Genomic DNA, 71133 nt, shown 5'->3' with positions numbered 1-71133 from the left:
AAAATGCTGCTTTATTGGTTGGATATTCAAAATTACTGCCCAAGCTTTCTGATTGTTTAAAAGCACATGTTCAGTGCTTAACATACTGACTAAAAAGTACCAAGTTATCAGAGCCTATAAACAACAACAATCTATCCAGATACAGGTATCCACTGTGCCTATTTTCTGTTGAAACAGCCATAGTAAAATCCACAACTTCAATGGATTGATATAGGTAGTAATAACAGCCAAGTGCACTTAATAGGAAATTTAACCACATTGAAAATGCACACGTATATTCATGAACAGCTTAGTCAACAATAAAACAGTCCGAGAAGTGTGCATTTCGCTTAAACTTGTTTTAAGAGGAAGGTTATTCTCTCTTTCATGTTGGCAAAGTTTTTAGAAGCATTTTTAAGGTTTTCACACAAGTTTGAAAAGGTCTGTTCTATAAATCAGTTTTTTACAATGGAATAGATTAAAATAGCCATTTGTTGGGCACCAAGGGGTCACCTGTGACACCCCTGGTTTTCCTGAGACAAGAAGATCTGGCGATGGCCGCCATGAGTGGCAGAGGGCAGCTAATGATTTTTTGAGCAGTGTTAATTACCCTCTGTGCAGCCTTCCTGTTCTCAGTCCTGGCCCCCACATACCAAAAACCCAAGTAGTAGGAGAGCACGCTCTCCACTGAGGAGCGGTAGAAGGCCAACAGCAGCTTCTGGTCCAGGTTATTCTTCCTCAGTTTACATAGTAGCGTAGCATGTTTTTTTTTTTATCTGAGGTAAAAGAGGGTTTCAGTCTCAATCCAAATTTCCACTCATTTATTGCTTGAAGCAGTTCAAAAGTAATTGATGTACATGGATCTCTTTCTGGTTAGAAAACCACAGTCTGCCGCAGTTAGCTGTAGCCAGCTTCCAGAAGAGAAATGACCTTAACATAGCAGTATAGATATTTATAAAAGAGAAGGTGCATCTGTCCTATTGGTCAAAGACCATCAAGAAGGACAGTGGTTTCGATTTTGGCCCTCCTTATTGGTGGACAGGTTGGTCCAAACCTCTTGATAGTCTTCTTCTCCTCAATTGGTTGCAATTTCCCCAACAGATGGACACGCGCACACACATGCACACTGTGTACGCCCGAGGCAGCGTGGGCATATGGAATTAACTATTGTTTCTCAACCTTGTACTGGTTCAATCCCACATTCCTGCTCTTAGCCTACCACTAAGTCTGCACAAACAACACTGAAATCATATGAATCTATACATTTTCAACTTATTTTTTCTGCAGTATTTGTTTCTTTTTAAATGTTTTTTTTTTAGCTTTGCTGTCCAAAATATATCACCACTAAATCTATAATGTTGAAATTAATGTATACACACATAAAATTAAAAGTAAAATTTCACAATAAAGTGCTGGTAATCATGTTGCACAGTGTCTGGGTGTGTGTGCGTCAGTCAGCTTCTCTTTTGAGAATAAAAACCACACACACGCATATAGACCACATCTTGCTTAACACTTTCCTCACAATTAACTTGCTGCAGTTCTCAGGAACACACCAGCTTTCCACTTTGAATTGACTGACAGAATTTCATCATGACTGCTGGTGTACGACAGCTTTTAGGCTTGGCCCAGCTTTGTGGGGAACATCATCATCTGTGCTCTCCCACAGTGGAGAGTGAAAGAGTTCTGGCGTTAAGTTTATCCCTTTGAATCCAACGTCACTGTGTCTCTGATGTTCTTTGAGGGTTTATGGAAGGTCTGTGTAACAACCTCCGATGTACTCCCGACTCCATGCCAAAGGTATGAGGAAATGCATGTGTCTATAAGTCCAGACCTGAAGGCTGCCAGAGTGCTCATTGTCATTGCCATTATCATTGGTGTCTTTGGGATCCTGCTTGGTGCTGCTGGGAGCAAATTCATCAACTTTGTGTCACACGAAAGGAAAGGAAGCAAAATGGCTATGGCTTCTGGAATTGTTTGCCTCATTGCAGGCATCTTTGTGCTAATACCAATCTGCTCGACCACCACATATATCAACAATAATTCTGATTAATTTCTGTTTCTTGACTTTCTGAAGAGTGAGCTTGGAGCCTCAGTCTACATTGGCTGGATCACCACAGCGCTTCTGTTCCTGGGAGGAAGCCTCCTCTGCAGCTCCTTTATCTGCCGGGGTAAAACTGACTAAAACATTAAGTACTTCAATGCTCATGTGGCACCCTGAGTATTTTGAGCATTAAGAACAAGTCTCAGATGTGCTCCTTATGTGTTCATGCCCCCCATCATCTTTTTTGCTATTTGTTGTGACAATAGTTTGCATCATAACACAGAGCGAAAAGCTCATTTGCTTCCACCTGATGTGATATTCTAGCCCTATTCTATCATTAGGGCGATATTTAATTTTGGGTAACAGGCAAAATAATCCTTCACAAAAGTAACGCAGGCCAGTTATTACAATGGAAACCGCCAGTAACACTAAATTGTTTTGCTGTGTTTCAGGTGAGAGCAATATACGAGCACTACATACATTTATGTAAAGTTGATGCTTATTTAACATGTTTGGAGTGTAATTCTTGTTTATATGGTGTTTAATGTGAACTAATAAGGGAGTTGTTTCACGTTATCTGTGGGTAATGCTAGTAACGTTTGTGCGCTAGCTAAGTCATGTTAGCCTCCTGCATTAATCTCTGTAACCGTGTTGTTCCATCAGTAATGTGAAAGGACACTTTTAGCTGGTTTCAGTTAAAGTTATAGGAAATAGACCAGCCAGTACATGTTATGTTGTCTATTGTTTACTGGTCATTTTCTCTGTGTGTTAAGGGCTGATTAATACAGGGCCATTACACGTAATGCTACAAAAATAACGCAGGCCAATTACAATGGAAGCCGCCAGTGACACTGAATTATTTTGCTGTGTTTCAGCGCAATAATATCTAAAACCTGATTAAAATTATTTATCCTCTTGACTATAAAAATGTGGACACTGTTTTCCGTTTTTGTGTGATCTTTGAAAAATAAAAAGATTCAAAACTGCTATAAAACATGTCTGTATGGCCAGTTGTCTGGGTCTGATCATTGACTACTTTTTCTTTATTAAACTGGTTCAGTATTGATGATTATGGTATTCATTTCCATTCAGAATATTCTACTGCAGAATTTGCAGTAGTCCATTCATTTTTTATGTACAGCTAAATGACAGCAATCACCTTATGATGACTTATTTTCTAACAATCAACTGTGGGAAGGAAAATTCCCTTTTAGCAGGAAGAAACTTACAGCAGAACGAGGCTCAGGGAGGTGCAGCTATCTGCAACCAGTTTGGGTCAAGGTTTCAAGATCTTAGTGATGTGTCGGTCGCGAACGAAATGGCTCTTACAGCCGGATCTTTCACATGAACGATGCGTGCTGGCTCTTTATTGCGAGCTGTGTTTTTTTTTTCTTTCTTTCTCTCACCCTCTCTCTCGCACTTTTTTCCGCTTCACTCCACACCGAGCCTTGTGCTTTGCGCTGGGAAGAGGGGGAAGGGGCGGTAGTTACACTCTCAGTAGCACAGGAACAGAGTGGGAGGGAGAGAGAGAGAAAGAGAGCCAGGGACAACAACATCACATTAGAAAGGTATAGTAATCATCCACAACTATATTCAGTTGCAGATGATAAAAGATTCAGAAAGTTTATTCATGCAGGCCCATATGACAGAGAATGTTCATGTTCTTTTAGTTTTCATATTTTAATTTATATTTAATTGTGTTGTGGTTTGCAGTGTTTTGTGTTGTTTCACTTTAAATTTGTTTAAAAGGAAAAAGTTGAAAATTTAAATAGTAAAAAGTTGAAATGTGAATATTTGGTTTTTGTACTATATGATTTATTTATTACATTTTATGAATAAATAAAAGTGGAGTGAATAAACTGTTTTTAGGAGCTTTTTGAGATTAAATAGAATAAAATACAAAAAACAGATTAACAATCCGGTCATTAAGTGATGACGTGACGAATCCTACTTCCGCGCCTAAAGTAGTCTGCGTTTAATATGGCTTTTGTGTTGTTAACATGTTTGATGTTTTGAATTTTCTTCTATTTAATCTCAAAAAGCTCCTAAAACAGTCAGTGATCACTGTTGACCTCCCTCGGCTTTTATTACCGCTAATCATTTATTTAAGCTCAGTTTTTAAAACCTTGGGATGTAACTACAGCCCAGCCCATGCAGCAGTATATGAATGACTAACCTCGTATTGTGGATGGATTATCTCAGTTGTTCTCCTGGCTGAAGTTTGGTCCTTTTACAGCATCCTGACATGCGATTGCATTTATTCCTGACCACCGAGAACACTCACGTAAACTTTTATCGAGTGGAAAAAAAGTTAGCTTGTTTATATTATGCTAACATAGCTGTGTCGCTAGCGGTCATGTAGCACATCATTATATACCAGCTAGCCAACTTCAGTAACACTACAAACATCACTGCTGTTTAGTTTTCTGTCTTCATTTATATTGGAAGTGATAACAGAGCTGTACGTTTTAATTTGTTTCCAAAACCCCGCAGTCAGGACACGCTATATTGTATTTAGATAGAAGCTAGCGAGCCAAATCAATTTTACACACAGAGCCACGTATTTGGAATTTTTTTCCCCCCATAATAATGAACATCTCAAATTAGAAACTGCTTTTTGTGTTTAATTTTGTTATGTTTGTCTATTATTTTAATTTGTTAGATAATCTGAAATATTTAAGCGTGCCAAACATTAGAGTTGGAAGAGACACTTTCATCAACTTTAGGAGTATATATATATATATATATATATATATATATATATATATATATACACACACACATATATATATATATACACACATATATATATATGTATATATATATATACATATATATATATATATATACATACAGAAGCTTCTGATAGGTTAGTAAAGTCCATCTGAGTAAATTGATGGCACACACGTGGATGCACCCCCAAAACACAGAGCCTGTTTCTTTGACATGTGAAAATCAAGAGATATCAACCAAGACACCAGGGGACCTCCATAAGTGTGGCTCAATTGTGAATACAATTTAGGTGCCATTTGCAATTAAGAAATACATACGATTTATCTCTTTACTCTTAAATTTAACAAAAATGGTTTTTATATTTATCAGTCTAAAAAAAAAATAAACATTTAGTCCAATTTGATGGTACAATTAAAAAGTGTTTGTGTTTTTATCTGAAGACTATGTAACTATCTGGTTTCAACTGTATATTTAATGATGTTGGTGTTTGGAGAGGAACAGAGAGGGAGAGAGAGGAACAGAGAGGGAGAGAGGGGAACAGAAAGGGAGATGGAGAGCAGAATGAGGACAGAACAGAGATGGAACACGAGCCAGGTGAGACAGACATGTTAGTCAAATGGTTGTTTGCCAAAACTCATCAGAACATGTGTAATAGAGTGAATTGTTGCCCCCCCAGTGGTAAAATACAGAAGTGCCTGCTACAGGGCTAGTTCTTGGTTGACCAATACATAACAACAAAAAGGGTAGTTTGTGCACCGCTAAGAAAACAACAAGTTAGTGTGTGATGTCCGGCTGTTCAATAAAGCACCTATCCACGTCCTTCTGTCCTGATCTTTTCAAAGAGCCTAATCCAGAATATCACAACATGTATCTAGTAACTAGTGTATCTTTTTAGATACCATTTGTTACTTTTCAAATTCTATATTTATTAAGTTATGCAGGCTTGTTTGCACAACAAGGCTAAATAGTTATAGAAACTTTTCTGAATCTAGTGTACTTTGGTAGTGTAGTGCAAGTGTATGATGATTTTAGTGCTTCTATCATCTAGTTTTGATTCTGGTTCTGTCTTGATTAAGTCCTAAGCAGTCCTGATTTTGAACTGTTGTAATCCTGTTTTAATTCTGGATCAGTTCTGGGTCTGGTTGAATTGGAGTTTAGTCCCTGTGTTGTGATACAGCCCAGACTTTGTTCTGCCTTGCTGCTTAATTATAAAACTGTTTAAGGTCTCCTGCATATGTGATATATTCTTTTTCCTATATGAAGTCATTCTTTTTTTGAACAAAACCTAAAACAGAGCACATTAATCTTTCAGTCATTTCTAACACCCCACCCCACCCCCCCACCCCCCAAAAAGAAAAAAAAAATCCCACATGCATACTACCCTTTAGGACTAAGCCCTGGGTATATAAAATGTCGATTCCCATTGAGCGAGAGCCAGCTCCTCACTTAATTTCCTTTTGCTGCTCAGCTCTCGGACATTGGCTCAGCTACGCTCCAGTCCCTCCATATTGTGGCCAATCACATGCGAGAATATAGGATATTATCATTACATGAAAAACAGAGAGGGTGATGGACGCGACAGTCAAGTGGAGCGTGTGTCTGTCCTCTCAGTAAGTGAGTGAGACAGTAGATAGCTGTGAGGAGAGCTGTGGAAAAGTAAAAACACATAAATATGCCTCACACCCGTAAACGAAGCAGCATCTGGCTGCAATTTAAAGACTTTTTTTTGTTGCGGTCTTGGTCTTGGTCTTGGCTCGACAGGAAGAGAGCAAACACTTTTTCACACCACAGTATTTCAAAACTATTTGCTGCACTTTTTTTCTGTCAGGAAATAACAGATGACGTTACTGTGGTTTTTCAAATGAAGCACAAAATGCCACTGTGCATTAGCCTGTGCGTGACTTGTTTATAAGAAATAAAATACCAAATTAACCACTCTCCTGTTAATATAGCACATATACAGCTGTGCCAACTCATTCTCAGTTAAGTCTGGTTCACTGACCTTCATTCATAGAACAAGTGTTACCTCTGTAACCATTTCTTTTATTTCATACTTGTAACCAAGCCACCACTGTTACATTGATGGTGCTTGAAAATGAACAAAACAGTCAAGCAAATAAAGTCAGGAGAGACGTGTACCAAGGCTGCAAATCTCATGACACACGTAAAACAGTAAAGGATTCATTGACAAAGTGAAGAAACGGGCCTCTGACTTCATCGTCCATGAAGACTATTGCTGAAAAAGCAATAAAACTGAAGAGACCTACGTGGCTTCTGACAACAAAGTGGTACAGTAGCACAGGACATTTGCTTGAATTAGAATGAAAACAAAAATATTCCATTCATTTTTTATGTACAGCTAAATGACAGCAATCACCTTATGATGACTTATTTTCTAACAATCAACTGTGGGAAGGAAAACTCCCTTTTAGCAGGAAGAAACTTACAGCAGAACCAGGCTCAGGGAGGTGCAGCTATCTGCAACCAGTTTGGGTCAAGATTTCAAGATCTTAGTGATGTGTCGGTCGCGAACGAAATGGCTCTTACAGCCGGATCTTTCACATGAACGATGCGTGCTGGCTCTTTATTGCGAGCTGTGTTTTTTTTTTTCTTTCTTTCTCTCACCCTCTCTCTCGCACTTTTTTCCGCTTCACTCCACACCGAGCCTTGTGCTTTGCGCTGGGAAGAGGGGGAAGGGGCGGTAGTTACACTCTCAGTAGCACAGGAACAGAGTGGGAGGGAGAGAGAGAGAAAGAGAGCCAGGGACAACAACATCACATTAGAAAGGTATAGTAATCATCCACAACTATATTCAGTTGCAGATGATAAAAGATTCAGAAAGTTTATTCATGCAGGCCCATATGACAGAGAATGTTCATGTTCTTTTAGTTTTCATATTTTAATTTATATTTAATTGTGTTGTGGTTTGCAGTGTTTTGTGTTGTTTCACTTTAAATTTGTTTAAAAGGAAAAAGTTGAAAATTTAAATAGTAAAAAGTTGAAATGTGAATATTTGGTTTTTGTACTATATGATTTATTTATTACATTTTATGAATAAATAAAAGTGGAGTGAATAAACTGTTTTTAGGAGCTTTTTGAGATTAAATAGAATAAAATACAAAAAACAGATTAACAATCCGGTCATTAAGTGATGACGTGACGAATCCTACTTCCGCGCCTAAAGTAGTCTGCGTTTAATATGGCTTTTGTGTTGTTAACATGTTTGATGTTTTGAATTTTCTTCTATTTAATCTCAAAAAGCTCCTAAAACAGTCAGTGATCACTGTTGACCTCCCTCGGCTTTTATTACCGCTAATCATTTATTTAAGCTCAGTTTTTAAAACCTTGGGATGTAACTACAGCCCAGCCCATGCAGCAGTATATGAATGACTAACCTCGTATTGTGGATGGATTATCTCAGTTGTTCTCCTGGCTGAAGTTTGGTCCTTTTACAGCATCCTGACATGCGATTGCATTTATTCCTGACCACCGAGAACACTCACGTAAACTTTTATCGAGTGGAAAAAAAGTTAGCTTGTTTATATTATGCTAACATAGCTGTGTCGCTAGCGGTCATGTAGCACATCATTATATACCAGCTAGCCAACTTCAGTAACACTACAAACATCACTGCTGTTTAGTTTTCTGTCTTCATTTATATTGGAAGTGATAACAGAGCTGTACGTTTTAATTTGTTTCCAAAACCCCGCAGTCAGGACACGCTATATTGTATTTAGATAGAAGCTAGCGAGCCAAATCAATTTTACACACAGAGCCACGTATTTGGAATTTTTTTCCCCCCATAATAATGAACATCTCAAATTAGAAACTGCTTTTTGTGTTTAATTTTGTTATGTTTGTCTATTATTTTAATTTGTTAGATAATCTGAAATATTTAAGCGTGCCAAACATTAGAGTTGGAAGAGACACTTTCATCAACTTTAGGAGTATATATATATATATATATATATATATATATATATATATATATACACACACACATATATATATATATACACACATATATATATATATATATATACTAAGTTTATTATTAATTAATAAGAAAACTCCAGACGATTCCATTCTGAGCTTAAGAAGCTTCTGATAGGTTAGTAAAGTCCATCTGAGTAAATTGATGGCACACACGTGGATGCACCCCTAAAACACAGAGCCTGTTTCTTTGACATGTGAAAATCAAGAGATATCAACCAAGACACCAGGGGACCTCCATAAGTGTGGCTCAATTGTGAATACAATTTAGGTGCCATTTGCAATTAAGAAATACATACGATTTATCTCTTTACTCTTAAATTTAACAAAAATGGTTTTTATATTTATCAGTCTAAACAAAATAAACATTTAGTCCAATTTGATGGTACAATTAAAAAGTGTTTGTGTTTTTATCTGAAGACTATGTAACTATCTGGTTTCAACTGTATATTTAATGATGTTGGTGTTTGGAGAGGAACAGAGAGGGAGAGAGGGGAACAGAGAGGGAGAGAGGGGAACAGAAAGGGAGATGGAGAGCAGAATGAGGACAGAACAGAGATGGAACACGAGCCAGGTGAGACAGACATGTTAGTCAAATGGTTGTTTGCCAAAACTCATCAGAACATGTGTAATAGAGTGAATTGTTGCCCCCCCAGTGGTAAAATACAGAAGTGCCTGCTACAGGGCTAGTTCTTGGTTGACCAATACATAACAACAAAAAGGGTAGTTTGTGCACCGCTAAGAAAACAACAAGTTAGTGTGTGATGTCCGGCTGTTCAATAAAGCACCTATCCACGTCCTTCTGTCCTGATCTTTTCAAAGAGCCTAATCCAGAATATCACAACATGTATCTAGTAACTAGTGTATCTTTTTAGATACCATTTGTTACTTTTCAAATTCTATATTTATTAAGTTATGCAGGCTTGTTTGCACAACAAGGCTAAATAGTTATAGAAACTTTTCTGAATCTAGTGTACTTTGGTAGTGTAGTGCAAGTGTATGATGATTTTAGTGCTTCTATCATCTAGTTTTGATTCTGGTTCTGTCTTGATTAAGTCCTAAGCAGTCCTGATTTTGAACTGTTGTAATCCTGTTTTAATTCTGGATCAGTTCTGGGTCTGGTTGAATTGGAGTTTAGTCCCTGTGTTGTGATACAGCCCAGACTTTGTTCTGCCTTGCTGCTTAATTATAAAACTGTTTAAGGTCTCCTGCATATGTGATATATTCTTTTTCCTATATGAAGTCATTCTTTTTTTGAACAAAACCTAAAACAGAGCACATTAATCTTTCAGTCATTTCTAACACCCCACCCCCCAAAAAGAAAAAAAAAATCCCACATGCATACTACCCTTTAGGACTAAGCCCTGGGTATATAAAATGTCGATTCCCATTGAGCGAGAGCCAGCTCCTCACTTAATTTCCTTTTGCTGCTCAGCTCTCGGACATTGGCTCAGCTACGCTCCAGTCCCTCCATATTGTGGCCAATCACATGCGAGAATATAGGATATTATCATTACATGAAAAACAGAGAGGGTGATGGACGCGACAGTCAAGTGGAGCGTGTGTCTGTCCTCTCAGTAAGTGAGTGAGACAGTAGACAGCTGTGAGGAGAGCTGTGGAAAAGCAAAAACACATAAATATGCCTCACACCCGTAAACGAAGCAGCATCTGGCTGCAATTTAAAGACTTTTTTTTGTTGCGGTCTTGGTCTTGGTCTTGGCTCGACAGGAAGAGAGCAAACACTTTTTCACACCACAGTATTTCAAAACTATTTGCTGCACTTTTTTTCTGTCAGGAAATAACAGATGACGTTACTGTGGTTTTTCAAATGAAGCACAAAATGCCACTGTGCATTAGCCTGTGCGTGACTTGTTTATAAGAAATAAAATACCAAATTAACCACTCTCCTGTTAATATAGCACATATACAGCTGTGCCAACTCATTCTCAGTTAAGTCTGGTTCACTGACCTTCATTCATAGAACAAGTGTTACCTCTGTAACCATTTCTTTTATTTCATACTTGTAACCAAGCCACCACTGTTACATTGATGGTGCTTGAAAATGAACAAAACAGTCAAGCAAATAAAGTCAGGAGAGACGTGTACCAAGGCTGCAAATCTCATGACACACGTAAAACAGTAAAGGATTCATTGACAAAGTGAAGAAAGAAAAGTGAAACTGGAGCAAAGAGGACCACATGTGGTTCTTATTCACACACATTTGCACACATTGCATGCAAAAGCCCCTGATTTCACAAATCAGATTCCTTTTTATTCAGTTTTTTATTCAGACCTTTTTTCAGAAAGACCACCAAATCATAACTAGTCAGCACCGTCACAGTAAAATCTTATGTTACAAAATCCACTGGCCCACAGATGATTGCTTGTCTGATGATCATGCAGCAAAGCCAAATCCCATGAAAAATGTAGCCCAGGTTTGCCAATACACTCAGAAAGTTACATTGGTGTACTTGGTTTACATTTTCTATGGGCTTTGAGCAAGGCTAGGCTGCACTTTTTGCTTAGGAATCAAAATCAGCATCTAGCCAGGGAACTTTTGGCCACTCTCCATGAAACACACTTTATTGTTCAAAACTTTTTTTCAACAAGGTGACCCTCAACCATCAATAAAGTCACTCTGAACAATATAAATTCTTCCTGGAAACTCTATGTTACTATCTGCTTTGAATAAATCTCACACATTTCAGTGATAATGAACACATTTTCTTTATTTGCACTGAATTAACTTACTTCGTGACTAGTTTGTCATGAAGTTCTAAATATTAAAAAGTTAACAATACAACTATAATTGTAATGAAGATGTAGCATTTTTCATAATTCATATTTAGTATGATCCAATCAAATACTACTTGCATTTTCACAGTTACAGAGGAAGCCACAGTCAAATTCTGAGTAAAATAAACAAATAATAACCACTTCCTTCTGAGCTCTTCAGATAAATTTGTGAACCTCCTTTGAACACATCATCTTTGGTCCTTGGAGAGAGTCACAGAGCTTCATTATGGTGGCTTGCGAAAGACAGCTTCTAGGCCTCGCTTTGGCCTGCATCGCCTTCGTGGGAAGCATCATAAGCTGTGCTCTCCCTGCATGGAGAATCATGACAACCTTCAAAGATTTCGAAATGATTGTGGAGGGTTTTTGGAAGCGCATGGGGTACGAGTATATACCGTTACCTGAAATAATGAAGGCTGCCAGAGCACTTATCATCATTGCAATTATCATTGAGGTCCTTGGGATCCTGCTTGGTGTGGCTGGGAGAAATTTTATGAACTTCGTGCCAGACGAAAGGCAAAGGAGCAAAATGACTCTGACTTCTGGAATTGCCTTCCTCATTGCAGGCTTCTTTTTTCTCATACCAGTCAGCTGGACCACCAACACCATCAATGATCATCTGCTACTTAAAAAGATGGAGTTGGAAGCGGCGCTCTACATTGGCTGGTTCACCACCGTCCTTCTGTTCCTGGGAGGAGGCCTCGTCTGCAGCTCCTTTTTCCGCAGAAATGGAACTGAGTAAAACATTACCCCAACTCTGTGTAAGCAAGGCCTTACTTATCGCTTTTAAAATAAGGCCCGTTTTCATACATCGAGCAGTTTTTTGGAAATAAGAAAAAAGGTTTTATGAAAGTTTTCACCTTAAGTTTGTCAGTGGAATGAGTAGATTAACAAAGTATAAAATCAGATTAAAATAGAAAGAAATCTTTACAATTTGATTGTGTAACTTGCTTCTAAATGTATTTTGAGGTATCCTACACCATTATAACCACCTTTCCTATTTTATTTTTTTTTCATTTATTCTTTTTGTTATTTACTCTGTTGCATGGAGACAGACTTTACTTTTTTTGGGTAAACTGCTATGATTTCTGACTATGTATCCACTGGTTTAAGTCTATGTTATATCTTTCATTACCATCTCTTTATTAAATTGACTCAAAATTGATGATCATGGAATTGTTTTTACATTCTTAATATAAATATATTTGATTGATTGTTTACAAGTAAAATTGATCTCAAATGAAAATAATATTTCTGAGCATGTAAAATAATCTTTTGCATCTTTTTTTTGTGTCTTTTTTTTTGTTTGTTTGCTTGTTTTTGTTTTGTTTTTCTTAAAACAGCTCAATAGGGCACCGGTTAGCTTTAAGCGGGCAATCACATGCCAGTGGCCAGCCAGGTTCGAGTCCCCTCGCAGCCCTTTGCCGCATGTCTTCCCCTCTCTCTGCCCCTGCTTTCCTGTCCTCTTTACACTGTGCCTATTGAATAAAAAGTTGAAAAAGGCCAAAAAGAAATATTACAGAAAACGGTCAATAACATATTATGAATGACTTAATAAAAGACTCATCATTTGAGAGTTTCCCATTTTAGAATAAAATGACAAGATGTTAACAAAGACCACACTGCCAAACTTGACTCGGTGTGTTTTTAAGTTTACAAATGATACATTAAAAAAGACAACTAGGTTTTTAGGTTTTTAAGTCGTGAAAGACAAGTCAGAGTTGACAAAGTGTCAGTTTCTGTACTTCAACACATCTGTTGTGTCAAACAGTAACTACCAAAAGGATTTAGTTTAGACTGGAGACTGTTTTTTTTGTTGAATGTTGTCATAAAATTTTTAATTACAAATAATACTGAATTATGTTTGTGGGCAATACTTTGTCTATGGTGTAATAAATGCTATTAAGCTTATTGAAAATGAAGATTAGTGTTTGTTTGAGTTTTTTTCCCCCATAAATTACCACTCCTGACTTATTAAAAAGAATAAATAAACTTGTTGCACGTTTCTTTTCTGGGGGGTTTTGTTGGGCTTAGTCCAGTCGGTTCGATTAGGTTTAGAGTTTAAACACAAAGTCTAAACCTAATCGAGCATCCCGTCTTTAATTTTAAGAGGTGTATTTTATTTCGAGGCTATCATCATTAAAGCCGATGTCAACAATGTTCTTTGGTTCACCGAGATTTCTTTTCCGCAGGCTTTTTTGCGTTTTTTTCTTCGAGACAGTTGTTTACTTCCATTTTACTGAAAACTGAAAGAAAATCTAGGAATTTATGTACATTTAATTTATTTTAATATATTTATCAGTATATTTGAGAATAAATGTAAATATATGTGTGAAAATCTAAAGAAAAACAATCACGTGTACTTGTAATGGTGTGAAGATATATTCACATTTCTCTAATTCAGATTAAATATATTTGCATTACTCTTTATATTGTAAGATAAAAACACTACACTAGTAACTGACACAAGCACTGCAACACTACACTTTTATGCTAACAACAGCTTGTTGAAGGAATACTCCTGACTTTCACCTGCGCAAACCGTGCTCATCTTAAAGATTCAGAAGCTAAAACAATGCACTTCAGACCTAAAGGGAATAAAAATGCCTCCGTCTTTTGCTTCATTTGCCTTCAGGTCTCTGGTTTTACAAATAAAATAATGTTAAAAGCACAGTGACACCCCAAAGACAAAATCATACTTGGTAGTACACGCCTAGTCTGTCTGGGTTAGGTTTTCTTTTCTTTCTTTGTCTCTCTGCACTAGCTCCATTTCCTGTAACTGCCAGTTGGTGTTCCTGTTCTTGATCTTTTCTGATGGTCTGCCCACAGGAGGTGTTAGGATGCCTGGGTCGTTGACCCAGGGCTTTTGAGTTTATGATATTATTTATAATTTCTAGTCTTTGGGTTTTTGTGAGTCATGTCTTATGGTTTGTCTCTGTGTAATCCTTGGTTGCTGTCTCCCCTGTCTGCTGTATTCCCGTGTCCAGTCTGTGTCTGCCCTGGTCCCACGTCTCTGTTCCCTCTGTTGTAGTGCCTGCATGTGAGTCTGTGTCTTTTGTTCAGTCTGTGTTTTGTGTTTCCTGTTTTACTTTGAAGGTTTCTGTCTCTTCTCAGTGTGTTCAGTTTACGCTTCCTTGTCTCGTCAGTTCTGATTTGCCCCAGCTGTGTTTCCCTCCTGTTGTCCATTCCCTGATTGCTCCCTCTATGTATTTAAGCCCTGTGTTTCAGTTTGTCATTGTCGCGATCTACCGTTTATTTAGCTGTGTGTTTTTTCTCAGTCCTCTGGTGTAAGTCTATTTTGTTATTTTCAGTTATGTTACATTTGAGTTTAAAATTAAAACTGTTTTGAGTTACTTTCTGTCTCCGGAGTCTGCACTTTGGGTCCTTCTCCTGCCTGCATGCAGCCAGCACATAACAGGAGGACTCTTTCCTAGAAGAACTTAATGCTCCATTTCTGAATGGAGTGATTAGATCTGGTATAAAGTTTATTCGTGATCGGCAAATGAAGATTTCTGAAGCTACTGACTCTTGTACTAAAAACCGAATTACTCAAAGCTTTTCAACACGGTTCTCTTTACTTTACTGACATCTGGCGGCCAAAAATATTAAGAGCAGCTTGAATCTACAACTTGAAATGAACTACCTCATTATAACTCTACAGAGCTGAATCTTCTGTGTTTGATTAATTAATAACGATAAAATATAACTATATGCATAGTGTGTTTCTTTTGCATGGGGTAGAAAAACTGTTGCTCTTATATTTATTGCCAAGAAACATTTTTAGTGTATAAAATATATTAATGCAATCAAGAAAGTGTGTGTTTGCCCCCTTTTTGTGCTCACACGGGCTTAGTCCCTGACCGAACTGCTGCCACTAAGGCAGTGTAATTCTGTACAAATTGCTGATTTTAGAAACAAATTATTAGGACAAAACTTTTGCGAAATCTCGCAAAAGTTCATATAATTTTTTTTTCTCCCATGTCCCTTGCGGGGCTCCGTAGATAGGAAACTTCTGCATTTAACTAGAATGTTTCCTGCAATCATCAGCCACCAAATTTACTACATAATTTACAAAATTTACATAATTTAAAATGTACCAAAGTAAAGCTCACGCTAATAGGTCTTTGGAGTTGACGTCACGCTGCAATGTATAGTGGGAGTGCGGCGCCATATATCTGGGCCACAAATCAAAACAAACACACTGTGTTGGAGGGACGGTTGCTAGAAAGCAGTTTAAAAGAAAAAGGACGGTAGCATGCATTGGAAATGTGGACCCGTATGAAATACGGCCATGGAGTAGAAACCCTGAAGACCCACCGCTGTTGACGTAGCCTGATATATTTTCGTACCTTGTCTGTGGAGTCAGCATGTACAAGGTGAACCAGTTTTGCAGTTTTAAATCTCTGGAGGGACACATCCAGTTCACCAAAGATTGGGTACAAGATTTGTGAATAGGTCGATTGGCATGGTGGTATGTTTGAAGCAAGGATTTCGGAGTGCCCCTTGTGTAGCGCTAGAACCCAGTCACAATGTGTTTCATCTATTTCATAGGCTGGTTTGCCTGCAATAATGCCAAATAATTAGCAACTCTATAAATAGAAGGTAGTTCTGCAAAATCAGTCAGTAGGATGTTTGTTCTAATTTGCTATGACCTCAGAGTGCATTGAAAATAAAACTAATAGGTTATAAAGAGTCATATAAACATATTTAGAACTTACTGGAATGAAAATGTCTGGAGCACACCAACAGATATTTGGAGATGAAAGAGAGCTGCATATCAGCTCATCTCACAGCTGCTATCCAGACTAGATGCCTTCTTTTGGTAACATTCGATACACGAGCTCCCTCATGTTGCTTCCAGGTGGGGAAAGAATGAAAAGATAAACCATTGTCAAGCTTATTCCCTTGCCGGTGTTGTGCCAAAAAGTGATTGCCTGCCAAAAACTGATTTCTAATGTTTCTTTGTGTTTCTTATGTGTAATATTGTCACGTATGTTGCTAAATAGACTTTGGTGAACAGGTATTACAAAGGGGTTATATATAAAATTAAAAAATTACCTGTTTCTCAAGTATCTTTGTAACTGTGTTATTGTTCTTACATTATAATATATCAGCTCCCTTTTGTCACTTGGAATATGTTTACAGAACTATTTTTGCATTTGTTGCAATTTCAGCTGTCCTCTCGGCCAGATTACTCTTAAAAGAGGCATTTTTAAATTCAACAAGAATTTTTTTAACTGCATAAATAAAGGATACATAAAAGCCACTGCCAAAAGCTGATTGCGGCTTCTACCTTGTTATAGAAATGTTGTTTGTTGCACAAAATTACTTGATATCACTGATGAGGGATACATTTGACATATGTTTCACATATTATAGACCAACAAGTTATTTATAGCAGTTTAAATACAAGCAATCAGTTTTTGGCACAACACCGGTTGTGCGATCTAACATTAAAACCGATCGCACAGCAAGTACGAACCATAGCTGGTGTTATCCGTGAGCTTTCGCTTCTCTTTCCCTAGCACTTTGTTTGCAGTGTTGCCAACTCCTCAGTAAGGAAAATCACTATTGGCTGTCCTAAAAGTCGCTAGAAGTCGCCAAATGACATCATTGCCTAATTTGCATAATTGGCCATGCTAATGTAATTGTAACTTACGTTGTTGGAGAGAGAAATAACATCGTAGAATAGACATAAAGTGAGTAAAGCCCGTCCTAAATGCATTTTAGAATTTATTTAGAACTACAAATTTCTTTTAGGAATTATTGTTTTTTTTGATGTTACAATTTCAACCTTGCACCTTTATCCGGGCCTGGACCGGCAAAAGTGACCCAAAATAGGCACTCTGGTGGAGTTACTTTCTGTGTCTGTGTTTATAAGTAGTTTTAAACCTTGTGATGCACAAAACAGCATAACAGTAAAAGAAGAACTGACTGGTGTGAACATCTCCTACCCTGATCGCAGCTGCGTGAGGACTATCCTCCGACTGTGAGCGCTTTGGCACTGGCGAGGTGCCCATGGCAGCACTGCTACTTGTTGATAGTAAGAGCGATATGCGCTTTCACGTCAAAAAGTCATAAATAAGTCTCCAATAACACCAGAAAAAGTCGCCAGATTTGTCGCTAGTCACTTTTTAGAAACAAAATGGCTAAGGAGGTCTGAAAACTTGCTAAATATAGCGACAAAGTCGCTAAGTTGGCAACACTATTTATTTGGCCCAGAAACATGGCGCCTCAACCAAAAATCCTTGCCACGCCCCCTCTCGTGACGTCATGCCGCAATGCATTGTGGGAGCGCACCACCGTCTTTGAGGGCCACGAGTCAAAACAAACACACTGTGTTGGAACTGTGTCGGAAGAACGACTGCCAAAACCACGCTTAAAATCAGCGCGAAAAGACAAAGGGCTGTATCGCAACCAGACACCAAGACACGGTACTTGGAAAAAATAGCGTGCATTGGTAATGTGGACCCATATAAAATAAGGCAGTGGAGCGAAAACCCAGACCACCTACCGCCGTTGTCCTATCCCGATAACTTCGCACACCGTGTCTGTGGAGTCAGCACATACACGGCGAATCAGTTTAGGAATTATAAATCCCTGGAGGCGCAAATCTAATTCACAAACGCTGTGTGCAAGATTTGTCCATTTTTAAGCCTCCACGCTGTGAATACGTAAACCATATGACCAAGATACAGCCAAAGGTTGCACATAACATTGACTTCTCCTCAGCAGCTGCCCCAAAATTTGCTCTAGATGAAAACATAAACACACCGTCCGCAAAAAAGGCAAATTCCACTTGCTACTCTGGAGGAGTTGTCACCGATAAGCTACTCCATAAACAGAACACAGTTCTGCTGCATCACACATTAGGATGTTTGTTCTAATTTTCTATGACCTCAGCGCATTGAAAACAAAACTAAAAGCCTATAAAGAGCAAGTTTTGGGGTGATTTGTGCCCCAACCCTTGTGCCTGGTTTAAGTTGTGCCAATGGCACACCAAGCACACCATTGTTTTTCTTGTGACATTACCAATAAGTTTGATGTGTCACATGGCCCTCTTCCTATTGAAAAAACAAAAGTTGTATCCAAGATGGCCGACTTTTAAATGGCCACCATGGTCACCACCCATCTTGAGGAGTTTGCTCCCTCACATGTACTAATGTGCCACAAACAGGACTTTAATATCACCAACTATTCCCATTTTATTACGGTGTATCCATATAAATGGCCCACCCTGTAACATAGAATAGAATAGAATCAAATAGAATAGAATAACCCTTTATTGTCATTTTACACATATAATGAAATTGTGTGTGCTCAACACCAGGAATGTGTATTTTATTCTGTGCAGGAATAAACTATAAATAGTAAGACAACAAACACGAGAAATGTACATACAGGAAGAATAATTAGAAAACAAGAGAAAGGCGCACATTAGAGAATGGGTTGCAGAGTGTTTGGAAGCAGCGCAAAGGACTGAGTAGAGTCTGTGTGTGAGTGGCCTGAGTGATATGGGTTACTCAGATCATGGCTCAGATTGGTTGGTGCGTGGGCAGGGCTAGGTTGTGGGCAGGATAGTGTTTGTTAACAGTCTGAAAGGCCCAGGGGAAGAAGCTGTTTTTGAGTCTATATCAGTGGAGAACCAATTCCAACAGTCTTAGAGAAGCCCATAAAGAGCCTGGGACAGTGGTATAATGCAGACCTCAATGATACGTGGCAGCTAGAACAACTAAGGCAGAATTTGGCTAATGACCTCAAGCAGATTAACAACACTGCACTCCCAGGGAAACTGAAGCTCTGGTGCTTCCAGTTTGGGTTATTACCCAGACTACTGTGGCCACTGACAATGTACGAGGTCTCACTCAATCATGCCAATTGACTAGAGAGCCTAGTGAGCTCCGATGTTAAGAAGTGGCTTGGACTTCCCAAATGCCTCAGCAGCGTTGGACTCTACAGCGACGGGATACTGTCATTGCCTATCCCTAGCCTGGTTGAGGAGTTAGGGGGTTATGTGCAAAAGTGAGGCTTGAGATGTCACTCACGGACTCCCGGGACCCCATAGTGAGAGGCACTGCTCCCACCTAGCAACGGGGATGAAGTGGACCCCAGCCACATCTGTGCTACAGGCGAAATCCGCTCTTCGGCATCGTAGCATGGTGGGTCACGTCCAACAGGGCAGAGGAGGATTTGGCCTTGGCGCAGTAACACCTCGGTGGCAAGAGGCATCTGTAATCGAACGTCAAAAAATGGTGGTGGAGGAGGTGCGTTGACAGGAAGAAACAGCCAGACATGCCAGAGCCGTGGCAGTGGCCAAGCAGGGTCGCTGGATCAGCACCATGATGCAAACTTGTGGCCGTAGTATATACAGTATTCTGCAGAAGGTATCAAATGTCACTGTATGTGTATGTGCGTGTTTTATGTGTATAGGTTTTCTTTAAATTTTTTCTGATGATATAACATTATCCAGACATGCCCTGTAAGGTCATGAGGAGGAAACTGTGACAAAAGGAGCTGTGTGGGGCAGTGGATTCCTCACCAGCTGGATTAAAAAGAGTACAATAACACATGTACTGGTTGTTGCATTGCAGAGGTATTCAAGTATGAAAACAATAATAAAAACAATATTTTGGTTCTTTAGCCTTTTTCTATGATTACTTTATTATGGATTAGATGCAAAAGTTATTAAGTGTGGATGATTAAATAATAGATTGATGCAATTGCAAATTGTGCATTGTTCTCAGATGGACAGCAAGTGGAGAATGATAAATCAGATGAGGAGACACAATGAGCAAGATGGTAAATGGACTTGTTCTTATATAGCGCTTTTCTACTCTCACTGAGCACTCAAAGCGCTTTATACCACTCGTGCATTCACCCAATCATACCCATTCACACAAGCACTTTATCTAAGGTTTTATTTTAGTGCTTCTATCTAACACCTTCACCTACATTCACACTCCGATCGATGCATCGGAGGGTAACATGGGGTTAGTATCTTGCCCAAGCCTGGGATCGAACCACCAACCTTCCGGTGAGTAGGTGACCCGCTCTACCTCTATGGTTCCAAGCACTGTCACCAATCTTTGCATTTTATCTCATAACACTTGTTTAATCAGATACCATCTCAACCAACTGAACAACACACTAGTTAATTTAGGGTATTTTCAAATGAAAATGCATTGAATTTAAAGTAAAATAGCTTCAGTATAAATCAATTTACCTAAACATGACCACACGTTAGTGGGTATCGCACATGGATGCCATTGGGACAATCTGGTCTTTAAGTGATGAAATGAAGGGATTGTGTTAAAAAAATGCTTTAGTGCGTCACATTTTTATGCAATCTCTTTGTTCAACCCACTGAATTAAAGGTGAAAGTTTGCAGTTCAACTACATCTGAGTTATTTCATTTAGAATTGCGGTAATGCACAGAACCAAAATTAGAAAAAAATTGTCTCTGTCCAAATATTTATGGACCTAGCTGTGTATGTACCAGGTAAGTCACCTGGTAAAGTAAAAACTCAAATAACATATCTTTATATGTTTTTCTATTAGAAAAAATAGTATAGTACAGTAAGTGAAGAAAAAGAGGAGGTTAAATATAAGTTAAAATTATGCCTAAAAAATAAAATACGTTTTTAGGCATAATTTTAGATTCACATGTATGAGTGAAGTACATAACAATGATTTCAAAGACTGTTAAGGCTAATCTGAATAGCTTTTAGTTAATTCAACACCCATGTTAGCAGCTCAGTTATTCATGCATCGTATTATTTTATGTATATGTGACAGTTTGGTTACAAGCATCACCTTATACTGTATAATTAAGCATCTGATACAATCATTCTCTGGAAATAATGTATAAAAAGCCAGTTTATTAGCATCACTGCTATATTAAAAATATATATATAACTTGGTTTTGAGAGTTTCATTCATTTGCAAAGTACCACATCACAGATCTCTATCTCTGTGCATCCACTCTGTGCAATATGACGAAATACAGTGGCTTGCAAAAGTATTTGGCCCCCTTGAACTTTTCCACATTTTGTCACATTACAGCCACAAACATGAATCAATTTTATTGGAATTCCACGTGAAAGACCAATACAAAGTGGTGTACACGTGAGAAGTGGAACGAAAATCATACATGATTCCAAACATTTTTTACAAATAAATAACTGAAAAGTGGGGTGTGTGTAATTATTCAGGCCCCTGAGTCAATACTTTGTAGAACCAACATTTGCTGCAACTACAGCTGCCAGTCTTTTATGATGTCTTTATATGTTTTTCTATTAAAAAAAAAAAATGTATGTCTCTAGCAGCTTTGCACATCTAGCAACTGAAATCCTTGCCGATTCTTCTTTGCAAAACAGCTGCAGCTCAGTCAGATTAGATGGACAGTGTTTGTGAACAGCAGTTTTCAGATCTTGCCACAGATTCTTGATTGGATTTAGATCTGGACTTTGACTGGATGTTCTTTCTTGTTTTTTTGCATGTCAATGTGAAAGTTCCTGTGCATGTGGCCTCTGCATGTTTGGTTGTTTTCTTATTTTCTTATCATTGTGAAGCCCTTTGCACATTTTTTTAAATGCTATTTTCTCACTCTGAAAGTACAAACTGGTTTTGTGTCTGCATTTGGTTTGCTTTTTTCTATACAACAAGAGAAATACTAATGTAACTTTGCAATGCTTGAATTTATGTATTCTAATTTTAAAAAATCACAGTATATATACATTAGTGATGTGATTTCTGGCTCCTTTTAGAGAACCGGCTCTTTCGGCTTGGCTCGGAATGAATAAAATGTTACAGTTACAGTTACACTCTTTCAGCTCCAAACTGGCTCTTCAGGTTGTTTTTTTGATTTAATTAATTTGTTGTTGATTTAATTAATTTGTTATTAACAACAATATGAAATTAATGCACAAAAGGACTTATTAATGTAAAAAAAGCGGTTTTATTTATATATGTTTATATATAAATATATAAGGTGGCCCCTGGAGACAAAGTACGTACAAACTCCAAAACACATTTTTAGCGTTAACTGAACTTCCAAAACAGAGCTACCTAGATCACTTAAATTACACAATTGAAAGCATATGTGTATTGTTTGTGTATTTATACAGAAGCAATCATATATATTCAAATAATTTAATACAATGTTCATTTACCTGTTACTACCACACACCAAATCCGGTCGTTGGTACTTCCTGGCTTGTGTAGCCACTAGGTAACAACAGCTCAACACTGCCCCTAGCATCCTGGAGCATTTCTGTTGTGTTTTGTACGTGTTTTGGAGTTCGTACGTGTTTTGCCTCTAGGGGCCACTGTAAATATACTTTTGTTTATTCACTCCACATAAAATGTAATAAATTTAAAGTGAAACAACACAAAACACTGCAAACCACAACACAATTAAATTCAAATATGAAAAAATGTGAAAACAAAAAGAAGACGCACATTCTCTGTCATATGGACCTGCATGAATAAACTTTCTGAATCCTTTATCATCCGCAACTGAGAATAGTTGTGGATGATTACTATACCTTTCTAATGTGTTGTTGTTGTCCCTGGCTCTCTTTCTCTCTCTCTCCCTCCTGCTCTGTTCCTGTGTACCGCCCCTCCCCCCTCTTCCCAGTGCGAGAGAGAGGGTGAGAGACAGAAAAAAATCTCACGTTGTTCACCTCAAAGAGTATGCTCTAAGAGCTGTTTCGTTCGCGGCTCTTAGAGCATCACTAATGTACACATCACTAATGTACATACCACAGTATTCCACCTGTTCACATGCACTAAATATATTATATACTGAGAATATTTATGTGTTAAATGATATTTGATTAATATGAAATATTGTAACAAAGGCAAAACAATATAATACAACATATATTTGAGCAGCAGTGTGATGTGATGAGTTTAACAACAATTATAATAACACACATTATTCAAAGCATTTTCAAAAACAGAGTTTTTAAAATTGATTTTGTCAAAATCTGACAAAATCCTGTTCTCTGTTCTTTCCCTTCGAGGTACAAATATCAACTGACAATGCAAATTTTAGTTTTTGCTGCATTATTGAGTTTCAATTCCCCTTTTTGATTTTATTGCTCTGACTCCTCTGTGTTTTCTTGTTTCTGTTCCTTCTGCCTTGTCTATGTGCCAGAGTGCACTGGCATATTTGGATCCCTAATAATGACTTAGACACCTTTGTTGCTATGTATTTATGTAAGTGACTGATACTGCTGCTTTTCTGTGGTGTTTCGGGTGTATTTTGTGGTTGTGTCCTGGTGTTTTATATGCAGTACAGACCACAATAGAAGGAAATAAAGTGCTCAAACTATTTACATTTTTAAAGAACATACAGATTGTTTTTGTGCACTTTTATGCTACTACATGAATTTTTCTCTTCATCTTGGAGACTATGAATTCTCTTCAGAACCACTAGGCAACAGTAGAAATTCTAAGCTCCAGTGCTGCAGAGGTTTGTGGCAGTTAATAAAAGGCTGTTGGGGCGTGAAATACCACCTCTCTGGTGGGGACGGAGCCTGAGCTAGTGCATGAAGTAGTGATGTGCGGCTCGATACTGAAATATCGATTCCTCCGATACCAGTCATTTATGTTCTAGAATCGATACTCATATTAAAATATCGATATTTTAGTAATTTAGGGTAAATTTGTAGGTTATCATTAACAGGAACAGAGTGGAAAGAAACTATATCATTTGGATTGTCTACATTGGAAGGAACTACTTAGTCTCCCGCCTGTCATAGTCATGTGCGAAATACGTCTGTATAAATGTGTCAAGCCCCTTGTTGTGCACACTCACAACAATGGCTGAGCGTAAATGGAGTCATGTGCAGACGTATTTTACTTCCACAAACGGTTGAGACGTAGTTTGCAATACATGTGGCAAGAAAGTGAGGTGTTGTGGCAACACTACTAACCTCATCAAGCACTTCAGAGTAAATCATATCACAGAATATGACGAGCTTATGTTGAGGCGAACTGAAGAGGAGGAGTGGACAGGGACAGGTGCTGCTAGGGCGAGACAGACGTCTCTCACGGAGTCCTTCAGTGCTGCAGGCAGGCAACGTGTTCAAATAGCGCACAACTTCAGTTTTCTTATTTCTATATGATAACTGTGCATTATTAAGCGATAAGAACAAGTAATCCGATGTCCTGTAATCATTATGACGCTATAATTTGAGATACAATAACTGAAATACGTTTTTGTACAAAGTATCGGTATCGGATCAGTATCGTCGATACCACCCTGAATTTTACTTGGTATCGGATCGGAAAGGAAATCAGTGGTATCGCACATCACTAGCATGAAGAGGCACTGGTGACACCTTAAAGCATAGCTCAAGCTCTGGTACCAGTATCCTGGAGAGGGATTGGACTCTATTCCAGTCTCGAATTGCCCTTGGTAAGAGTTGGCTGTCATAGAAAGGTATTCTTAAATCACCTCATCTTGCTGTCTTTTCGTTGGAGTTTTTAATTGGCAGACAAGGGGGATTCTTTTCTGCGCCTTCAGGCTGGTCAGTGGGCTCTGACTGTCATATGCGGTTATACATCCTTTTTGGAGTCACTAGGTGCAGTGCTTGAGTGTACTCCATTTGGTGACTCTGCTATCCTACTAGGAAAATTCACAGATCCCGTGGGCATTTACAGAGAGACCAGGATTGGTGCAAAGTGAATGAATAAAATGTTACAGTTACAGTTTTCAAGGAAGAGATGGCAGCATGGATGTTCTTTTCTAAATCCGGCCACTATGGAATTCCCTGCCTGAGCATCTCAAATGGGCAAACTCTGTAACCTCTTTAAAATATCTTCCTAAAACTTCCCATTTGGCTTCTCATAACCACTAATGCCTTTTAATGTCCTGGATTGTATATATCTGTGTGTATCTAGTGGTTTTTAACTTGTTCAATTGTATTTATCTAAAAAAGGTTGTATTTGTTTGTTTTATCATTGTTCATTGCTTTGTACTACACAGTCTTCAGACTCAAACAACATTAAGCTGGTTTGGGATGAAGTGGACAGAAGAGTGAAAGCAACACAACCTTTAAGTACCACACATTCATGGGAACTTCTGCAACAGAGTTTCAGAAAATATGACTAGTATGTGAGGAATGCACTTTCCACTTCCACTCTAAGTTACTAAGCAGCAGTTTTGTCAAATATAAATTACGGCAGCTCTCAAGAAGACACTTTCCTCTTTGAAGAGATTTACAGAACTTCACCATGAGCAGACTGTAGGCAGCGTCTGGGTTTGACCTTGGCTATCATCGGCTTTCTGGGGACCATCACCACCTGTGCTCTCCCCTCATGGAAAGTCACAGCCTTCATTGGTTCCAACAACATCACTGCTGAGTTAATCTTTGAGGGCTTGTGGATGTACTGCGTGGTTCAGAGTACAGGCCAGATAAAATGTAAAGTCCACAGTTCTGTACTCACATTACCTCAAGACTTGCGGACTGCTAGAGCACTTGTCGTGATCTCCATCATCATCGGGTTCTTTGCAGTCTTGCTTGGTGTCATTGGAAATAAGTCTGTCAAGTAACTGCAGGACAAAAAGCAAAAGAGCAAAGTATATAGCTATAGCTTCTGGAGTTGCCTTCATCATTGCAGGCATCTTCGTGCTTATAGCAGTTTGCTGGAGTGCTAACACCATCATGAATAATTTTTACAAACCTTTCATGAAGATGGAGCTTGGAACCTTGCTCTACATTGGCTGGACATCTGCAGGACTCCTGTGCCTGGGAGGAGGCATCCTGTGCAGCTCCTGTCCTCCAAAGGGTGAAACTAAATGTGAGGTCACGTACTCTAAAGCTCACTCCTATGGAGGACCACAAGAGCCCCATGCATCGAAATAAAGAATTCTGTGTTGAAATAATGAATTGTAGAAAAAATTCTCCATTTGTAAATTCATTTTTGAATTCCAATTTAATAAACTTCATTTCAAAAAACATTTTTGAATTCCAATTTAATAAACTTCATTTCAAAATCCTTTTTTTAATTGCACTTTAATAAACTACATTTCAAAATCCATGCCTTGTTTTTTTTTTATTTTTGCAGGAGCAGGAGGACAAGAGAGACCGGAGAGGGAGACTGTAGTTTCACATGAGAGTGTGAAACTGCAGACTTAACCCTTTGGCTGCTAATTTTGAGTTACTGATTTTTACATGAAGGAAACTGTGTTTTAGTGGCTTTGTTTTGATTAGGGTATTATATTGCATGGTTGGGAAAGGCAAAGGAGGGGACTGCTGCTCTCAGTGTGGAGGTTTCTGAAAAAGACGAAGATGTAAATGCCATACTTTTTCAGAAAAGGAGGGAGACATTAATAAGTGTTATAAAGTTATAAAGTGTAGTATTAAGTGGACACAGCCCTGAAAATAAAGGGGAGTAGAAAGCTGCAGACTCTCACTCATGCTTGCCTGGGAAATTAAAGATAAGAAGAAACCATTTTCTGTGGAAAGTTACTGGAATGCTGTTGTTTAGACTAGAATGAGAGAGCTTCTGTAATAAAACTGTTAGGGGCACACCACCATTTTGAGATCCGCGGCAGCGTGTCATGCAGGATGCATCTCCCTTCTAGAAGTAATAAATGGTCTACTGAGCAGGGTTTTGTTGTTTTGTCTTCTATTGGATGCCTCTGAGGAATCAGAAGAACTCGATGAAGTGTTGATATTTACAGTGGCTATTGCACTTTTCTGTGCCTTAAGTCCTGTACACCTGTGGTAGTAAGGTTTTGACTTATTTCTTCACTTTTATGGGGTAGCTAATTTCAGTGTGTTGACTCATGAATTCCTCTTGTGTGCGCTGCTACAGTCCTCCACTCATAACAGTGCTCTGTGTTTCGATCCCCTCTGCTAGGGGACAGGGAGGAGTAACATGCATAAGCCCTCACACGGGAAACTAAGTGAAATAAAGGTTTTATTTCAAAATTCAAACAGAAAAACGATAGGGCCGCATTCAGCAGACCACTGGGCATATAATCAGCACATAATTAACTAACACACACACGGGGGTGAAAAACTAAAGCAAACTAAGGCCAACGTGGCAAACTAAGGCTAACATCACAAGCATCAACACCACAAAAATCTGCTCCAGCTAAGTTCAACCATAGAGATTAACAAGCAAAGTTCAAAAACAGAGGAGAGGGGGACAAACTGCATGTTCAGTCCTCGGCAGCAGCCCACAGTGTGAAGAATCTTCAGCACAACCGGAGACCAGCAGCCATGGGTGGAAAAACCCCAGACACTCCAATGGACCACAGCCATACATTCTTCCTGGAAACTCTATATTACCATTTACTGTGAATAAATCTCACAAATTTCAGTGATAATGAACAATTTTTTTTATTTGCACTGAAATAGCTTACTTAGTGACTTTTTTATTATTATCTTTTTTAGAAATTTATGACAAACTTGAAAAAAGTTAACACTAAAACTATAACTGTCACTGAGATGTGGCATTTTTCAGTTTTGATGATGCATATTTAGTACGATCCAACCAAATATTACCTGCATTTTTCAAATTATTTATTTTGAGTTAAGTTTTTATGTGTGCTGCTTTTTGTCATTATGTGTCACCTTCTTTAGAAATCAGTTTCAACTCAGAGGCAACAATAAAATCTGTCATCTCCTTTAAAAGTGTGAACAGGTACAGAGGAAGCCACAGTCCAATTCTGAGTACTATAACCAAATGATAACCACTTCCTTCTGAGCTCTTCAGATAAATTACTGAACCTCCTTTGAACACATCATCTTTCCTCCTTGAAGAAAGTCACAGAGCTTCATTATGGTGGCTTGCGAAAGACAGCTTCTAGGCCTGGCTTTGGCCTGCATCGGCTTTCTGGGGAGCATCATTAGCTGTGCTCTCCCCCCATGGAGAATCACGAAAACCTTCAGGGATTACGAAATGCCCTTCTCCGTGGTGGAGGGTTTATGGAAGAGATGTGTGATCTCACCAACAGGTGAAATGGAGTGCATGGGGTACGAGTATATGCTGTTACCTTTAGACATGAAGGCTGCCAGAGGACTCATCATCACTGCCATTATCATTGAGGTCCTTGGGATCCTGCTTGGTGTGGCTGGGAGAAATTGTATGAACTTTGTGCCAGACGAAAGACAAAGGAGGAAAATGGCTCTGACTTCTGGAATTGCCTTCCTCATTGCAGGCTTCTTTGTTCTCATCCCAGTCAGCTGGACAACCAACACCATCAATGATCATTTTGAGCCTATCGAGTCTTTTAATCATCCTGATCATCTGCTACTTAAAAAGATGGAGTTAGGAGCTGCGCTCTACATTGGCTGGTTCACTACTGTCCTTCTGTTCCTGGGAGGAGGCCTCGTCTGCAGCTCCTTTTTCCGCAGAAATGGAACTGAGTAAAACTCAAATCTTACACTGTGTAAGCAAGGCCTTACTTATTGCTTTTTAAATAAGGCCTATTTTCATACATCAAGCTGTTTTTTGGAAATAAGAAAAAGGTGTTATGAAAGTTTTCACCTCAAGTTTGTCATTTGAATGAGTAGATTAACAAAGTATAAAATCAGATTCAAATATGAAGAAATATTTGCAGTTTGACTGAGTAACTTGACTCTGAATCTATTATAACCATTATAACCACCTTTTGTATTTTTCTTTTCATTTATTGTTTTTGATGCTCATAAGTTTGGAGACAGATTTGACTTTTTCAGGGATCTGTGTAAAGTCATAACCATGTCCATATAAAACCGCTATGAAATCTATGCAATGTAAGTCTATGTTTTATCTTTGACTATCATCTCTTTATTAAATTGATTGATTGATTGATTGATTGGTAATTTATTTCAACATGTGAACAATATACAAGTACATTTAGAAAAGAAAATAAGAAAAAAAAATACTATACAAATTATATACAAAAAAAACCGTTCTGATTAATTTACATGTTCAATACTGATGATCATGAAATTGTTTTTACATATGCTTTTTGAATAAAAATATATTTTTGTGTGATTGTATACAAGTGAAATTTATATCAAAAGAAAATGAATATTTCAGAGCATGCAAAATAATATGTATCTTTGGTGCCTTTTTTTAACATTGAAGCAGGTTAATAAACATAGTAAGAATCAGTTTGCAAAAACTGAACATTGTAGAGTTTTGCATTGAAAAATAAAACGACAAGATGATTAAAAAACTGTTAACAAAGACCACACTGCCAAAGTTGAAAAAGTTTAAAAATTATAGATTAAAAAAGACAATTAAGTGTTTGAGTTTTTTAAAGTTTCATGTGTGTTACATCTAATCATAGACGACTAGTCAGAGTTGACAAAGTGTAAGTTTTACTTCAACACATCTGTTGTGTCAAACAGTAACTACCAAAAGGATTTAGTTTAGACTGGAGAAATTTCAAAAGGTGTTTTGTAGAATAATTTTGTCATTACATTTTTAATTACAAATAATACTAAATAATGTTTGTGGGCAATACTTGTCTATGGTGTAATGAATGTAATTAACTTTATGGAAAATTTAGATCAATGTCCGTTTTTGTTTTTTTGATGAATTACCACCCCTTCCTAAAAAATAAAATAATAAATTAATAATAACAATAAATTCACACACTTGTTGCAGGTTTGTTTTCCATGTCAACCAGATGTGGGCCAGGTCTGGAAATGATGGCGCTATTCATGTTCCTATTTTCCAATTTTAGTTAGAAGATCCAAATGCCACATTGCAATACTATACTGCTATAGTAGCCACTGGGTGGCTGTAGCTCAGGAGGTAAAGCAGGTCACCTACTGATTGGAACGTTAGTGGTTCGATCCCTGACTCCTCCGTTCAAGAGTGTGAATGTGTGTGAATGCAGTTGGATGTAGAGAGATTGGGTGAATGTGGCATGTTGTATAAAACACTTTGAGTAATCTGGAGGAGTAGAAAAGCACTGTATAAGAATATTTCCATTCACTGTCTGAACAGAGTTTTGTCATGTTACTTTTGCATTATTATGTTCCGGCACATGTTGTTATTACATGGCTTGATTAAGGTACACATTAGGCTGTAGTGATGTGTCGGTCATGAACGAAACAGCTCTTAGAGCTGACTCTTTGAAGTGAACAAAGAGTCACTTCAAAGAGTCACTTTCTTTCTCTCACTCTCTCTCTCTCTCACTTTTTTTCCACTTCACTCCCCACATGAGCCTTGTGCTTGCGCTGGGAAGAGGGGGGAGGGGCGGTAGTTACACTCGTAGTAGCACAGGAACAGAGCGGGAGGGAAAGAGAGAGAAAGAGAGCCAGGGACAACAAAGTCACATTAGAAAGGTATAGTAATCATCCACAACTATTTTCAGTTGCGGATGATAAAGGATTCAGAAAGTTTATTCATGCAGGCCTATATGACAGAGAATGTGCATCTTCTTTTTGTTTTCATATTTTAATTGATATTTTATTGTGTTGTGGTTTGCAATGGTTTGTCTTATTTCACTTTTTTTTCACTTTCTGGGAGTTTGTTCCAGATATATGGAGCATAAAAGCTGAATGCAGCTTCTCTGTGTCTGGTTCTGACTCTGGGAACTGATAAAAAAAACCAGATCCAGATGACCTGAGGGATCTGGAAGGTTCATACTGGGTCAGGAGGTCACTGATATATTTTGGTCCTAAACCATTCAGAGCTTCATAGACCAGCATCAGAACTTTAAAGTCTATCCTCTGACGGACAGGCAGCCAGTGTAAAGACCTCAGAGCTGGACTGATGTGGTCCACTTTTTTGGTCTTAGTGAGGACTCGAGCAGCAGAGTTCTGAATGAGCTGTAGTTGTCTGACTGATTTTTTAGGTAGACCTGTAAAGATGCTGTTACAGTAATCAAGCCTACTAAAGATGAATGCATGGACTAGTTTTTCCAGGTCCTGTTGAGACATCAGATCTTTTATCATTGATATATTCTTGAGGTGATAGTAAGCTGATTTTGTTATTGTCTTAATGTGTTTTTCTAAGTTTAGGTCTGCACCCATCACTACACCCAAATTTCTCACCTGGTTTGTGGTTTTTAGGTGTATAGATGGAAGTTCTCTGGTGACCTGTAATCGTTTTTCTTTGGCACCAAAGACTATTACTTTGTTTTGTTTTTGTTTAGCTGGAGAAAATTGTGGCACAACCAGTCATTAATTTCCTCAATGCATTTACCAAGAGCCTGCACAGGGCCTCGGTCTCCTGGTGACATTGTGATATATATTTGTGTGTCATCTGCATAGCTATGATAGTTTATTTTGTTGTTCTTTATAATCTGTGCCAGTGGGAGCATGTAAATGTTAAACAGAAGGGGTCCCAAGATGGAACCTTGGGGAACTCCACATGTGATACTTGTCTGCTCAGATGTGAAGTTACGTATTGATACAAAGTATTTCCTGTTTTCTAAGTATGTTTTGAACCAGTTTAGTACAGTTCCTAAGGGACCTGCCCAGTTCTCCAGTCGTTTGAGTAATATGTTGTGGTCAACTGTATCAAATGTTGCACTGAGATCCAGTAAAACTAAGACTGACATTTTTCCACTGTCTGTATTCAGACATATGTCATTAAACACTTTGGTCAGAGCGGTTTCAGTGCTGTGGTTCTGTCTAAAACCTGACTGGAAGGCATCATAGCAGTTATTCTGTTTTAAGTATTAATTGAGCTGTTGAGAAACTGCTTTTTCAATGATCTTACTTAAAAATTGAGATTTGAGATCGGCCTGTAGTTGTTCATTTGTGTCTTGTCAAGATTGTCCTTTTTCAGTATAGGTTTAATTACAGCAGTTTTTAGTGATTCTGGAAACACACCTGACATTAAAGAAAAGTTGACGATCTGTAACAGGTCTGACTCCAAAGTCTTTGAGACCTTTTTGAAAAAACTTGTTGGCAGGACATCTAAACAGCAAGAGGAGGAGTTCAGTTGACCTAAGATGTCCTCCAGGTCTTTGCTGTTAATACGGTGAAACTGTTTGATGGTGTTTAAACAGTTTTTCGGTGGACACAGTACATATCCTGAATCTGCTGTTGATGTACCAATTGCTTGTCTAATCTTTTGGATTTTTTCTGTGAAGAATTTGGCAAAGTCATTGCAGGCCATGGTCGAATGAAGTTCAGCTGCCACTGACACAGGAGGGTTTGTTAGCCTGTGAACTGTAGAAAATAAGACCCAAGCATTATGACTGTTTTTGCTGATGATGTCAGAGAAAGTTAAGTGGTGATGGGCTAATGAAGTTCTCTGAAGTTCTCTGAAGAATTGACTCTTGTACTGAAAACCGAATTACTCAAAGCTTTTCAATACAGTTCTCTTTGGTGACATCTGGCGGTGAAAAATAGTAAGAACAGCTTGAAACTTCAACTACCTCATTATAACTCATGATATTAAACACAAGATGTTTAATATCATGCGACAGTTCTGTCTGATATCGAGCTACTGCTGTGGTGCTTTAACATGTATTTTGTTGGGTGAAAAAACTATGTTGATTGTTTGATTAAATAATAACAATAAAATATAACTATATGTATAGTGTATTTCTTATGTATGTTTTAGACCCAGGGTAGATGAACTTATATTCTTATATTTATTGTCCAAAAACATTTGTAGTACATGAAATACATTAATGCAATTAAGAGTGTTTGCCACCTTTTGTGCTCACACAGGTTTGGCGTCTGACCCCACTGCTGCCACTAAGGCAGTGTAATTCTGTACAAAATGCTGTTTTCAGAACAAATTATTAAGACAAATTCTTTTTCTGTTTCTCTTTTTTTTTTAGTTTTCAACACATATGGGAAACTTCTGTTTCCTGCAATCCCCAGTCATCTCTGTTTTTGAAGTATTTTTTCTTTAAAATTGCAGGCCACTAAATGTACTGCATTGCAGTGGTGTAAAAAATACATAATTTAAAATGTATCAAAGTAAAGCTAACACTAATTATGTGCATCCTATTGGTGTTAGGTATGAACTTAAATGTGTGTTATACATCTCACAACCAGTAGATGGCACCAAGCTACTGGTGTATGTAACTTTGAGAGTTCCAAGTAACAAGTGCCAGTGACACAACTTAACCCAACCTATGAATGTTTTAAATATATTATTTTATTGTAATTGTAGATTGTATTTTTACAATGGCATTATTAACTTAAGACCAGAAATATAAATAGACCAGAGTTATAATAGGGAGGACAGGCAGGGCTTCCACTCCTTTAGAGGACATGGACAGACCAGTGAACAATGTGGAGAAGTCCATTCGTCAGGTGTTGAGGAAGATGAACATATTCAGGATGACATTAAGACAATACATGGAGAAGAAAAAGATTGATGGAAAAGAAATAAGATAATAAAGGGATATAAAAGATCTGGACTTGCCAATCAAGACTTTGACAAACATATGAAGAAAGAATTGGCAGATCATTTAAAGGCACTAGCACCCTTTATAATGCCAGTTGAGGGTATTTGAGTATGCACAAAGAAATGAGATTTTGATCCAGCTGGCAGGGATATCAGAGGCAAAAACAGTTTGGGTTAAGTGTGCAAATATTAAGAAAAACTAATAGGGAACATTAATAATTATTTCCCCATGAAATGCTAATTATCAGTTATCAAAATGCAGATAGCTCACAGCAAAGCAAAGTTGGATACTTATTTGAAGAGTATAGCCTGACATATGTAAATATGAAAGTAATTGTGATTATCATTGGGAACTTTGCAAGCAAAACCAAATCCTACAACTACGGTGGATTTGGTTGATGATGCCGACACTGTTGCAAATCTTTTAAGGTGAAGTAGTAATAGGTCTGTGAATGGAAAAGCCTTTTCACTTTCAAAGAAAATGATGATTGAGTCATCCCTGGAGAAGATGTGCATAAAAAACAAATACCCACACCACAAAAACTTGGCGGTAGAGCCAGAAGGCAGCAGTGGGTAACATCAACAATTTGATGTTATGGAGTAGGCAAGAGCTATGAAGAGAATTGCAGTTAATTTTGTCTTCATTTGAATTTCATTTTGTTCTGAACATGAGGTCATGTGTCCCAGGCCTTGTTTAAGAAAATTGACTTTTGATGGGCTCAATTGATAGAATTGATGCTCAACATTAAACAGAAATAAAAGTATTTAAAATGAACTCAGTCTTAAACACATTCAGCAGTAATACTAATCAATTTAACACTGATAGATGATGATAATCTCTGCCTGCGTTTCTCTAAAAGTCACCACATGCCAAAATAAGGACAAAACAATTATGCATTTTATAATAAAGTACTTGCAACCCTCCTGCCAATATTTAAATTAAAAATATACAGTGTATCACCAGTGAGCGGAAGCCACAGTCAACTTCTTCCCCGAGCATAAATAACCCACATAAAACCCACTTCCTGCTCAGATCATCTCTCACAGATAAATGACTACAGCTCTCGAGGAGACACCATCTTTTATCTATAAAGAGATAAAGAGAAAGTTTCATTATGACGGCTGGTGTAAGACACCTTCTAGGCTTGACCTTGGCCATCGTCAGCTTTGTGGGGACCATTGTCATCTGTGCTCTTCCACAGTGGAGAGTCACAAAAATCTTCCAGCAATCCAGCATCGTTGCTTCCCAGGTTTGTGGAAAGTCTGTAGTACCTTTAGTGCACAGATTGTGGAGTGCAAAGAGTATGAGAAAACACTTGTGCCTACACAAGTCAAGACCTGTAGGTTGCTAGAGCATTCACTGTCATCGCCATTGTCACTGGTGTCTTTGGGATCCTGCTTGGTGCTGCTGGGAGCAAATTCATCAACTTTGTGCCAGACGAAAGGAAAAGGAGTAAAATAGCTATGGCTTCTGGAGTTGTTTGTCTCATTGCAGGCACCTTTGTGCTAATACCAGTCTGCTGGACCACCATCGCCACCATCCAGAATAATTTCAACAGCTTTCTGCCCCATGGCACTCTGGAACTGGGAGCCTGGCTTTATATTGGCTGGATCACCATAGCACTTCTGTTCCTGGGAGGAGGCCTCCTCTGCAGCTCCTTTATCTGCCGAGATGGAACTGACTAAAACGTTGAGTACGCCAACCCTTGCTCTTTGTAAAGAGCCATATTTACAAAGAGGATTTATTTAGTTACTCATATTAACCTAAGCTTAGAAATCCAGCAGTCTGTTGAAAATGAAACAAAGGTTGAATGAGTAGAATAAGAGTCTAAAATAAGTCTAAAATTGAATTAAAATAGGCAGAAATATTGGTAATTTTAGGATGTAAATTGATTCTTGATTTTGTTGTATTTTATACCATTGTAGAAACTTTTTCTTTTCATGTTTATTGTTTAGGCTGTTTACTATAAACTTGTGGACACAGTTTTCCTTTTTTCTGTGATCTTTGTAAAAATCAAAAGCATGTGCATTCAAAATATATAAAACATGATTGTGTGGCTTAAATCCAGATCTGATCTTTGACTTTTTCTTTATTAAACTGTTCAATATTGATTATTATGTTATTCATTTGCAGTTGCATTCAGAATATTTTTCTGCAGTATTTGTTTAATTTGGGGGTGGGGGATGGGGCGATTAAGTATGACTGTATTGTAACAGTAAAATTGTCACATTAAAATGCCTGGTTATAACATGAGATCATGTTTTGGGGTTTGGGGAATTTTGAGTTTTGTTTAGTTTTTTAAAGATGTCTTTATGTTGGCTGTTTGTTTTGTTTTTTAAATGCCCTGCATCAGGAAAAGGACAATATGTGTCAGGCTTGACGAACAATGTCATGAACACAAAATACAGGCTGGATGCCATTGCCTTTGGTACAGTGATAGCTAAAAGATTAATCCTTATAAGGTTAAAAGATGTGTCATTGGCTACTCTTCATTCAATGGAGAGTGTGAGTGGCTTCACAGAGATGCGACACAATTTTCAGGGTTTGTATTTGAACAATGTCAACAGCTCAACAGGTGGCAAATGAGAATATTTGGAAGAAAACAGAAATACTGAGGACCTGATTATTTATTATAACTATTAACTATTCATTTATGCTCCTCCTGATTTCTTTGAGGGACGGGGGCTTGGGATGTTTTTTTGTTGTCCTGTCAAGTCAAGCTATTGATATAACATTCAATAAATAAAGTGTTTTGAACATTAAACATGCCCAGGAAGAGTTTGGAATGAGTGCTTTGTTTTATTCATTATGAGATATATGATGAGAGATTATGAGTGTGTGCTAAAAGGTTTGGTTTGGTGCTTAATATGTTGGTGGCCTTGTGTGGTTGTATTTGTCATACTATATCCTGCTGCGGTGAAACTGGATTTCACACAGGATATTGTGTTTCTCATCTTACTGTCTGCTTCAGAAATACATTCTGTATGCAATAATTATTCTTATGCATTAAACACACACACAGACTATTGATCTCACACGTACATGAAGTTCTTAATCAGAGATTCCCGTTTAATTTAACACTTGTATGGTGTTCCGGTTTGTGAGACCCATTTTCAGTTTTTTTCAAAAGAAAAATTAAACAATGAATTGTTTTTTCAACCCGAAATTCATTGGCTTTGGCTTATTTTTTGTGAAGAACATAAATCCGAACAAATTTTCAATGACCGCATACTGTACCTCCCCCCACGCATTTACATTACATATAATCTGTTCGGTTCCACTGGACCCAGGTCTATTAAAAGTGTTGAAAGTGTAGGTCCTGTGTTCCCACACTCTGTCTTCCTCCTTTCTCATGTTGCTGATAGTGTTTTCTTCCCTTCCCGCTCCTGCACAAAGTTACAACATTGTTGAAAATTCAACTACCAACACTGTCTGCTCTTACATTCCCTTTTACCCTCTCTCTTGCGGGATCCAAATTTTATTTTCTCATACCCTGTCCCACCTGCAAATTAGGGGCATAATACTATAAATAAGACTTTGCCAGTGTGGTTCCTAATCACAACTGATCAAGATGGCCAAAAGATTATCTGCTCCACAGGCCTTGCAATTGATTTTGGAAGAGAGCGGAGCTTCTGATGAAGATGTCGAGGAAGAGGTTTCAGAATATGAGGATCAAATTTTTGAAAATTCAGAGTCTGACAGTGACTTTGAAGAAGAGGATGAGGTTGAGCACCATTTAGTAACAAAACGAAGATGAGTACCCCATCAGCAGCCAGCTCCGGGACAAGAACAAGCCCACCAGACAGCAAGTGAAGAAATATGGATGTCAAAAAGTGGTGAAATTGAATGGTCTTCTTGTCCAAGAAATGAGCCACCCTGCAGAGCTGCTAATGTGATAAGGATGCAACCAGGGCCAACACGGCTGGCAGTTACTCATGTGCAGGACATCAAGTCTTCATTTGAGCTTTTCATCCCAGATTCCATCCAGAAAATTATTCTGGATTGCAGTAATCTAGAAGAAAGGCGTGTTTTTGGAGAGAGTTGGAAGGAGATGGACCAAATTGATCTACAGGCCTACTTTGGGGTTCTTATCCTTGCTGGAGTTTTCAGGTCCAAAGGGGAATCCACAGAATCCCTGTGGTATGCAGAAACCGGCAGAGAACTTTTCTGTGCATCAATGTCTCTGGAAAACTTCCACAAAATTTCCAGGATTATCCGTTTTGATAGCCAAGATGACAGACCAGCTCAAAGGCAGAGAGACAAGCTAGCTGCCATCTGGACAGTGTGGGATAAGTGGGTGCACCGCCTCCCCCTGTTTTACAACCCTGGGCCTAATGTCACCATTGATGAGCAGCTGGTGCCATTTAGAGGCCGCTGCCCCTTTAGGCAGTATATACCATCGAAACCTGCAAAATATGGTATAAAGATCTGGGCTGCCTGTGATGCCACTTCCTCATACGCTTGGAACTTACAAGTCTACACAGGGAAACCTGATGGAAGAGCCCCTGAGAAAAATCAAGGGATGAGAGTTGTCCTGGACCTGGCTAAGGGACTCAGTGGACACACACATATGACTTTTTTTTTTTACCTCACACAAGCTAGGACAGGAGCTTCTCAAGAGAAAGCTGACCATGGTTGGAATAATATGAAAAAACAAATCTGAGCTCCCACCCCAACTGATGACTGTGAAGAACAGGCCTGTCAAGTCATCCTAGAAACCTGAACTATTAGGAACTTGCAGACATAAGTGCAGGAGAACAGACGTTCTGTCAAAGGACAGAGAAAAAAAAGACCATAAATTCCCTGAAGGGTGATTAGGGAAGTGGAAACACAAGGGAATACGTCAGGAATAAAAATTGAACACCATCCATATGAGACAAAGGTTATCAAAATAAAACTACAAGCAGCATGAACACCGAGATTTAGACAAGGACACGTGGGCTTGAGACTAAGGGTGCAGACACAAACTAAACACCAAAACACAGCAACACAAGCTGATTTACCAACCTTCAAAAATCAAACAGAACCTGAACTGAAAGAGAGAGAGACTGGAGTAAAAGACATGGACGAGGAGAGGAGAAACCCGAGTCCCGTGAAAGAAAAGCAAAATAAAAAGCCAAATAAAAAGAAATATTTTTTAAACAAGGCCAAATGATAAAAACATTGTTTTGAGCCTGACAAAGAAGTTTTGGTCTTGGTCGGTTTATGTGGTTGTATTTCTCACGCTATATACAACTGCAGTGAAACTGGTTTTCACACAGAATATTGTGTCTCTCATCACCGATTCTTGCTTTAGAAAAACAATCCGTATGCTGTCATTTTTCACATGCATTATACAGAGAGAGAAAGACCACTGAGCTTACACGTTAGATGATGTCGCTATGGTGTGACTAGGGCTTAATTTTGCAGGAAGCCAAGTGAGACAATAGCCCTGAAATAATGGAACGCATGACAAACACAATGCAGTCTCTTTCTCATGATGAGTAAAATGCAAGTATTCATTCCTAACACTTTCCAGGTATTTTTTTTAGTTTCATACTAACATCATTTTTTCCTGTAGGCTACATTGCAATGACCCATAGGAACTAGGTGTCTCCATTTTTGTTTTTTATGTCATGCTTTATTCTACAGGAGCTGATTTGTTGCATGAGCTATACTTGCGCCCAGTGAGCTTGCCTATGAACGCTCACTCTGCAGGTCTTTCTGCAGCAGGTCTCTCTTTTGCTCACTGTCCTGATTTGGACACCAGCTTTCTAGACTACCTCAGCTCAGCTACAACCAGTGTTTTACTCTAAAGACCTAATGACATAAATTTTTGCTGTAATTATGTTATATAAATAAATTACCATATACTAGACACTACCTTGTCCAGTCTCCCAATGTTTCGTTGCAATTTATGAGGCAGTTTTTGACAAATGAGAGCTTGTCTTTTGCAATTTAGCTTTCTGAAGTAGTTGGACATGTGTCTGTAATGTGCTTGATAGCCAAAAACTGACTTCTTGTTTTGAAAGTGTTAATCAGTCATGTTAGCATTCACGTGGTTCAGCACTCTGTTATTGTGCAGCTTGTCCTGATAAAGGCACACTCTGCTTCCCTGAGAGACGCTGATATGTGGTAGAGAGTAGAGAGTTCTAAGTTAACTGTTGAGTCCATATAAGGAGCTAGGAAAGAAAAGTGTTTCTTAAAGACGTTTCATTTTGGATGCTTTCTCCGGCCCACAACATTTAGTCTTGGTGATTTCATCCTTTGAAGCTCTATTTTCATCATATATGTCAACAGTTAATTGCACTCAACTGAAATTTTTGGCTACAACTCCTCTAAAATGTTTAGCACATTTAACTGTGTAGTCCATAGTCTGCCTTCATGTTTTGCAGGGGTTAAGCAAGAGGATGCCTGAGGTACTAGTCGCATGAGATAATTAGCAGATGTAACAAAAATGTATGCAGGTAATTGTGTTTGTTTTAAAGAATATATTCATGCAGAGCAGAAATTTAAAGAGGTACAACTTTAAAAGGTATATTCTATCTTAAGAAACTGATATATTCACTGTATATCTGTACTTTCTGTGATGAGTCCAGAATTTATTTCTATTCTTCATTATTTTCTTAAACTTTAAATTAGAGAACATAAGTTTCTCTCAGACACTGCACACTCTACATAAACCATTTCCATTTGTAGCTTAGAAGCGTTTGAATATTCAATTTATATTTGCAGATGGCTCACAAGCAACATCTTTGAAGACTATATTTACATTTTAGGAATTCTTTTGTTATGTAACCTGCATATGTGGTGCAAGAGATCATTTGTGGGGTCAGACGTTTCGATTCCACAAGCGGCAAGTTCATTCACATCAAATGGTTTCTCTACTCTTCCAATATGATGACTAACAGCTATTGTGTTTTGTAAGATTGTTTTTTACCATTTCTATGGTATTCTATTCAGTTAAGTTGTGTTTTCTATTCTATTGCATTGTTTTTTCTATTTGCTGTTGTTTTCTTAAGTTGCATTTTACTTGACCTTTCAGCTCCTTTGTAGTTACATAATTCATCAAAATTAGATTAGCTGGCAGCAAATAAAGATTTGAATTTGCAAAATGAACCACTGAATATATCCTGTTACAATGTGGACAAAAACTGCCTTTGTACTATAAAGGAAATATGTTTTAATAAAGTTCTAGCTAAAAAAAAACAAAAAAAAAACAAAGACAAAAAAAACAAAACACCGCACCCACACTGGAAATTGGTACATAAGATTTATTTATTTTCAAAGCTGACAAGTGTGCTGGGAGTGTAATTCTGGTCTGCAATCCAGGGCCCAAAGGCACCATGGCCAGAATTATCAGCCTGAATAGAAATTGTCAAAGGTGGTCACTCAGAGGAAGAAGAAGTCAATCATATTAGTTTTGCATCTTCTTAAGAGGACTTGACCCACTTTAATAGGCTTTGTGTTGGTGGGGAGTGAGTTTCCTCTCCAGATCCTATGTGGTCAAAAGAGCTTGCAAAGAAAAGCGTCACCTTTGACTACGATGACCTGGATGACTGAGAACCTTCACAGACCAGATCCTATGTGCTTTCATCAGGTTGGCCCCTCTTAATTGCACAGTAGTTCTTTCTTCAACCAACTACTCCTGTGCTCTGTGCCCCCTTGCTTCCTATTATCTCTCCACCAGATTTATCTTCTTCTACTCCTCCCCCTCTTCATCCTCCTTCTTCTTTGGTTCATAATTGCTGCTGACATCCAATAAGGTGCATTACTGCCTCTTGTAGGGTTCTGCAGTCATTTAATTTCACTAACCAGTGACTCTGCTTCTAGATCAGCAGAGTCAAAGACTTAGAGCAAAAACTAAAGTATTGCTGTTTAAATTACATGTCATTTTCCTATATTAAGCTCAGAATGGAATCGTCTGGAGTTTTCTTATTAATTAACAATAAACTTAGTGTACATGTACTCCTAAATTTGATGAAAGTGATAAAAAAAAATAGACAGCTCTCTCTTTTTATTCTGACATTTAACTAATTCAAAAGATATTTCAATATTTATTTATCTAAAACAAAACAAGTTTACTCTAAATTGATGTTGTACAGTAAAAAAAAATGTTTTTATGTTTTTTTCCCTAAAGTGTGTGTAAATATCTGGTTTAAACTGTGAATATATTGCTGTGTATTGAAATTCCTCTTGTTTAGCATAGAAATATACTGAACAAAATACAAAACATAATATATAAAATAACATTTACCTGAGTTTTTTCTTTGAAAGAAGCCCCTTATGTCCTTTCTTGTATATCAGTACATAACTGAAACCGATTTAGAGTGCTTTATTTAGCCGTGGAGGGTAACAACTGAAAATATGAAATAAACACACATGTAAGCTAAGACTAAAAAAAAACAGCATTGTTTTTGATCGGCTTTTCATCTCGCTGTTTGTTGATTCACTTGAAGAGCGAGTAACGTAAAATGGGTCAAGTGATCAGTTTGACATCAATCTTTTGTGATAAACCGTTATATTTACATTATTTGTACAGTATAAATGATTTGCTTTGGTACCTGGTCAAACTTCAGTACACCTCTGTCTGCGCTTCTCCAACAGCAAACTCGCAGGCAGCAGCTCCCCTTGCCCCCTCGCTCAGTCGCTTAGTGCCTGAGCTCAGATCATACCAAAATTAAAAGAAAAGCACAGTGTGCACTATGTGCTTTGAATATTGTGTGTAGTTTTTGTTTTGTACAGTTGTCAGCCAGGCATCTAACTATGAAACAAATTACACTCCAAAAGACCCCGGGCTTCTGAAAAACAACCCGGGCTTAAGCCCAGTAAGCCACCCCCCCCCCACCCCCCCCACACCCCCCCGCTCCGCTGCTGGTTGGTCTCGTAAAAATTTCAAAGCAATGTTAATCTTTTTCTTTCTTGAGAAATATCGTGACACATATGACATGATTTTGCTGTCACTGGTCACATTTAGATCTATAGTCTTTTCATTGTGTTTTTGCCGGAAAAGTTTTTTGTTTTTTAAAAATTATTAACCCCGATTCTTTTGTCCCCATGATAGAACAGAGAAAACCGACTCATAGTGTGTTAAAACATTTATATTTCTTTTTATTCAATCATCTTCCGGAAGAGAGAGACCCCTGCACAGCTCAAACGCCAGTTGCAAGAGCTCTAACATTTTTAGCTCAACATTTGTCTTATATGGTATTATTTCTGTACTTCAGACGTGACACACGTCACACACTGTTTCAAACATTGCTTATATGCTTTTTTGTGTCTTTATCTATTAATATGCCTGTGCACTAAAACTTCCTGTTTTTTAGTCTGGGTGAGCACTTTGTGAGTCAAAAGTGGCCTTGCTCCACAAGCCTTCATTATTAAAGTACATAAAACAATATAATAGGAAAATAAGGATACTAAGGATATTGATTTCATGACAAAATATTATATTATAAATGTATTAAGAAAAAAAAGAAAAGAATGAAATGGCATTCAAACCATCTATTTTTCCTTACTAATTAGCTAGTCTATTTTTCATACAATTCCATAAAGAGAAATCAAAAGCTTCTAATTTTCTTTCCACAAATGTAGATTTGGTACTGTATGACATTTGTTTTTTGAGGGTGTTTTGGGTCCTCCAACCTAAGGAGGTCAGGACCTTGTATGGCAACCCTAAGGGATTCGGCTGTAAGTGTGTGTGATTCATAGATACACTTTAAAGCACTCTTTAAAACACAACTGAGCTCGATAAATGCAATTTTTCATCTCACTCAGTCACAAGAACAGACAGTTTCAGTGTAGAAACACTTACATCTATTGACATCTATTAACCTATGAGCTACAGGTATCGGTTGACAATGAGCTCACTCTGAAAGTCATGTGCGTCATTTTCCTAGCATTGTTCATTTGTTAAATCCCTGTTTGGTATTTAGTATCACCCAAGTAAATAGTGTTCTCATAAATATGCCAGTTCAAAATATTCATTTTATTGTTTCACAGAACATAAAAAATTGATGACATTGGTGGGAGTCTGTATTTCTGTGTAACTCGTTTTGGTGTTTTTTGTTGTTTTTTTCCCATTATATTGGCCTTTGTTATGCACATGAAACTGCTATCTTTTCTACAAGTGTTGAAACAAGCTGGTTGGGTGACATTTCTTCACAAACCTGTTTGACCTTGCATACAGCACTAGAAAAACACCTCCTCTGTCACCTCCTTTAAAATTTTAACCACTGAGCAAGGAACTCACAGTCAACTTCTTCTCTGAGTGATCAGCTGAAACAACTACCTGCTGAACTTTTGTTTCACACACAAAGCTCTCAAGGACGCTCAATCTTTTTTCTTTGACAGGATCAACATGGTTGCTGGTTGTAGACAGCTTGTTGGTTTATTTTTGGGAGTCATCGGCTTTCTTGGGTCGATCATCACCTGTGGACTCCCACAATGGCGAGTCACCGCTTTCATTGGTGCCAACATCGTCACTTCTCAGGTCATCTGGGAGGGTCTGTGGATGAACTGTGTGACCCAGAGTACAGGCCAAATGCAGTGCAAGGTCTATGATTCTATGCTAGAATTAGCTCAAGACCTGCAGGCTGCCAGAGCACTCACTGTCATCGCCATCATCGCTGGAGTTTTTGGGATTCTGCTTGCGGTGGTTGGAGGCAAGTGCACAAATTTTGTCGAAGACGAAGTGCAAAAGAGCAGAGTGGCAGTAGCTGCTGGAATTGTCTTCATCATTGCCGGCCTCTTGGTGCTTATTCCAGTCTGCTGGACCGCTAACACCGTCATTCGTGATTTCTACAACCCTACCCTGATTTCTGCACAGAAGAGAGAGCTGGGAACATCTCTCTACATCGGCTGGGGAACTGCAGGGGTTCTGATCCTGGGAGGGGGCCTGCTCTGTAGCTCCTGTCCCCCCAACAATGTCACTGATTATGACGTTAGGTACTCCAAGGCTCGCTCTGTGGATAGTCATAAGGAATATGTTTAGATAGCGAGCATTCTGCTGGATATCTTAAAGAGTCCACCTTTTAGAATTACAATGTCTGTGATTAAAATAAGTAGAAATGTTTGGAGTGAGACTGTGTAACTTAAGCTTTTTTTCTTCAAAATATACACACATGCAGTATTTTCAGCCTGTTTTTGAATATATCTGTTGTTTTTATGTTTTCTACCACCAGAGATTTTTTTACATTTTTATTTTCTGTTCTTTTTTATATCAATATGGGATACTTTCTTTCAGGGTTATGTCTCAAATCTGACGCTTGTTTAATTAAAACCATTGTAAATCCGTATTGACACCCTTGTAACTCTAGACCTAATTTTTTGACTGCTTTCTCTGTTAAACTAGTGGAATACTGATGGATACATATATATCCATATATATATATATGTATTATGGATGACTGTATGTCAATTAAATTGTATATATGTGCATGTGACATTGCTTGTGGAATTTTTTTTTTATTTCATCATAAGATGAGTCACACTAGTGACAAACAGTAAAGAAATTCAAACAGAAGATCTGGTTTTGCGAGTGTCCTTGAAAGAATCTTTACAAACCGGTTTTGGGACATTTCCTTCTCGTCAAAGAGCCTAAAAAACAGACACTGGATGCTAGCATTTATGTAATGCTATTTAGTATGTGTTCATTTCTTTATTTAGTTTTGTGGATTTCTGAATTAAACACCAAAATCAGGATAAAAAATATTCTTAAATACAGCACTGAAAACTTGGCTCTTTGTATCTGATGTTAAAAAACATTAAAAATAATGTGTAGCATTTTTAGTGAACGCACATTAAACCAGTGTTTCAGTTCCTTTAAAATCCTTATTGACAGTAGATATAAAGTTGAGCTAATTATACATAGGAAGAGACTTTATTTAGTCCCACACGAAGGAAATTTCCTTGTTACAGTAGCACAAGGGACAGAAAGAAAAAGTGAATTAGAAATATACTAGATTTTTTTTAAAGAATACTGTGCAAAAAATACTATACTATGTAGATATGTAGTATATACAGTAACATATACCCCAATTTTTTATATGTACATAATGTGCAGTGGGACCAATAGTAATACACATGTAACACACTTAAACAGTACTTATCCTGTGTGGGTATTGTGCTCTCTGTTGAAGCACCTGTCATAGCTCTTCATCTTACACCACGGTAGTAACAATCTACTGCTGAAGGAGCTGCACAGGGACTCCACAGTTGTATGCAGGGGGTGAAAGGTGTTGTCCATAATGGACATTAGCTTGGCCATCATCGAGCTCTTACCTGCGTCCTCTATGATGTCTAGGGGACTGGCAAGGACAGGACAGTTAGACTCGAATGTTCAAATGTGTTTTCCTGAATCAGCTTAATCATTAAAACCGTGCATAGTTTCTGTTTCTGAGGAAACAAGGGGGAAAAAGTCATTCACAGTGGTACAAATTACAATACACAAGCTTATCTACACAAAATATCTCTGTTCAAATAGGCAAACCTTAAAAAGATTTCAAATTAAATGTATTGTGTTGTATCAGGCTTAACCATAAAATTAATTCCGAAAATAATTTATAGCCCCTGTAAAGTTTAACCTTTATAAGTCATAGAGATTAAAAATGATTTCGAGCTTGATAAAAAGGTTTCATTTTCTGCCACACAAGTTTACATAAGTGTGTGTTCTCTTGTGTGGTACGGGGGTTTTGCATATTTCGAACAGGTTTTTCTGCACTGTGTGCTATTCAAGTGAAACTTCTGTCCTGTCCTCTCCCAGGAAACTTTCCACCCTCCTTCTGTTTCACATACTCTGCATGCGCACATTATTCAAATACATTAGTTGCGTGAAGAGGCCTCTGACCTAACACATGTATTAAGTTCTTAATCAAATTAAATCACCTGTTAATCAAATGCAGCATTTTCGCAGAGGTATTGTATGTGACAGATTAACATCAGAATAGACCATTGGTAGGCGTTGGTTTATACCTCTGTTTCTTCTGCCTACTTCATAGCTGTTGTTTACAAAATGTTCTCATAAGGCAAAGATAATGAGCGAGGGTGATGTCATTGACTATTCATTTTCTTTCTCTCTCTCTCTCTCTGTCAAATTCCAGTTCTTTATTTTTTCTACAGAGTAGGTGTGGCACTGTCCACACCTGTTCAGTACCCCATAGGCATCTGCTCAGGTGACAAAAAAGAACGAATGCTCTCAGGTGCTGAAGTAAAAAGTAAAGAAGGAAGAGGCAGAAAGGCATAGTATAAAAGGGGAGGGACATATGCTGTAAACAAATGAAGTGAGGCTTAAGTAAGACACGCCTCCATCCCAGTAGCAAAAAACTGTAGGCAGGACAACAACTGCAACAGACTAGGCTCTCCTGAGATACATAGTTTACAACACTGCAACAGTAGCAGGAAAAAGTACGCACAGTACGCACATGTTGAGAAGGACTGACAAAGAAACACTCACAGAAAGATACAAGAGAAGAGCAACCAGAGGAAAAGACAAGCAAATGCAAAAGAGACTCAGCAGAAATCAAGAAACGCAGCAAGTCACCTTTTAAAACTCTGCAAGGATTTTACAAAAAAGATTTTTTTTCTCCAGACCTACATTATGGCCTCGATGGGGATGCAGATGTTTGCTAGTGGCCTCTGCCTCCTCGGTTGGGCAGGGGTCATCGTCATCTGCTTACTGCCAATGTGGAAGGTCTCGTCCTTTGTGGGCACCTCCATCGTCACCTCCCAGATTTTCTGGGAGGGCATTTGGATGGCCTGCGTGGTCCAAAGCACAGGTCAGATACAGTGTAAACCTTACGAGTCCCTCCTTGCCCTCAGTGGTGACATGCAGGCTGCCAGAGCTCTCACTGTCATTTCAATCACTGTAGGTGCAGCAGGACTCATTATGGCCTTTGTTGGAGGAAAGTGCACCCGCTTCTTGGATGAAACTGGAAATGGGGCAAAGGGCAAGATGGCTGTTGTGGCAGGAGCAGTGTTGATGGCTGCAGGTCTGTTCTGTTTGATTCCTACATCTTGGGTGGCTGGGGCTTTAGTGAAGAACTTCTACAGTGCCTACAATGATGCTCAGAAGAGGGAGATTGGTGCCTGTCTCTACATTGGCTGGGGAGCATCTGTTTTGCTTGTTCTGGGAGGCGGTTTATTCATCAGCTCTGCATGCCCCATAAAAGCCCATGACACAGAGAAGAGGACATCTGTGCGTTACCAGGTGGTTCGCTCCTACAACGGGTCCAACCTGGGGGGTTCTCATCGCAGCAGGGCGCCATCAGCAACGTCACTGCCTGTTGGAGTGGACTACCCCAGGCCTCATGGCTATGAGGGAGTGACTTCAAAGCCCCAGCAGTACCCAAGGCCTCCATCCTATCAGTATATGTCTGAGCAGGGCTCAAAAGAGGAGTCAGAGAAATCATGGGCACCTTCAACAAAGTCACAACTGAAAAAGGCAGACTCGACAAAATCGAAACACAGTGATGTACCATCTACAAAGTCTCAGCTGAAAGAAGCAGAAATGGACACCTTATCAGTTAAGAGTGACGGGGAAGATTTATCCTCAAACCCACCAAAGACATACTTATAATATAATTACATATAATTAAATTTGTGTTCTTATGTTGGCAAAAAAGACAGTTTACTATACTGCTATTTATAAGTTGCCTTTTCTTTCTTTATTTGAGTATAAATATACTCCATGATGCTTTCTTTTTAAAGGATGAGATAGAAAGGTTCAGGAGTACATTTATCAACATGCCAAAGAAATGTGTGAAGAATGCGACAAATTAACTTCTAACAAATTCCTATTTAAACTCTGATACTGTAAATGTGAAACATTAATTTGCTACCAGATATGTTTGGGGTTTTTGTGTGTGTTTACCTCAGACTTTTAAAGTTCTCGTTTAAAATGGGCAGCAGGGTTTTACCTTTGAGTAGACACATATTTTATTAGACACATACACATTATATATTATACATTAATTGAAAGCATTACATTATTGAATGTGCTCTTTGGTGAATATCTCTATGAAGAAATTCAATTATTGAAAATACAAAGTTTTGTCATTTTGTTATTTTAATGATCATGCCATTTGGCACAGTGAAATGTCATTGCACTTTGTTGACTGATACTTTTGCATTTGCTGTTCAATAAATGACTGTAAGCTGATCTGAAAAGCATCCAGCTAATTTTTACATAATGTGAGGCATGAGGTGAAAAAGGGCCTTTTAGAATCCCCCTGGACTCTCAGTCCTGTTCCTGGCAATTAAAAGCCACAGGACAAACTGGTTTGGCAGAAAGTAAAGTTACAGGCAGGTGTGCAGTGTTAAAAGAGGAACCATTGTGTGTTTGTTGAAGATTCAACATTTAGTTTCAGTGAATCATGCTCGTATCATGTGATCATGCATGTTGTTTTAATTACTTAGTGATATTTTGAGCTGCCCAAAATGCAGTTCCTTAACTAGAAATATGCATCTGTCATGTTGTGTCATGTACAAAAGCTTTCTCTAAGATTATACCTGTTGCAAGCATGTCTTAAAGCATGTTTTAAGACCTGATATGACTTCACTTGTATAATCTACACTGTCCTACAAAAGCATTGCACTACTCTACACATCACCAGATAAGCACACATCCTCTTGCCTTCCCACAGCTCTTCTTACTCCTCAGCTTCAGCTCACATGGTTTTGCATTGACGATTGTCATGGTGATTTCAGTAGGCCATGCAAATGTATCTATCTGGTGATAACAGAAGTTGTTTTTTTGAGGGACTCAGTAGGCAACCTGGTAACCTTTTTCTGCAGAAAGCAGGAAACATGATTAGGAGTGATCATATTTTGTATTGCAGATTTTCCCTCAAGCAACATTTGCATGAAAGTGCTGAAAATTCAGTGTGATTAAAACAAAACAAAAAAAAAGTGGCTAAACTGGATTTTACCAGGTCTGTTGACATTGCACAGCTTTCTCATGACAGCAACAGAAATGTGACTAAAACCAAGAGCTCAAGAAATCTTAACCACATCACAAAATTCTGCAGAGGTGAAGGAAAGTGTGATTGAAAACAAGATAATCTACATATGTAAACTGATCTTAAATCAACTTTGCATCATGCAAAATCTGACAGCCAGCAGACAATCTCACAGCCTTGACATTGTCAAACAATTAAACATTCACACATCCAAGAGAAAGAGCAAAATTAGGACTTACTATTAGGGTAAAAGGTAGCAAATGACTTATATGTTATTTGCTTTTTATTCCAAAGATTCTCTTCAGCTCATAATGCACTGTGATAAACCCAGAGAGAAATATGACCAATAACAAAATGGTTGACTGATAAGCAGTCATCCAGCCAGAGCCTACAGATGGATAGTGCACGCAGATAGTGCATGCAGAGCAGCACTGCTATATCAGAGACAAAGATGTGAAATTTTCTGCATAAATGGACTAGCAGGAATACTGAGTGATACTTTAAACGTTGTTTTTAAAAAAAAAAACATTTCATACACATTGCTGTTTTGTCCTTCACAAAATGCGGTATGGTTCGACATTGCTTACACTGCCACCTGTTGTCCTTTTCTTCGTTTCTCTGGTTCCCCCCTCCCCCCCCTTCTACCTGTCCCTTCTCTCTGTGTGTGATGGATACCTGCATGTCTTTTTTTTTTTTCTTTTTTGCTCTATAGCCAATTCATACACTCTAGGCTCACACTTACATTTTATGTAAGTGTATGTTTTACCAGGTCATTGGTAAAACATCTACACTTCATCTTGGTTGCTTAACATAAAATCCACCGTGGTGGTGTACAGAAGCATAATTGTCCAATTTCTCATCGACTTTTCAAACAAATAGCAAATAAAGTTAATAAAGTTTTAAGCACAAAGGGGATAACCTAACATCTGAGCCAACTGAATTACTGAATTAGAAAATGCAACCTCATAAACTCACTTATTAGTGGATGGCAGATATTAATGCACAAGAGACACAGTTACAGACACAAGTTATACAACCATTTATTTAGAAAAGGGTTCATTTACTTTCAATAAGGAAAAGTCTGTTACTCAGTTGCAAGATACTCATTTGGTTGAAAGCAGCTTTCCATCTTTGAGCCTACTTAATTCTGCAAATGCAAAAATCAAGCCTTCCTTTTTAATCTTATGTCAATTTTATCCAGTTTTTGTTTCTTCTCTAATAAGTCTATCTTGTACCTTTGCTGGTGTGATTTTAAACCACCATACACTTTTGTGATATACGTATAATTATAGTTTCTTGTAGAGATATACAGCGCCAGATATGTAGCCATCCTCGTGCTCCGACACAGCTCTCTCCCAATTTTCCACCTCTGTGACCTCCACACAAGTCCAAAGCCCCTCGTTCTCCATCTGCCTGAGCTCAGAGTCAAGAAAGCCTTTGTACTCCAGATTGTCCTGGTTACTTCTGGTAGTCATGCAAATGTAGCCACCTGGTGGAAAGAGGTGATAGTGCAGTAAGTGATAAGAGCTCATCTTCAGTAAAGTGATGGGAGACTGTAGGTGAGACAGAACAACAACAACAAAAACACAACAAAAACACAACAAAAACATATTCACACCTGGTTTGGTGGACTTGCACAGATCTCTGACCACAGCAGGAGGGACATGACCAAAACTTAGTCCTCCAACAATCACAACCACATCAAACGAATCTACTGCAAAAGGTAGAAAAGGGGAATTAGTGCTTTAAGGATAAGGCTTGGACTTAAAACATGGACATAATCTTTTAACATGAAAGTTTGTCCTTATAAATGGTAAATGGCCAGTATTTGTAGAGCACTTTACTTAGTCCCTATGGACCCCAAAGTGCTTTACACTACATTCAGTCATCCACCCATTCATTCACACACTGGTGATGGCAAGCTATATTGTAGCCACAGCGGCCCTGGGGCACACTGACAGAGGCAAGGCTGCCGGACACTGGTGCCACCGGGCCCTCTGACCACCACCAGTAGGCAACGGGTGAAGTGTCTTGCCCAAGGACACAACGACCGAGACTGTCGGAGCCGGGGCTCGAACCGGCAACCTTCCGATTACAGGACGAACTGCCAGCTCTTGAGCCACGATCGTTCTATATGAGGACAATGACTTTATTTGACAGACACAAAATTCATAATTTAACAACATATAAAAACTTTCTTGAGCAGAAATAAGGACAATTTCCTAATATGAGTACACAGAATGACAATGACATAGGAAAGCAATAACAGGTAAGTGTTGTATAAAATATAAAGATAAATAATATCATATGACAATAACAGTAATTCTTTTACTTTTTAAAATTATGATTTTAGATTTCATAACAATAAAAAAATGTGAAAACAATCACTTGAAATGCGATAATTTTAAAATAGCTCTGAAAAATAGAGGCACACAAATGCTAATTAAAAGCATCTTACCTGAGAACTGAAAATTAAATTACACAGTAATTAATGACTTGGATAAAATAATAATAAAGCTTTAAATACCCCACTGGATAGGCAGTGGCTCTTCTCCCAGCATGACCTGCTTCGAATCCTGGTACAACCCGCTCTGTCTTGCCAACTCCAACATAGCTTTGCTTCCATCTACCCCCACAAACTTTCCAAATCCAAGTTTCTTTAACTGTGCAACATGTTTAGGTTGTTATCAGACACATTGTTATTGAGTTGTAGAATCAAGAAAGAAAAGGTCACTACATTATAAGAAATTTCTAGACATTTATTTAGACTGACAAAGATCAAATATCAACAATGTTTTCAAAAAAGGATTTGTCCGATATTAAATTGCAAATCACTTCATTTAAGGCTGCACATTTACAGTTTCTCCCTGAGGCCATGTGTTCTTTTTCTATTTTACCTGTGTGGCCACCAGTCCTGTACCACAGGCCACATCCAATACGACGGCACCTTCACGATCTCCACTGAAATGGGAAGAGATGCAGTTTGCTGCCAGAGTTGGTGCACGGTAATCCAGGACAGCCACATCCTACTCAAAAACATGAACAGTCACCCATTAATTATGTATGAAACACATACATAACATTGTTCCATCAGATAAATCCTTTAGAACTGTAATTTGTACTCTTTTACTTTATATTACATATGTAACGATAAATTTCACAACATTGTATTTTCAGATGCATTTTCTTCTTATAATAAACTTGCACTGTGCTAACAATTTATTTTATTTACCTGGAAAAAAGTACCAATATTTTCATTATTATCCATTATATATACATTCAAAAGATTAGTACATGTCAAACATTGCTAAAAAATTACAGTAGACTAAAAGAATGACAAATGTAACATTAGTGCCTAAAATTATAACAATACAGATAACATTTAAGCATGTAAACTACAAGGAACTAGAGTAGAAAAACAAGCCATATAGGCAGTGATGTGGCTAATAATAAAAATCAGCAAGTATTAGTAAAATATAAAAGGTAAGGTTATCTCACCTGATCATAGTTCTCTGCCCAGGAGTTGTAAAAAGAGACCTTGTCCCTTGATGTTGTGTTTTTATGAGCTGATAGAATAACTGCTTTCACATTTTCAAATGTGTTAGCCACAGCTGACATTATATACACACCTGCTGAGAAGAAACAAACATAGTCAAGCAAAATCATAACAACCAGAGACTCCAAGTGTGCATACACATTACAGATTCAGTCTTAATATACAGGCAGCGTACATTCTTTGGTTCATTTTCTAGCAAATTTAATTTTTTGTTTTGAGATTTTAATTGCTCTGTCAGTCATCATAAATTTAATTTGTTCGTCTACTCAACAGATCTGTTGACTACTTTCACATTAGCCAAATTAAAGAGCAAAAATGAACAATTTTGGAAACTAAAACCAGCATACGTTTGTCTGAACAGTCTGAATCATTAATCAATTAACACAACAGCTGCACATTATTGTCATTATTATTTTTATTGTATTATTATAACTTATGCAATGTAGTAAATACCACGGGCTCTTTCGGCTTGCACACTCACTTGTCTGATTTCTTTTACGGTTGTAGAAGACACAGTCTGCTGCTATGACATATATGTATACGTGTAAAGATGACGAGACGGCGCCAGTTTACCAGCAGTCGTCTCCCTGGATCTTTCTACTTTCTCCGTTCACACTCCAACAATAAAGACAGGACTAACACTGCAGCAAACTGAATCGGGGACACCGAGAGCCTGTGCAGCAACACCAGGAAGCAACCAATGACTGTATTAAAGAGCGGGCACGCTATTCCCTCAGTTAAGTCTTTCAGGGAAAGAGGCCGCTTTCTCTGCTCTTTTTCCGCCATGAAGAGGCGTTTACATTCTTTCAGATTATTTTCTTTCCTATACATTTTATTCTATAATATGTGATCTTTGGTAGCTGCTGCATTCACGGCCACACACCACGCCTGGAACCAGTATTTCCCGACAACCACCGAAGGAGGCATTTGAACTCGCGCTTGCTCATGCGCAGTAGCGTTATCCACAGTTGCTATTCGTGTTCCCACCTGTAGAGTGTCTGGGAATCAAAACAAAAATCTTCTGGAAAGTCGTCCTAGATTTTAACAGAAAGCTAACCCACCTAAAACCGAGAGAGTTAGCACAGTTGTTCCCAAGTGTTATTTGAATCAGCTTTAACATCTGAATTTCATCATGGGAGTTTCTCAAAAGTTTCGCTCTTTCTACAACTTTTTCTGCTCGGTTTTCGTGGCATAGCTGGAAAGCTAACTGCTGTTTGTTGTAGTAAATGTTAGCCTAGCATTGCTCTCCCCACACAAAAGCCCTGCCTCTTCTCAGAGTTGTTGGACACCAGAAGTTTCAAACTTTACTAAGCGGTAATGGCCCCATCTAACTTTTTAATGCATGTTGTTTTGATTCATTTTTTTTTGTATCTCTAAAACCGCTGGAAAAACTAATTTATCGTTTGGATGCTAAAGAGAACATGATCAAGAAGCAGTTCCTTCCATGCGCTTAACACTGTAAATTACATTAAAAACGTGCTGCTTAAGTCATCAGTTGGTTCATCGTATCACTTGTTAAATGTAATTTGTAGCTCTATAATCTGTTCTGTTAATTTTTTTTCCACAGCTTTTTGACCGAAACGTCTTCAAAATGTCTATCCTGGGATTAAAGAAGAAGCAGCCAAAGACTTTTAAAGTCAAAGTTATCACTATGGATGCTGAAATGGAGTTTAGCTGCGAGGTATGGATATATGCGAGCCTGTATAATAGGTCGAAGTATAATAATTAACTGTGATTACATTTTTATATATAATCTTTGGCTCCTTTAAAATGAACTCCCAGATTAACAGTAAAGAATTGCTTGAAAAGGCCATGCATCACACCTTGCAAAATTTAAATTCGGCAAAATTGTTGGAGGCCTTTCACTGGTTTTAAACGTGAAGGGCACTGCTGTAATCTAAGACACATGTCATGCAGCCTCATGTGTCTGTCAGGGTTTACCCAGGAAATAGTTTATCAGCAGCAGTTATAGATCCTGACACACGTTATCTTGTGATTGATTGAGCAAGTAAATGACAGTCAACAATAGCTATACTCATGTGGGGCCTCTGCTGTGTGAAATAATACCGCTACTTTCCCCCCACAAACATTGATATGTTATCTTTTTAAACCACAGCTCATTTTTGTCCTGTGAAAGATTACATTTCACAGGATACATTAGATTCTTGGGGATGTGTCCCACCTACACTATAAAACACTGCAGGGAGCCCTGCCAGTACACCAGGATTGAAACATTATTATAATAATTATTCTTACGTTTTTCTTTATATTGAGACAGGACAGTTAAAGGGCTACAGCTGCAAATACCCTTGCTTTGAGCATTTTCACTCGCTCATATCTTTCTAACTCCTTTCTTTTCAGGTCAAGTGGAAAGGTAAAGACCTCTTTGACCTGGTATGTCGAACTGTTGGTTTGAGGGAGACCTGGTTTTTTGGACTCAGGTACACAGTAAAGGATACCTATGCCTGGCTAAAACCAGACAAGCGGGTAAGTGATGGAATAATTCTAAGGAGATTGGCTCTGAGATCCAAAAATAAACAAATAAACCCCCAATTTAAAAAAAAGAGTGTAAAATGTCAATAAAAACACGGCTCAATAATTTACAGACCTCATAGAGCCACATGTTATTCACAATAGACTATAAATGCATATACAATCTTTGAACGGCAAAAATGTCCCATTTTAGGAAAGTTGGGACAGGGTCATGTTTACCACTGTGAAGCATGCACTATTCTTTTAATACCAGTCTGTAAAAATCTGGAAAAGGAAGAGAGCCGCTGCTGGTTAATATTCTAGTTAATATTCTAGTTAATATTCTAGCTTTTTTGTATTTTTTGTACCATGGAGTACCAAATGATTTCAGCTGGTGAACTGCAGCCAGGCAGTACCTGGACTCTACTATGAAGTATGGAATTATGGAAGGAAAAAAAGGTCACCTGGATATTTGGAAGGTTATACAGGTTGCTTAAATAAGACATTTATATTGGCTAGATCAGTCAGCGTTGTATTTCAGCGTGCAAATATTTCTTCATGCTGGAAGAGAGAAATTCAAAATGAGTTGAGAAATTTGTTTTCTGTGGAATGGAACATATCAGTTAAAACATTTGATGTTTTCTATGTTCTTCTGTAAAACATATATGGCTTTATAGGATCAACTCTTTTTGAATGGTTGTATAAACATAATATAATAACTTTTCCTTTTCATCTTTCATCAAGGTCTTGGACCAGGAGGTTCCTAAGGACTCTCCCATAACATTTAATTTCCTTGCTAAATTTTTCCCGGAAAAAGTAGAAGAAGAGCTGGTTCAAGAAATTACTCAACACCTCTTCTTCTTACAGGTACTCTGATAACTTTGTGGTGAAACCTTTAGGTGAATTTCTTTCCTTTAGTTTATTTTGAATTTTAACTCAACCTGTGTGTAGCATTTACCTCACGTCTAAGAAGCTTTTATGTAGCTCAGTACATGTTCACACATGTTGTCAACTTCTTGTTTAGGTAAAAAAACAGATATTAGATGAAGAGATATTCTGCTCCCCTGAAGCTTCAGTTCTGTTGGCATCATATGCCGTCCAAGCTAAGGTAAGAAAATCTGGAGGGTCAAATTCTCACTAAACCAGCAGTGAGCTCGGCCTTCTTTTATCTGAAAATAATTAGTCTCCTGGAGTACATTTGCTGCTGGAGACCATCATGCAAATATGAAACAAAATCAATATAATGCAGATTACTTATATGGACAGCATGAAGAGCAGTGCATTCATGAGATACAAAAGGGCTAAAATTTGATAAAGGGCAACTTATTTATTGCACAGATCCTAATGACCTCTGTTATTCAACCAAACCCTGAATAAATATTTTCCTCTGTGTGTCATTAATGTTTGATTTCTTCTTTACTGTTGTTTCCCTTTCAGTATGGAGACTATGATCCAAACTTCCATAAACCAGGCTTCCTGGCACAAGATGAGCTTTTGCCAAAAACAGTAAGTATACAGGTCTCTGTGCATATTTGACCTATGAAAACTGGTGTTTCCCAGAATTATTTTCTTTTGTTAGCAGTCATTTCTGGCCAAGTTTGTCAGACACCATCTGTGCATTCAGTGTATTAACATTTTCCCTGTGATCCTGTGTCTTTATCCCAGGTTGTGATGCAGTACCAAATGACAGCAGACATGTGGGAGGAGAAGATCACAGCTTGGTATGCCGAGCACAGAGGCCTCGCCAGGTACAGCTGACCCAGGGGGCTGCTGAAGACCAGCATGTGAAGACTTATTAACACCTTTAGCAAAAGATTGCACTAGATTGTGTAGTTTAAGTGTAATCGGTTTATCATTGTGTGATCCCATTTCTTATTTTCACATCATCCATATAGAGATGAAGCTGAGATGGAATACCTAAAGATTGCTCAGGATCTTGAGATGTATGGTGTCAGCTACTTTGAAATTACTGTGAGTGTGAATTAGTATGACTTGATTTCACATTTTTGAATCTGACATTTAACTTTGCTGTCTCTTGGGTTAACATTTGTGTTTCTACATATATTGGCAGCAAAATAAGAGGGACACAAACCTCCTACTTGGAGTTGATGCCCAGGGTCTGCACATCTACAGCCCCAACAGCAAACTCACCCCTAACAAGTCCTTTCCTTGGAGCGGCATCCGTAATATCTCATATAGTGAAAAGGAGGTAAGGGCGAGGAGTGGACTGTCCTGCAGACAAACTGGGCATAATGCTCACATCCAAAATAATATTCTTAAAATACTCTTAGATTGATATATTTTGTCTGCAATTTTTTTTGCCTCTCATTACTTTTCTGCCACCTGAATTGAGACACTTGTGGGTATTTTTAAATGGCTGTTTTGTATTACTGTGTCTGTGTATCTGAGAATCCATTATTATCCATTATTATCCATCCATCATTAAAATTATACTCGATGAGCAGCCGTAGCACATTTGACTAAAAAGAAAAGATCACTGGCAAGCTTCTTGGAACATATACTGTGATGCTGACCCCCTCAAATGGTGGAAGGAACATAAAGTTGGCTATCCAGCAATGAACTGCCTGGCCAAAAATTATCTTTGTGTGCCAGCTACCAGACACCCTTCTGAAAAGCTTTTCAGTTACAGCTTAACAGTGTAACCTGTCACAGGGCATCTTGCTCTGTGTTGTTGTTGTTGTTGTTGTTGTTTTATTTATATATATATATATATATATATATATATATATATATATATATATATATATATATATATATATATATATATATATATATATATATATATATCTTTATAATTATTCCCAATTTTTACAAAGAAACTCACTGGCTAGAAAAAAGAATAGAATTTTCCTCATTTTATTCCATTTCATACTTTTGCATGCAAGCATTGCATTTTCTTGATTGCGCAAATGTGAGTCTTTGGTATGCAAGAAAATAACATTTTATTTAAGGGGCATTGTTATTTAATATATGCAGATAATTAATTTTTCTTATTTATATTTTTGTAACATTTTTCATGTACATCTTAAGTTGTATGTTAACAAACGTGCCTGTGTGACATTTGGTTTTGATTTTGAGCTGCCTTTTTGTTATATTATTACAGCCTTACAGCTGTGTATTGGAAACTGCTTTCTTTCAGTGTCATATTTTCTTTCATGTTGATCTATTGTAAACTGTGCTCTTGGGTAATCTGCATGTTTTGTTTTGTTTTTTGTTTTCATGTTGTTGCAGTTCACAATCAAACCTCTGGACAAGAAGAAAGATGTTTTCAAGTTCTACTCATCTCAGCTGCGTGTCAACAAGCTGGTTGGTTTGCCTCTGTGTTTGTGATGTCATCTACTTAAAGGTTAAATGTTGTATGTCGTAAGTTTGTGCTGATTATGTTTCACCTGACTCCTTAGATCCTGCAGTTGTGCATTGGGAATCATGATTTGTTTATGAGGAGGAGGAAGGTGGACTCAATTGAAGTGCAGCAGATGAAAGCTCAAGCCAAAGAGGAAAAGGCCCGCAAGAAGGTCTGTGTTCTCAACTCCACTGGAACATCACATTAGATAGGATGCTCACAGTCATCGATCATAAATCTTTTATTGTGGTTAACAAACTTTAAATGGGCCGCCATGTAGATGGAGCGCCAGATCCTGGCACGGGAGAAACAGATGAGGGAGGAAGCGGAACGGGCAAAAGAGGAAATGGAAAGAAGACTGTTCCAGCTGCAGGATGAGGCACGACTGGCTAACGAGGCACTGGTGAGAATATTGTCATTAACCTGAGATAACTCTTGAATTTTCAGAGTTTATCTTATGCAACTTTGTAAAAATTTGGATTAAATGTTAAATAAATTTTGTCCAGCTGCGATCTGAGGAGACAGCAGACCTGCTGGCAGAGAAAGCTCAGATTGCTGAGGAGGAAGCGAAGCTGTTGGCCCACAAAGCTGCAGAAGCTGAGCAGGAGAGGCAGAGGTTAGAGGTCACAGCCATGAAGACCAAGGAGGAGAAGAGGCTCATGGAGCAGAAGATGAGGGAGGCGGAGCAGCTGGCTGTAAAACTGGTGGAGCAGTCTGAGCGGAGGTCTGAAATCATTTGAGTTTTTATTTTAGATATTTCCATTAGTTGAAATTTAATCCCTTTATAACGTTTGTCCGTGCATAACATTTATCAACTGGTAACTAAATAAATGAAACACTATTAATAAAAGTCCTCTAAAAATATTTCACATAAACTTGCAAAGATTTAGCCTAAGCTGGCATGTGGTGGTAATTTTAAAAGAGTTTTCCACTTATTCTGAAATATGTCTCTCTGAGATTTTCAAAATGAGTAAAAAAAAAAAAAGATGCAGGAAACCCGAGAAATGCTTTTGATTCCATCCAGTTTTCTTCCCTCTCAAAACCCAGCATTCCTCCTCAACCACCAACAGCATTGGGGTTCACTAAAATGAATGTGTTAGAAAAACTGGGTCTGTTGCTCTGTCATTATCTTGATTCTGTTATAACATTAAGGCTGGGTTTAAACATGCATTGTTAAACTCAAAGGCACATGATCACTTAAACTTAATTACTGAAATCACCTAAACTCAACCTAAACCTAAGCTGCTATATATAAATGTACTTGGTATAAATGTGCTAACTGTGCTATGCATAAATAGGTCTGCAAATCAGTTCAAAAGGAGGATAAAAGCCCCCTAATTGTCATGTCATCGAGAGACACATGATGATCTTCATGTCTTTGATAAGAAGCCTATAATGCTTCATTTGTGTTCCTTTTGTTTCAGAATAAGTTGTAAAAAGAAAAGAAAAAAGTACTGCTCTGATAATAATCACAAGTATTTACTTTACTCTTAGTTGAACTGACTAAACTCTGACTCTGATTCCAGGTTGAAGGAAGCTGATCACCTGAAACAGGACCTGACTGAGGCAAAGGACGCCGAGAGGAGAGCCAAGCAGAAGCTGCTGGAGATCACCAAAACAACCTACCCTGTACGTTGATCACACTTCTGCTTCTCTGATCTCTGTGATGCCTGGATTTCTTTTGTAGATTGAAGGAGTTTGTTTTCATTATAAGAGCTTTGATCTCCATGTTATTACGCTGCAAAGGGCATTGATTAGCTGCTCTAGGTAATTTATGAGCTTAATATGGACCATCAATTCGAGATCTTCAAACTTATTTTTTAGGGAGGATTATCATTGTTCTATAACTTCCCTCATTTATTTCTTGAAGTTAGTGATTTCATGTCTCCCAGAATGTTTTTAATGGCAAGAGAAGTGGTGCGAAATCTGTTGGTGTTATTAGTATTGCAGATTTATATTTATTAGTGTGGATAATTGACAAGAAAAAACCCACAAAACGTGGGTAATGTGTTTTATATCAGTCGCTATAAATGAACTTTGTTAGTAACCAAGTTAGATAGAGAAAGCTGTATGCTTTTATGTGTTATTGCTCAAAATGAGGGATTTCAAATAGCAGTGGTATTACACACAAAACTGAATTTTCTGATAATGATAATTCAGTGAATTATTTTGTTTTTTTGCCCTCATGTGACCACAGATTTTAAAAGTGTAATGTGCTTTACCTTTGTGAATATTTATACTTAAATGACATCTGTGCGCTTGTCTTCCAGCTCATAGCAGCTTATTCTGCTCCCCCTGCTCCTCCTGCTCCTCCTGAAGCAGCCGACTTTGCCTGTGAGTCACCACCTGCACGCCTCGACTTCAAGGACTCCGACATGAAACGGCTCTCTATGGAGATTGAGAGAGAGAGGTAAGCCAGGGTTTAAATCCCCTGCAACGGCACTTTAGAGTGACAGTTTGGCTGTTTGTTGATGATACTGTGGCATGCATAAATACAGGCTGGAGTACATGGAGAAGAGCAAACATCTTCAGGACCAGCTGAAGGAGCTCAAGTCTGAGATCGAGTCTCTGAAGCTGGAGGAGCAGCAGCAGCAACAAGCCAGCCTCTACAACCTGCACAGTGAGGCGAGGGGGTACATCCCAGAGCCCGTCTACATAGCTCACAGCAACGTACGTATGAGCCATTCATGTAATGTCATTAGTTTTATTGATGCTTAGTCATGTGTCAGAGTGTTAGTATAACCAAACCAGTAACTGCAACTCACGCCCACTAATGCGCATTCGGAGTTTGTGAAATTCTGGGCTGATATCAGTTTTTAAAATACAGAAAACTAATATTAAAATATATTTTTATATATCTTTTTTGTGCTGTGTTTTAAACAAAAGAAGAAAAAAAGTCCCTGTTTTTTAAAAAAAAAAAAAATGAACTGATCTAAAGTTTTTTTGTTTAACTCTTCATTACATATTTAACTTCCTAAGACCAAAACTCTTCCACGGCAAGCATTTTGAATTTCTTTGATATTTGTGCTGATTGGGACCTGATGAATGTAAAAACAAAGAATTACCAGATTTTTTTTTACCTTATTTTTGTTTTTAAGAAAAATAAGAGCCACATATGAGGATATTCGTTTAAAAGTTTGATAGAACAATAGCAGTATAATGTCCTCGTAAGTGGATCTCAGGCCCTTGTAGAGCAAAATTTAGTATTTTAGTCTAAATAACCCAAAATGTGATGTCCACATATGTGGATGCCAGGTTCTAGGGGGTTAATCAGGTTGTGAACAAACATCTGATATCCAAACATAAACTGTGGTAACCTTTTCATTCAAAATGAAATTTTGGACAGTTTAAGTGCAAAATGTAATTTTTGGGGTAATATTTCTTAAAATTTCAAAACTTCTAGATTAACATTAACATGCAAAAAGCAGATTGTGTTCATCATTTATTTTTAAGGTCATTGATTGTTTTCATTTGTAGCACATTTATAAATTTTATATATATATATATATATATATATATATATATATATATATATATATATATATATATATATATATATATATATATATATATAACACCCAGCACGCCCCTGCGGGCGGTTTATCCTTCAAGCTCGGGTCCTCTACCAGAGGCCTGGGAGCTTGAGGGTCCTGCGCAGTATCTTAGCTGTTCCCAGGACTGCGCTCTTCTGGACAGAGATCTCCGATGTTATTCCCGGGATCTGCTGGAGCCACTCGCCTAGCTTGGGAGTCACCGCACCTAGTGCTCCGATTACCACAGGGACCACCGTTACCTTCACCCTCCACATCCTCTCGAGCTCTTCTCTGAGCCCTTGGTATTTCTCCAGCTTCTCGTGTTCCTTCTTCCTGATATTGTTGTCATTCGGAACCGCTACATCGATCACTACGGCCGTCTTCTTCTGTTTGTCTACCACCACTATGTTCGGTTGGTTAGCCACCACCATTTTGTCCGTCTGTATCTGGAAGTCCCACAGGATCTTAGCTCGGTCATTCTCCACCACCCTTGGGGGCATTTCCCATTTTGACCTCGGGACCTCCAGGTTATACTCAGCACAGATGTTCCTGTACACTATGCCGGCCACTTGGTTATGGCGTTCCATGTATGCCTTGCCTGCTAGCATCTTGCACCCTGCTGTTATGTGCTGGATTGTCTCTGGGGCATCTTTACACAGCCTGCACCTGGGGTCTTGCCTGGTGTGATAGACCCCAGCCTCTATGGATCTTGTACTCAGAGCTTGTTCTTGTGCTGCCATGATTAGTGCTTCTGTGCTATCTTTCAGTCCAGCTTTGTCCAGCCACTGGTAGGATTTCTGGATATCAGCCACCTCCTCTATCTGCCGGTGGTACATACCGTGCAGGGGCCTGTCCTTCCATGATGGTTCCTCGTCTCCCTCCTCTTTCTTGGGTTTCTGCTGCCTGAGGTATTCACTGAGCACGCTGTCAGTTGGGGCCATCTTCGTGATGTATTCTTGGATGTTCGTTGTCTCATCCTGGACTGTGGTGCTGACACTCACCAGTCCCCGGCCCCCTTCCTTCCGCTTACCATACAGCCTCAGGGTGCTGGACTTGGGGTGAAACCCTCCATGCATGGTAAGGAGCTTTCTTGTCTTTATGTCAGTGGCTTCTATCTCCTCCTTTGGCCAGCCTATTACCCCAGCAGGGTACCTGATCACGGGCAGGGCGTACGTGTTGATGGCCCGGATCTTGTTCTTACTGTTCAACTGACTCCTCAGGACTTGCCTGACCCTCTGCAGGTACTTGGTGGTTGCAGCTTTCCTAGCGGCCTCTTCATGGTTCCCATTCGCCTGCGGGATCCCCAGGTACTTGTAACTGTCCTCTATGTCTGCAATGTTGCCTTCTGGTAGTTCAATCCCCTCAGTTCTGACTACCTTCCCTCTCTTTGTTACCATCCGACTACACTTCCCCAGCCCGAACGACATTCCAATGTCATTGCTGTTTAGCCTGGTAGTGTGGATCAGTGAATCGATGTCTCGTTCACTCTTGGCATACAGCTTGATGTCATCCATGTACAGGAGGTGGCTGACAACTGCTCCGTTTCGTAGTCGGTATCCGTAGCCAGTCTTGTTAATGATCTCACTGAGGGGGTTCAGGCCTATGCAGAACAGCAGTGGGGACAGAGCATCTCCTTGGTAGATCCCGCACTTGATGGTGACTTGTGCTATGGGCTTGGAGTTGGCCTCTAGTGTTGTACGCCACATCCCCATTGAGTTCCTGATGAAGGCTCTTAGGGTCCCATTGATCTTGTACAATTCTAGGCATTCCAGTATCCAGCTGTGGGGCATTGAGTCATAGGCCTTCTTGTAATCAATCCAGGCAGTGCACAGGTTGGTCAGTCTGGTCTTGCAGTCTCGGCTGACTGTTCTGTCTACCAGTAGCTGGTGTTTTGCACCTCTGGTATTCTTGCCAATTCCTTTCTGTGTCTCGCTCATGTATTGACCCATGTGTCTGTTCATCTTAGCCGATATGATGCCTGACAGGAGCTTCCATGTAGTACTGAGGCAGGTTATTGGTCGGTACTTGGAGGGGACTGGTCCCTTCTTGGGGTCCTTGGGGATCAGGACCGTCCGACCTTCGGTTAGCCATTCCGGGTGTCCCTCGTTAACTAGCAGCTGGTTCATTTGTGCTGCCAGACGCTCGTGGAGTGCAGTCAGCTTCTTTAGCCAGTAGGCGTGAACCATGTCGGGCCCTGGTGCTGTCCAACTCTTCATACTGGAGACCCTTTCTTGGATATCTGCCACCGTGATGGTTACTGGACCCTGTTCAGGGAGGTCGCTATGGTCTGCCCTCAGATCCACTAGCCACTGAGCATTGCCGTTATGGGTTGCGTCCTTCTCCCATATGCTCTTCCAGTATTGCTCCGTCTCCAGCCTTGGTGGTGCTGTTCTCTTATTATTGTTCCCTTTCCACTGAGAGTACACCTTTGCTGGTTCTGTGGAGAACAGCTGGTTTATTCTCCTGCCTTCTATTTCTCTGGTGTACCTCCTCAAGCGGCTGGCCAAGGCTGTGAGTCTTTGCTTGGCAGTTTCCAAGGCCTCAGGTATGGACAGATTGCTGTATTTCTTATGCACCTTCTTTGTCACACCTTTCTGCAACTCCGTTAGTTGGCTAACCTCCCTCCGTGCTACTTTGATCTTGCCCTCTAGCCTCCTTCTCCATGGAGGGTACTGCCCCTTGTGGCTGTTCAACTTGTAGCCAAGCATCTCACTGATCACTGCTGCCGTATTGTAGATCAGCTTGTTAGTGTCGGTAATCGTGGTTGTAGGTATTGTCCGTAGTGCTGCATTAACATCCTCTAGCAGACCTTCTGAGGGTACTTCACATAATCTTGGTAACCGGCTTCGGGGGGTCCAGGTTTCAAGCTTGGCCATGATCCTATATTTCAGGTCAGTTCCTCTCGCACTCAACGATCCTTCTCCTGTCGCACTTGGGGCTATGTACCCAATCTCGGGTGGGTGTGATGATATCTCCCCCCTGACCTGGCGTCCTGACTCCTCCTTGCCGTAGCATTTATGTTGTACCTTGTCAATCTCTAGCTGTGAGAGCAGTCCCTTCTTTCGAATGTTGGAACACTGAGCTACTAGTTGTTTCGCCGTCATTGTGGATGTTGGGTATCGAAGAATCCATAGGTCCCTCATCCTATTCATGTAGCCCATCATTGCATCTTAATATGTAACACAAACCGTTGCACTTCGAATTCTCGCATTTCTGTTTTACCGAGTTAGCCCTGAAGATAGCAGAATTTAATATGCAGCCGTATACTGATGATTCAGTTAAATTAAGGATATACAAGATCCGCAGACTTGGTAAATAGTTACTGTTGTAAATACTTTGTAATGCCAAAAGCATTTATGTGGCAAATATGAAATACTTGAAAATGTTTGCATTTGTATTTTTAGAATTACTGATTACTCCATGATTGCTCACGCTTCTCTTGTTTTGCAGAGAAACTCTGCATACATGTCTCAGATGGCCTTCTTTGAAGAAGTGTGATCCCGGCCCTTTAAAATTGAGGGAGCAGCTGCTGTGACGCTCTGCTTCCTCAGCCTGTTTGGTTAACGTTTACCTGACTGAAGCTAACAGACAGAAACTCTGTTCTTTGGAAAGACTCTGAATCTGTTCTTAAAAATGAACTAATAACACTTGTGTGGCTTCCTGCACAGACTGTTAGATTAAGTTTTGCCACCTGCAACACCTACAGCATGTCAGCATCTAGAAAGAGTGCATTATTGGATGAGCGCTTCTTCAAGATATGTTGCTGAGGAGTTTTTATTTTATGCTTTTTGTTTGGTTTTAATGAATACCTAGCTATAATGTGGTCAAATACAGAACTATGCCTGCTTAATGTTGAGATATCCATTTGTGCCTTAAAATACTTTAAGACTGGGATTGTGTTAAAAAAGAAATTGCGCTGCCACGTTGGCAAAGTTCAGATCAGTAGTGATGTCAGCTGCGATGAATGTCGTAAACAGGGTTCCTTCCACAGAAGCAAAATATTCTTCAAGCATGGGTCAGAGTTCAGATTTACCAACTGTTGTTAAGTAACACTCTGAACATAGACTGTATGTAAATGATGGACAAAGGCTCTGGCCCCAATATATAGAAATCTATGAAAAACAATCTTGCTGCTCATCTTATTTTATTACCTAAACACTTTGGTGATGAAGTTATGGTCTTACTCTAGCTTCTAAGGTTGTTTTGTGCTTTATAAATAACGCCCCCATTTAGAGTGGAACAGATGATGAAATGCATGTGATTTACAGTGTGGTTTCCTTCTGACTGACAAAATACCGTCATACGAGGATGTAGTGCGTCTGGTTTCTCACTCACTCAGATCCTCCTCTTGCTTAAAATGCCTGGTTTTAAAAGGCGTAAACATACATACACGGTGGTGCTGCCAGTGGATGCTTCTCTGCTCCTACTGTCTGGCTCAGGAGATCTGACAAAGATCGCTGACCTATTCATGCATAAAATGCCAGACTTGTGTCCACTTTTGTTGATGTTTTAGTGAAAGAAATGCCAACACAAAGGCAATGGAGAAAAACTTTCCACAAGTGAAAAGTTGTTTCACATATTTTAGTCTTTTAAACATGTTTAATTTGATATGTCAACATCAGTAATCTGACTTTAGGCTAACTTAATGTTAGTAACAGCGACTGAACATTAAGTTATATTAGCTAAAGAGAAAAAAATGGGAAGGTTTTTATTAATGTAATAAATTAGATTTGAACTAAGAATGATATTTGGCTACTGTTGTTGTATGTGTTCTTGTTAGGTACTTCTAAGTAGAGCAGGGCGATATGACCAAAAATATTTATCACGATATACATTTGAAAATTTGCGAGAACGATATAACTGACAATATAATTGACACTAGACAAAATACTTTTCAACTGAAAAACCCCATCAATGTATTTTCACTTAAACAAGCAGCTGTTTTTATGTGCATTAAAGTTATATAAATATTTTACAGTGCAAATGCAAATTCCTTGCTGACAGTTTAACCAAAAGGCATTTCCAGTGGAAATTGGCCGACATATCCTCAGCATAACCATGTATAATATCCACAAAACTTAAAAAGAGGTTATACACACACAATATGGTAATATTATGTTGAAGCACAGTACGTATCGCTCCGCGAGGCTCCTGCCTACGATAGCCCTAATGCTCTGACAATCCATCAAGCGGTGCGGCTTCGTAGCTCAGCAAAGTCGTACTAAAACATTTGACAGATTTTCGAGCGCCGTGCACGACATAAAATCGTTTCAAGGTCAGTAAACACAACCAGAATTCATACATAAGGCACACGGGATTATAAGGGGCACTGTCGATTTTCAGAAAAATCAAAGGATTGATTTTAATTGTGCCGTATTTTCCAAACAACACGGTAATAACAACGGCCCGCTAGCATGCTCTACGAAAAATAGTGCTTTGTTGTGTATCTGACGGACGAAAGCTAAACCAGTTCCACACCACTGAAGTTGCAGCATTTTTACAAACCAATTCTGGTTCATCCGTTTCATTCAACGATCCACTTTCGCTCTTCTCATTCTGCATCGCCGCCATGTGCGTATGTAAACAAAGGCACTGCGCATGCGCGTTTTACCCATATTCTATCGCAATATTTCATTTTCCCGTCGTTGCTCAACATTACACCGGTATTACCGTGAACGGTATGATATAGCCCAGCCCTACTTCTAAGTACTTAAGAAAAGAAAAATCTGCCCGAGTGTACCTGAAGCACAAAGAAATGGACAGAAATATAAATTTATGTACAGAAGAGACTTTGAGCCGCATTACAAGTCAGGAGACTCCTTTGGTGGTCCTACGTGTTTCTTTTACTTGGTTTGTGAAATGCCTTCAATGAAATCATCACACAGGAGCCTGTATTGTTTAATAGAAATGTTGTAAAAGCTTGAGCTCTGCCATTTCAAGGTTTTATATTTTGTACTCTAGACTGCTGATGTGCCTTAATTTTATGTTATTTTATTTTTTGCTGTTACGCCTTAAGACACTAAGATTTTATTTGGTGTCGTTGTGCTTTTTGATCTTAGTATTAGGGTGACTTTAACTTTGTGGGTGATATCTTTCTTTTAATTCCTTGACAGAGTGGCAGATGGATGGCTTTTTTTTTTCTTTTCCCCACATCACGCACTTCTCAGGGTTAGTGTTAAACACCCCACGCCTTCACCGTCAACACCACCAAAGATGCAGTATGGTATCTAACAGTGTTTAAATTAGATAGGTTTAATAATAATACGCATGTAGAAGACTAATGCAGCGATCTTTATATTTCTTTTATATTCTGAAAAAAAGCAGAGGCTGGATGTACTCAGATTGATCGTGTTTGTTTATTTGACCAGCCTATCAGAGAGATTAAATTATGGGCTCAACATGGGGTCGTTACACTAACCTTGGTATTGTGTAAATGGTATTTTCCTTTGAAGTGTTCTTAAGTGTTTTTTCTGTTTTTACCTTATTTATTTGTGCTGTAAGTCCTCAATTAACATCACATTTGCTTGATATCTGTTATTGGGGGGAGAGCGGGTGTTTGTAATTTAGTCTTTTATTTTTCTATAATGAGATTCAAATCCAGTGTTAAAGAATGATTTCACATCAAAAAATGTTGGTTTATGTTTAATTTGAAGTGACAAAATGTTAGTTTCATGAGTTTTGTCATTGATTTGTAACCAAGTTATTTTGTGTATATTATTTCATAACAATGATAATACAACAGTGTGACTGTCCTGCCTGATCTGTTTTCTCATAGATTATGAGTCAGGCATATACACAGCAATTTAAGCGTGAGGAAGCGCTTTCAAAGCAGCTAAGGCTGTGTGATACAATAAATTAAAGTTTGCTAGATCTGATGATGCAGGTGTGGAAATTATCTGTGCATTATAATGTTATTTTGTTTATTAGAAACAAGTTAAAACAGAAAGCTAAACCATGCTAAAATGAAATTAAAAAGACATTTAAAAGAAACTGACAAATTGTCAGTGTCATAATTAATTACAGCAATCAAATATTAGTAAAAAAATTAAAAAGACAATCGAAAGATGTTTATGTAATGGAACAGTATAGCAACACTTGATGATTTGAAGGTGAGAATAATCTAAGACATGGCTGTTTTGTGTTAATAATCCCTGTATTTTGAGACAAACTAAAATCTTCTAAACCTAACCAACAGTTTTGCACACCCTTAATCAAACTAGCAGTGAAAATAAATTAAACAGTAGGAGAAACAACTCCTGGTCTACACGTTTGCAGCCTTTGCATTTCCACCATCAGGTCCATCCATCTGCAGGTCCTGAGGCAGCAAAACAGTCCCAGATCATCATACTACCACCACCATATTTTACTGTTTGTTTGATGTTCCTTTTCTGAAATGCTGTGTTACATTTGGGACACACGTTCCAAAAACTTTTCTCTAGTCAGTCCACAGAGTAGGAGTCTCACAGCTACTCTGCTTTATCAGGTGGGTCCTATTTGAGTGATTTCTTGATTGGAAACAGGTGTGGCAGTAATCAGGCCTGGGTGTGGTTAGAAGAATTAAACAGCTTTCCAAAGATGTGATACACCACAGTCAGTTTATTGCTTTTCCACACAGGGCCATGTAGGTAGGTTTGGATTTTTTTACCCCTTAATAATAAACACCTTCTGTTAAAAACTACATTTTGTGTTTACTTGTTATCTTTGACTAATATTCAAATTTGTTTGATGATCTGAAACATTTAAGTGTGACAAACATCCAAAAAATAAGGAACATTTCATCAATCTAACAAAAATTGTTTTGATACCTAAATTTTGGGGACTATAATAAAGCTATTATAAACTTGCAGCAAGATATAAGTCATGTTTTTGTATCATATTTCAGGGCATCAATCTTCCTCACATTAGAAATTAATACTAAAGTTGTTTGAAAATATGAAGAGAAATTCAGTACCTGGATAACAGTCAGTAAGTGATGATGAACTGATGGTACGATCTAGTCACAAAACAAAAATGTGTGATCCAAACTAATTTCAAATATGTATGTTAGCAGCAGAGGGTGCAGGGCAACACACGTTAATTTTCTAAAGGCCATAGTGATTAAAAATCCTAAAACCTAAAGCTTATGAATAAAACACTACTAACAGAACAGTTTTTATGTCCATTTATCATGATTTCATCTGAAAGAGTGTGAAATAAGTAAGGAGGCAAATAAGAGAAAAACATTATCTTGAACATGATAAATGAGAAGTGTGCTTCTTTATGTTTGCACATCTGTGACTAATTGAGAGCAAAGATCATGTCATGATGGTATGTTTGGCAGTTTCTTTCCTGTTTGTGCCATCTGCACCCAGGTTATCTGTCTGAAACCTGGCTGTAAAACCTGGTCTCCTGG

General features: G+C 38.5%; 6 protein-coding genes and 3 pseudogenes across 9 annotated transcripts; 8 read left to right on the top strand and 1 right to left on the bottom strand.

Annotated features, from left to right (window-relative positions):
- The first annotated feature begins 1566 nt into the window (after positions 1 to 1566).
- LOC148100921 (claudin-4-like) lies at positions 1567 to 2164 on the top strand (annotated as a pseudogene).
- Positions 2165 to 11756: 9592 nt separating this feature from the next.
- Positions 11757 to 13443, top strand: LOC102791007 (claudin-4-like). Its single transcript, XM_006785177.2, has one exon. It carries the CDS (start codon positions 11772 to 11774, stop codon positions 12282 to 12284), a length of 513 nt encoding a protein of 170 aa, XP_006785240.2. The 5' UTR covers positions 11757 to 11771; the 3' UTR covers positions 12285 to 13443.
- A 4325-nt stretch (positions 13444 to 17768) lies between these two features.
- LOC102790725 (claudin-4-like) lies at positions 17769 to 26418 on the top strand (annotated as a pseudogene).
- Positions 26419 to 28345: 1927 nt separating this feature from the next.
- Positions 28346 to 28936, top strand: LOC102786451 (claudin-4-like). Its single transcript, XM_006810609.3, has one exon. The coding sequence runs from the start codon at positions 28346 to 28348 to the stop codon at positions 28934 to 28936; it is 591 nt and encodes a 196-aa protein (XP_006810672.3).
- A 6059-nt stretch (positions 28937 to 34995) lies between these two features.
- On the top strand, positions 34996 to 35566 carry LOC118453802 (claudin-4-like; annotated as a pseudogene).
- Positions 35567 to 44099: 8533 nt separating this feature from the next.
- LOC102794102 (claudin-4-like) lies at positions 44100 to 45304 on the top strand. The gene has a single exon (XM_006784845.3). The coding sequence runs from the start codon at positions 44221 to 44223 to the stop codon at positions 44851 to 44853; it is 633 nt and encodes a 210-aa protein (XP_006784908.1). The 5' UTR covers positions 44100 to 44220; the 3' UTR covers positions 44854 to 45304.
- A 1897-nt stretch (positions 45305 to 47201) lies between these two features.
- LOC102793619 (claudin-4-like) lies at positions 47202 to 49053 on the top strand. Its single transcript, XM_006784844.3, has 2 exons — positions 47202 to 47635; positions 47729 to 49053. The coding sequence occupies exons 1-2, from the start codon at positions 47458 to 47460 to the stop codon at positions 48433 to 48435; spliced, it is 885 nt and encodes a 294-aa protein (XP_006784907.1). The 5' UTR covers positions 47202 to 47457; the 3' UTR covers positions 48436 to 49053.
- A 1778-nt stretch (positions 49054 to 50831) lies between these two features.
- On the bottom strand, positions 50832 to 54291 carry mettl27 (methyltransferase like 27). 4 transcript variants are annotated; one of them, XM_006784841.3, is made up of 6 exons: positions 53854 to 54291; positions 53315 to 53448; positions 52714 to 52842; positions 52344 to 52479; positions 51435 to 51530; positions 50832 to 51305 (listed from the first exon to the last, which is right to left on the bottom strand). In XM_006784841.3, the coding sequence occupies exons 2-6, from the start codon at positions 53432 to 53434 to the stop codon at positions 51103 to 51105; spliced, it is 684 nt and encodes a 227-aa protein (XP_006784904.2). In that variant the 5' UTR covers positions 53435 to 53448; positions 53854 to 54291; the 3' UTR covers positions 50832 to 51102. The 4 variants fall into 4 exon arrangements, with proteins under 4 accessions (XP_006784904.2, XP_087703489.1, XP_087703490.1 ...); XM_087847363.1 differs by having other exon boundaries at positions 53946 to 54291; XM_087847364.1 differs by having other exon boundaries at positions 53315 to 53445; positions 53946 to 54291.
- Positions 54292 to 54339: 48 nt separating this feature from the next.
- nf2b (NF2, moesin-ezrin-radixin like (MERLIN) tumor suppressor b) lies at positions 54340 to 69739 on the top strand. Its single transcript, XM_006784840.3, has 17 exons — positions 54340 to 54686; positions 54940 to 55053; positions 55734 to 55859; positions 56589 to 56711; positions 56869 to 56952; positions 57282 to 57350; positions 57510 to 57592; positions 57740 to 57815; positions 57916 to 58053; positions 59097 to 59171; positions 59267 to 59380; positions 59489 to 59611; positions 59715 to 59932; positions 60735 to 60837; positions 61479 to 61618; positions 61707 to 61878; positions 66192 to 69739. The coding sequence occupies exons 2-17, from the start codon at positions 54964 to 54966 to the stop codon at positions 66237 to 66239; spliced, it is 1782 nt and encodes a 593-aa protein (XP_006784903.1). The 5' UTR covers positions 54340 to 54686; positions 54940 to 54963; the 3' UTR covers positions 66240 to 69739.
- The last annotated feature ends 1394 nt before the right edge of the window (positions 69740 to 71133 follow it).

Source organism: Neolamprologus brichardi, chromosome 10 (assembly GCF_056152115.1).
Source record: "Neolamprologus brichardi isolate AB-2024 chromosome 10, ASM5615211v1, whole genome shotgun sequence".
NCBI classification, from domain to species: Eukaryota; Metazoa; Chordata; class Actinopteri; order Cichliformes; family Cichlidae; genus Neolamprologus; species Neolamprologus brichardi.
This window is presented reverse-complemented; position numbering and strand designations above follow the sequence as displayed.

What these genes read in the sequence shown, in the direction of transcription:
- LOC102793619 (XM_006784844.3), top strand. Translation starts at nt 47,458, where the DNA reads ATGGCCTCGATGGGGATGCAGATGTTTGCTAGTGGCCTCTGCCTCCTC. An exon ending in CTGCGTGGTCCAAAGCACAG is followed by an intron (nt 47,636 to 47,728) that starts GTCAGATACAGT and finishes CAATCACTGTAG; the next exon opens with GTGCAGCAGGACTCATTATG.
- LOC102794102 (XM_006784845.3), top strand. Translation starts at nt 44,221, where the DNA reads ATGGTTGCTGGTTGTAGACAGCTTGTTGGTTTATTTTTGGGAGTCATC.
- nf2b (XM_006784840.3), top strand. Translation starts at nt 54,964, where the DNA reads ATGTCTATCCTGGGATTAAAGAAGAAGCAGCCAAAGACTTTTAAAGTC. An exon ending in AAATGGAGTTTAGCTGCGAG is followed by an intron (nt 55,054 to 55,733) that starts GTATGGATATAT and finishes CTTTCTTTTCAG; the next exon opens with GTCAAGTGGAAAGGTAAAGA. An exon ending in ATGAGCTTTTGCCAAAAACA is followed by an intron (nt 57,351 to 57,509) that starts GTAAGTATACAG and finishes TCTTTATCCCAG; the next exon opens with GTTGTGATGCAGTACCAAAT.
- LOC102791007 (XM_006785177.2), top strand. Translation starts at nt 11,772, where the DNA reads ATGGTGGCTTGCGAAAGACAGCTTCTAGGCCTCGCTTTGGCCTGCATC.
- mettl27 (XM_006784841.3), bottom strand. Translation starts at nt 53,434, where the DNA reads ATGTCAGCTGTGGCTAACACATTTGAAAATGTGAAAGCAGTTATTCTA. An exon ending in GGGCAGAGAACTATGATCAG is followed by an intron (nt 52,843 to 53,314) that starts GTGAGATAACCT and finishes GTTTTTGAGTAG; the next exon opens with GATGTGGCTGTCCTGGATTA. An exon ending in CAGGACTGGTGGCCACACAG is followed by an intron (nt 52,480 to 52,713) that starts GTAAAATAGAAA and finishes CATGTTGCACAG; the next exon opens with TTAAAGAAACTTGGATTTGG.
- LOC102786451 (XM_006810609.3), top strand. Translation starts at nt 28,346, where the DNA reads ATGGTGGCTTGCGAAAGACAGCTTCTAGGCCTGGCTTTGGCCTGCATC.